The sequence below is a fragment of the Mya arenaria genome, chromosome 7 (genome assembly GCF_026914265.1).
Source record: "Mya arenaria isolate MELC-2E11 chromosome 7, ASM2691426v1".
NCBI lineage: Eukaryota > Metazoa > Mollusca > Bivalvia > Myida > Myidae > Mya > Mya arenaria.
Window position 1 is genome coordinate 58,031,437 of NC_069128.1, and position 72,089 is coordinate 58,103,525.

The following is a 72,089-nucleotide window of genomic DNA, read 5'->3' on the forward strand; positions in this document are numbered from 1 at the left end:
CAGATGTTCGTCACTTCTATAAACATGATTCAAAAAGTCTAAATGCCCAATTATAGTCATCCCTATTACCATGGTAGTGAAACAGATGTTCGTATCTTCTCTAAACATGAGTCAAAAAGTCTAAATACCCAATTATAGTCATCCCTATTACCATGGTAGTGAAACAGATGTTCGTATCTTCTCTTAACATGAGTCAAAAAGTCTAAATACCCAATTATAGTCATCCCTATCACCATGGTAGTGAAACAGATGTTCGTATCTTCTCTTAACATGAGTCAAAAAGTCTAAATACCCAATTATAGTCATCCCTATTATCATGGTAGTAAAAAAGATGTTCGTATCTTCTCTAAACATGAGTCAAAAAGTCTAAATACCCAATTATAGTCATCCCTATTACCATGGTAGTGAAACACATGTTCGTATCTTCTCTTAACATGAGTCAAAAAGTCTAAATACTCAATTATAGTCATCCCTATTACCATGGTAGTGAAACACATGTTCGTATCTTCTCTTAACATGAGTCAAAAAGTCTAAATACCCAATTATAGTCATCCTTATTACCATGGTAGTGAAACAGATGTTCGTATCTTATCTTAACATGAGTCAAAAAGTCTAAATACCCAATTATAGTCATCCCTATTACCATGGTAGTGAAACACATGTTCATATCTTCTCTAAACATGAGTCAAAAAGTATAAATACCCAATTATAGTCATACCTATTACCATGGTAGTGAAACAGATGTTCGTATCTTCTCTAAACATGAGTCAAAAAGTCTAAATACCCAATTATAGTCATCCCTATTACCATGGTAGTGAAACAGATGTTCGTATCTTCTCTTAACATGAGTCAAAAAGTCTAAATACCCAATTATAGTCATCCCTATTACAAGGGTAGTGAAACAGATGTTCGTATCTTCTCTTAACATGATTCAAAAAGTCTAAATACCCAATTATAGTCATCCCAATTACCATGGTAGTGAAACAGATGTTCGTATCTTCTCTTAACATTAGTCAAAAAGTCTAAATTCTCAATTATAGCCATCCCTATTACCATGGTAGTGAAACAGATGTTCGTATCTTCTCTTAACATGAGTCAAAAAGTCTAAATACTCAATTATAGTCATCCCTATTACCATGGTAGTGAAACAGATGTTCGTCACTTCTCTTAACATGAGTCAAAAAGTCTAAATGCCCAATTATAGTCATCCCTATCACCATGGTAGTGAAACAGATGTTCGTATCTTCTCTTAACATGAGTCAAAAAGTCTAAATGCCCAATTATAGCCATCCCTATTACCATGGTAGTGAAACAGATGTTCGTATATTCTCTTAACATGAGTCAAAAAGTCTAAATACTCAATTATAGTCATCCCTATTACCATGGTAGTGAAACAGATGTTCGTATCTTCTCTAAACATGAGTCAAAATGTTTAAATACTCAATTATAGCCATCCCTATTACCATGGTAGTGAAACAGATGTTCGTATCTTCTGTTAACATGAATCAAAAAGTCTAACTACCCAATTATAGTCATCCCTATTACCATGGTAATGAAACAGATGTTAGGTATCTTCTCTTAACATGAGTCAAAAAGTCTAAATTCTCAATGATAGTCATCCCTATCACCATGGTAGTGAAACAGATGTTCGTCACTTCTCTTAACATGAGTCAAAAAGTCTAAATACCCAATTATAGTCATCCCTATTACCATGGTAATGAAACACATGTTCGTATCTTCTCTTAGCATGAGTCAAAATGTCTATATGCCCAATTATAGTCATCCCTATCACCATGGTAGTGAAACAGATGTTCGTATCTTCTCTTAACATGAGTCAAAAAGTCTAAATACCCAATTATAGTCATCCCTATCACCATGGTAGTGAAACAGATGTTCGTATCTTCTCTAAACATGATTCAAAAAGTCTAAATACCCAATTATAGTCATCCCTATCACCATGGTTGTGAAACAGATGTTCGTATCTTCTCTTAACATGAGTCAAAATGTCTAAATACCCAATTATAGCCATCCCTATTACCATGGTAGTGAAACAGATGTTCGTCACTTCTCTTAACATGAGTCAAAATGTCTATATACCCAATTATAGCCATCCCTATTACCATGGTAGTGAAACAGATGTTCGTCACGTCTCTTAACATGAGTCAAAAAATCTAAATACCCAATTATAGTCTTCCCTATTACCATGGTAATGAAACAGATGTTAGGTATCTTCTCTTAACATGAGTCAAAAAGTCTAAATTCTCAATGATAGTCATCCCTATCACCATGGTAGTGAAACAGATGTTCGTCACTTCTCTTTACATGAGTCAAAAAGTCTAAATACCCAATTATAGTCATCCCTATTACCATGGTAATGAAACACATGTTCGTATCTTCTCTTAGCATGAGTCAAAATGTCTATATGCCCAATTATAGTCATCCCTATCACCATGGTAGTGAAACAGATGTTCGTATCTTCTCTTAACATGAGTCAAAAAGTCTAAATACCCAATTATAGTCATTCCTATCACCATGGTAGTGAAACAGATGTTCGTATCTTCTCTAAACATGATTCAAAAAGTCTAAATACCCAATTATAGTCATCCCTATCACCATGGTTGTGAAACAGATGTTCGTATCTTCTCTTAACATGAGTCAAAATGTCTAAATACCCAATTATAGCCATCCCTATTACCATGGTAGTGAAACAGATGTTCGTCACTTCTCTTAACATAAGTCAAAATGTCTATATACCCAATTATAGCCATCCCTATTACCATGGTAGTGAAACAGATGTTCGTCACGTCTCTTAACATGAGTCAAAAAATCTAAATACCCAATTATAGTCTTCCCTATTACCATGGTAGTGAAACACATGTTCGTATCTTCTCTTAACATGATTCAAAAAGTCTCAATACACAATTATAGTCATCCCTATCACCATGGTAGTGAAACAGATGTTCGTATCTTCTCTAAACATGATTCAAAAAGTCTAAATACCCAATTATAGTCATCCCTATTACCATGGTAGTGAAACAGATGTTCGTATCTTCACTTAACATGACTCAAAAAGTCTAAATACTCAATTATAGTCATCCCTATTACCATGGTAGTGAAACAGATACTCGTATCTTCTCTTAACATGAGTCAAAAAGTCTAAATACTCAATTATAGTCATTCCTATTACCATGGTAGTGAAACAGATGTTCGTATCTTCTCTAAACATGAGTCAAAAAGTCTAAATACTCAATTATAGTCATCGCTATCACCATGGTAGTGAAACAGATGTTCGTCACTTCTCTTAACATGAGTCGAAATGTCTAAATGCCCAATAATAGTCATCCCTTTCACCAGTGTAGTGAAACAGATGTTCGTATCTTCTCTAAACATGAGTCAAAAAGTCTAAATACCCAATTATAGTCATCCCTATTACCATGGTAGTGAAACAGATGTTCGTATCTTCTCTAAACATGAGTCAAAAAGCCTAAATACCCAATTATAGTCATCTCTATTACAATGGTAGTGAAACAGATCGTATCTTCTCTTAACATGAGTCAAAAAGTCTAAATACCCAATTATAGTCATCTCTATTACCATGGTAGTGAAACAGATGTTCGTATCTTCTCTTAACATGATTCAAAAAGTCTAAATACCCAATTATAGTCATCCCTATTACCATGGTAGTGAAACAGATGTTCGTATCTTCTCTTAACATGAGTCAAAAAGTCAAAATTCTCAAGTATAGCCATCCCTATTACCATGGTAGTGAAACAGATGTTCGTGTCTTCTCTTAACATGAGTCAAAAAGTATAAATACTCAATTATAGTCATCCCTATTATCATGGTAGTGAAACAGATGTTCGTCACTTCTCTTAACATGAGTCAAAAGTCTAAATGCCCAATTATAGCCATCCCTATTACCATGGTAGTGAAACAGATGTTCGTATCTTCTCTTAACATGAGTCAAAATGTCTAAATACTCAATTATAGCCATCCCTATTACCATGGTAGTGAAACAGATGTTCGTATCTTCTCTTAACATGAGTCAAAAAGTCTAAATACCCAATTATAGTCATCCCTATTACAATGGTAATGAAACAGATGTTCGTATCTTCTCTTAACATGAGTCAAAAAGTCTAAATTCTCAATTATAGTCATCCCTATCACCATGGTAGTGAAACAGATGTTCGTCACTTCTCTTAACATGAGTCAAAAAGTCTAAATACCCAATTATAGTCATCCCTATTACCATGGTAATGAAACACATGTTCGTATCTTCTCTAAACATGATTCAAAAAGTCTATATGCCCAATTATAGTCATCCCTATCACCATGGTAGTGAAACAGATGTTCGTATCTTCTCTTAACATGAGTCAAAAAGTCTAAATACCCAATTATAGTCATCCCTATTACCATGGTAGTGAAACAGATGTTCGTATCTTCACTTAACATGAGTCAAAAAAGTCTAAATACTCAATTATAGTCATCCCTATTACCATGGTAGTGAAACAGATGTTCGTATCTTCTCTTAACATGATTCAAAAAGTCTAAATACCCAATTATAGTCATCCCTATTACCATGGTAGTGAAACAGATGTTCGTATCTTCTCTTAACATGATTCAAAAAGTCTAAATACTCAATTATAGTCATCCCTATTACCATGGTAGTGAAACAGATGTTCGTATCTTCTCTTAACATGAGTCAAAAAGTCTAAATACTCAATCATAGTCATCCCTATTACCATGGTAGTGAAACAGATGTTCGTATCTTCTCTTAACATGAGTCAAAAAGTCTAAATACCCAATTATAGTCATCCCTATTACCATGGTAGTAAAACAGATGTTCGTATCTTCTCTAAACATGAGTCAAAAAGTCTAAATACTCAATTATAGTCATCCCAATTACCATGGTAGTGAAACAGATGTTCGTATCTTCTCTTAACATGAGTCAAAAAGTCTAAATACTCAATTATAGTCATCCCTATTACCATGGTAGTGAAACAGATGTTCGTATCTTCTCTAAACATGAGTCAAAAAGTCTAAATACTCAATTATAGTCATCCCTATTACCATGGTAGTGAAACAGATGTTCGTCACTTCTCTTAACATGAGTCAAAAAGTCTAAATACCCAATTATAGTCATCCCTATTACCATGGTAGTGAAACAGATGTTCGTATCTTTTCTTAACATGATTCAAAAAGTCTAAATACTCAATTATAGCCATCCCTATTACCATGGTAGTGAAACAGATGTTCGTATCTTCTCTTAACATGATTCAAAAAGTCTAAATACCCAATTATAGCCATCCCTATTACCATGGTAGTGAAACAGATGTTCGTATCTTCTCTTAACATGAGTCAAAAAGTCTAAATACTCAATTATAGTCATCCCTATTACCATGGTAGTGAAACAGATGTTCGTATCTTCTCTAAACATGAGTCAAAAAGTATAAATGCCCAATTATAGTCATCCCTATTACCATGGTAGTGAAACAGATGTTTGTTACTTCTCTAAACATGAGTCAAAAAGTCTAAAGACTTAATTATGAAGAATAGTCATTCCTTTTACCATGACATGGAAACTATGATCACTTGTATTGACATGAGTCAAGATGTCTAAGTACCCAATTATGAAGAAGAGCCTTTACGTAACAATGGTTGTCATATTGATGATAACCCTTCCCAACCCTTTCCAACGACTTAACCGGAGTATTTCCCCTTACTTAACTGCTTAACAAGTTAAAGTTCATATTATTTATACGAACATGTTCCCTATGACATTGAGTATATTGATCGCTGATAACAAATAGATAAACAAATGTTAAATGGCAGGCCCTAAAATTAAGGTGATGAACCGATTAATGATGTACGTTAAAAAGCTTGAGGCAAAATCTGCAATTGTAAACCGATCTTTAACACTCAAATTTATCATGACAAACAGTTTTGAAAAATAATTAAAAAGCAAGTTAGTGACTCACGAAAAATATAAACATAACATTGTTTATAATACAAATATGAAATAATAATTATAAAAAAAATATATAGTCATAGACAATCTGCAACAAATATGTGTAAAAATAAATAAAAATATAGGATTGCAGTCTCCCCTTTATGCACAATAAGGCCGCTTACAATGGTGTCGGTCAACCACACACTTTCGTTGTACACGATGAGATGTATTCTGGGGACTTAATTGGCAAATACTATTAGGCCGATTGAACTTCAAACGAATAACTCGGCTGTCGCAGGTCGTTGAGTGTAAGCTGCATTTTTGTGAGAGCACTTATAGCTACAATACCCACCATTGAGGTGCAGAGTAGTTCCGAAAATGACGGAATGCGTCCACTACTAGAATCTGAGCAATAGATGGCCTAAGATGCTCCGGGCATTGGCATCGACAGATAGAGCCAGGGGCTGCTGTTGGAACGAAGCTTGAGCAAGCAATATGTTGCGGTCGATCAGGGGTATAAGGGACAGTTGCATCAGCGTGATCCAACGACCAGACGTTTTTTGGTTCGTATATAACTTTTCATATTCCACTTCAATTGATTAGCGGAATTAAAGTTACAGACACCTTAAGGCCGACACGCCTAAAATCAAGAGCTCAGGGCTCAGTAGCTTCACGGCATAGGCTCAGCCACAACTTATTCACACACACAACTCTATATATACTCATGTGCGAAACGAATCAAAACTCTCTTTTTTCGAATACCTTAAAGGTTTACTGCATGCGCATCGTGGCGTATGACGTGAGAAGAATTTGACGTAAACGCTTGATATTTGTTTTTCTTTGATTTACCATGGACAAGCTCAGTAGCCATACATTAACGAAAAACCTGTTTGTAGGCACCGTATATTAATCCAGACAGTACAAAATGTTCTTCTGAAACAGACCATACATACATCTTACTTTCATGTGTTTCAAAGTATATTATGATGACTGACTGATTAAAAGCAGTTCTGTCAATGTTAGATGTTGGATCAAGTTGGAACAAGTGTAAGGTTTTGCGCATATAAACAAGTTTCAAACCTCCAGTAACCTCGTGTTACAGTGAACTCGTCTTTCGATGACTATTCCAAGGCGCTGTGTCAATCACTTTTTAATAAAGCTATTGTGACGAGTGTTTTTGATGATAGTGCGTTTGTGTCTCTTATTCAGTGTCGTTTGGGCCCTCATCTTGTGAATCTCAACAGGGTTTATATTTGAATGTCTGACTACTGGACTTGTTCATTGTATAATCATTGTTTTGTTTCAGCGCAATGAACGATATAGGACGTTATTAGTCATTCTGGTATGTTCTTGGATCGTCCACCGTCATAACTCAAATAAAATGTAGAAATCAAACACAACTCATATATTGTGATACATGTTTTATTTTTCTGAATTTTGTATATACAAGAACTTTTGACACATCTTGGTAGTTTAGTTCAATTTTAATATGTAACAATAATCTTACTTTGAATTTATTTTATATAATGAATAGGTAAGTATGTTTCAAATACGTAAATGACATCAACTTATACCACTTTTTTTGCCCACGTTATTTTTTTTGCATTGACAAGGTGTTCATCTAATGTCAGGCATGGCTAGTTATTATGTATCAGCGTTACCTTTTTGTTAGCTTAAGAAAGAAGAAATAGGACAACTGTGAAAAAGGCTGAGATATTCAGCAATCAGAACCACAATGGCCATCATAATGCAGAATTCTCAATGAAGGAAGATAAGCCAAAATACAAAACCAGTGTTGACGAACAAAAACATTAAATATCATATTTTCTTTGGATAAATTAGACAATTTGTACTCTTGTACCTATATCTAATGACATTTGTCTTCGTAGATTCAGTTCGCAAAATGTTTAAACTGTTCTATGCACTGTCATTTGAATTGTATGACACATTTGATAATTAAAATAGCTAATACTCTATTAAGTTTTAAACTTTTCACCAAAACGTTTACAATCAAAGTAGTCCGTACACTGGTTATAGAGAAATAAAATAAACCTGTGCATTAACAAAACGGTCACCCTTCGACTCCTAATTACATTGTATTCAATTATATGTATTTTAATCTGAACTTCATTAGTAATAATAACAGAAACTCGTTGTCAGACATCAACTAAATTAGTATCGTGGTAAATGTGATGAAATTTCCTTTATTTAATTAATCATTTAAAGTTTGAATTATAACCCTTTTGTTATTAATATCTTAAAATGTGACACAAAATGCTATGTTTCGCCAAAACGTTCGTAACACTTTCAAAAATATACTAATAATTACAAGTGTGTGCATAATTGCTGTAAGGTATTTCTTCAAACTTGTAAATAATATATATAGTAATGTTAATCAGATAGCTAAATTGAAACACGGTTTGAAACAATCTTTGCCAACATCAACTATGTTAATGAATCCCTTGTAACATGTGTTATAACTCTTGGTTTGTTGATATACTCAAACATATATTTTATAATAAGAAAAACATTTTCTATTAGAAGTAGTTTACTATATGGCATCCAAAATATTAAGCGTCGAAAAATGTGTCACTTTTGGTATTAAAAGTCTTGGGCACTTCGGGTAAAATCCACGATACATATCCATATGCAATGCAGGAATCTAGAAGGGCGCGCCAATTGAAAGTATCAAAGTGTTTTACATGGAGAGAAGGGTATACGCAAGAAGAGATAACAGAAGGCTTCCGAGAGCGGCAGCCATTTTTTCCTTCCCGCTGCAGTCACCGACTTTCACCGTTAGTGTTAGGATGTTGCTCTCACCACCGGTGACCGCGCCTGAAATAGGGACCGTGTACTCGTCGGTTGTGGCCTTGTTGAGGGTAACACTGGCAGCGGTTGTCACAGCTCCAGAAGTTGAATCAACAGCAAAGGTGGTATCTGCAATGGTTACGCGTTTTAAGACATTGGTAGAGAGAGGGATTCGATATTATTGTCAATGGCGTTCTAAAACAAAAATTTATTTTTATTACAAATACATAACATAAAAAGATATGCTTCAACTACAGAATACAAACAACATTGTAATCGACTTTCGATCTTTGTAAACAGAACGAGTTCTTTTATTTGTTATTACAAACTGAATACAACTTGTAAGTTAAAATTCGAGAAGGGCTATGAAGTTTAAACATTTCATTCAATTTTCCTTTTGATCTAATGTTTTAACAAAACGTTTTTAAAACAACTCAATACGAAATTAGATCTTGTCACGTTAAGGTATGTTAAGAAATGTATAGCTGTTATATGACGTGAATTGGTGTCCATCCTATGGTGATGGCTGCTGCTGTTTGTATTCTTGGTAAATGTATGTAAATTGCATACAGGGTTTTATGGGTATTGCACAGATTTAGTTTGGTAACGCCATTCTACCTTCATGGAGACAAGCATGGGAATACCTCAGCCTTTATATAGTTCAATGCTGAAGACTGTCATTTATATATTTTGTTGTTTTATAAAAACTTATAATATGATTATTTAATTCATACAAAGATTACATATTTGGTAGTTGAAATATAATTTTCTGACAATTTCATACAATTTAAGCCTTTTATAGGGGACACTTTTCCTTGAGAACCCTGTCACTCTTCTGCATCAGCCTGTCAGTTATAAAACCGGGCTAAACACCGTAGTATATTTAATAATGCATTTTACGACCAAATCCTCAGTCATGTGTTATTGGTTTTTTATAGATAGTTGTTATGTTAAAGCAGTGGTTAGGGCACACGCTTCTGATCAAGGCGTCTCGGGTACGATTTCTGGCCTGGGTGCATATGAGTTTGGTTCTGGATCATCAAGCCTGACAAATGGGTTTCTTCCGGGTAATCTGGTTTCCTCCACAACACTAGACTATATTCATGCGTGAACTCATGCCAAACGATTATTACTATAATGTTGTAATAACTTGTTTAACAATCGTTGCAAAATAAATAAGTTTAGGTACGTACCAGTAGTCGTGTAAGTGTCGACACCGGTAGCAGAAACGTCACCAACCGATTCACCTATTAAAGAAAAATGTTCATTTTGTTAAATGAGCAATAAATGAATTTCAAATAGTGTTTCTAAAGAGTTGTTGGCTTTTTCACGGCCATTGTCTAACGCTGATTAACATCTGGTTGTAAATTTTGACATTCAAATACATATATAATCTGCTTATTGTCTCATAACAAATGTGACAAAGAGTTCTGGAAACCCTTCAATTAGAATCTATCTGGATTCGTCTTCTTTAATTTATAAATTGTTTTTGATCAAATAATTAGCAAAAATGAATATAAATGAAATTTGTGTATTCATTTATACAGTAAGGAGTGACCAGCAGGTAATCGCTGTTCACAGATATTCGTAAAGCATAATAACATTGTCAATGATAAATATAAAACAGTTTCATGTTACAAACTGTCATATTTTGAACCATGGTAATAGTTCAATGCATGTTTTATACTTTCATTTTCAGGTTTTAATCACAGGCTTAAGTCACTTATTTCAATTAGCCAAAATATATACTTTAAACTAGATTTTGATAAATAAAAACTGTTTATTGTGATTATCATACAGATTATTCCTATAAAAATACGAAAAACTCTTAAAGAAGGTAATATAACGCATATTATAGAACAACAAAAATAATGAGCTTAGCTTAATCCTGTTATAAGGGACTTAAGAAATTTCGAGAAATTGGGGCCAGGCTATTTCGAACGGCTGTTCCCTGTTTAATTTTGGAAAGAGTTTTGTTGTGTTTGCTCACGCATTTATCTTCATATCGGAACAGTAGCCAGCAGTAGCATGCAATAAATAGAGTGCTGACTAATGATGTGCACCAACGCGCACGCAACCTGAATGATGCTCTAAACAATGTTATGAACGCTCGAATATGGCTTCAACAATACGAGTAGAGATCGCAGTATGTATTATGTGTAAAAAAATGAACAAATAAAAGCTCATAGCAATGTTATATATATAACGATGATTTTATAAATGCATACACAAAAACGAAGAATAAATTACTCTCAAATAAAGTACAATATGCATTTTAAAAGATTACGTCCTAGAGCAGTTTAAATAATGGCATAAATAATATGATATTGATGTCGTTCATTGGAATATTGATAAACTTCGATCGAAAATATCTACCGACCTGGACCTAAACCATCCTTCACGCATAACTCTTGTGTGGTTGTTGTAAAAGGGCCGACATCTCCTATTGGCACGGTGACCGTAGCAGTTCCGGTTCCACTACCATCTGTGGCTCTGAAAATAGCAAAGGTTTGTCAGAGTGTTCGATATCAATTGTAATAACAAAATCACATTTTGTATATATATATATATATATATATATATATATATAAGCAACACAAGCGTTTAATGATTTGTCAATTTGTGTCTCTTTTTCAACAAATGTAAGTTCAGAGTCATCGATTAGAAGAAAGTCAAGTATGAAAGTATATATGTTGTCTTTCACATGATTGAACATGGATGAGTATATTTGTTTGATGTCTCTTTATCAACAAGCCACTATTATAGCTTAGCTGCTCTAGTTGAATGATTACTGATTTATTCAATGACCTAACAATTACTCTAGTTACGGAAGAAAAGTTGACCCGTCATTGTCGAGGAAGATGTATAGTCATGTATTTTTAAACTGACATATGGGGATAATTAATTCATCTAATAATTAAAACTTACATGATTACAAGAACCAGCTTCGGATCTGCTTCATAGTCAACCTGGGCTTTAAGCGTTACAACGCCTGCATTAGATATATCGGCCGCATCTGGAGTTCCGGTGATCGTGTATCCAGAGACAGTGCCACCACTAGCCGCTGTAAGTGAAACAACTGTTGTTCCTATAGCTGAGTCCTCGGACAAAGGTGCAGCAAGTGTTATTGTTCCATCGGCTCCTAATATTGTGCCGCCACCAGACCAACCAGTGATAGCCGATTCTGAAAATCAATACGTTTCTTAGTAAAGAAGATTAATATGTTTATCATTTATTATGCACTAATATGATTATGGTGTGTTCTTTGAAAACAAAGATGATTTCATTGTTCATTTAAAGCGGTTAATATATCTTAATGAGAATTCTTACGTTTTTGTTCATTTAATTTTATATTATTTCATTATATTCGTCCATTTTCCTGATCTATGGTATGAGTGAATAAAACTCAAAAGGCCTTCCCTTTTCACAGTGTATAAGGTCATTATAAAAACCGATAGGTAAGGAAATAAGAGTGTCACTAATAAATCATGCTTGTTTTTAAGGATAAATATTTATACTTGAAAACAGTGAAAAGAAGACATTGTTTAAATACTTTTTTTGAATAAAGAATAATAAGAGTTAAATATTAAAATATTCACCTATCAGCACCTGTATTAAGGACGAGTAATATATATGCATTGTGCAATATAGAGTATTATATTAAATAATGTACTCTGCAAAACTCATTTATGTTTTCAAAATGGGAATATGCATAATAAACGAGTACTTTGTTCAATAAAACGTATTGAATATAAATAGGACATCAACAGGCGGTTTGGTTCGATATAAGTGTTTGCTACACATGTGCGTGTGGTGTCTGGAGACTCGTATGTATTAAGCTTTATGTTATTATCATGACCGATTGATAAGTAATGATTAAAGCCTAGGTTGCTGTTATGCCCGCTGACAATGGCAATGTCCAAATTTGACAGCCACAAATCACAACAAATCGTTAGGATTTTTTTCTTAACCACATTAAAATGATATTGAAAACGGAGATAAACTAAAACAAAATGCAGTCCTAAATAAATATCTTTTGGTCGATATATCCGAGAAACATTACATTAATATTTCGCTTTTACTCTGTGACTATCTTATGTTTAATTTATTTTGAAATGCACGTGGTCGCTTTCCATATTATTATTTTTATTATTATTATTATTATTATTATTATTATTATTATTATTATTATTATTATTATTATATTATTATTATTATTATTATTATTATTATTATTATTATTATTATTATTATTATTATTATTATTATTATTATTATCTTTATATTATTATTATTATTATTATTATCATTATTATTATTATTATTATTATTATTATTATTATTATTAGTATTATTATTATTATTATTATTATTTTTATTATTATTATTATTATTATTATTATTATTATTATTATTATTATTATAAACTATAAGTTTAAAATAATTTCATTACTGTACGCTTAGCCCCCCGTACGAAAGAAAGATCTTATTTGAAATTTGTTTTATCATTTTAATACATTAATAGACGTGAACGCAAGCTCCCGTTTTGTTTTAAATATCAAACTATATTGAATTAAATACATTTGTTCTCTGTGAATATCTTATGTATCATAACTTTTGGAATGAGCGTGGTCGTGTTCCAGATCACTTAGATTTGCTAAATAATTATCTGCAATGCTTACATAATGTACAAATTAATTTTAGTATTTAAACACATAACATTGTTAATCATGTATAATTATTATTATTGTTATGTTATAATTATTATTATTATTATTTATTTTTATTTTTATTATTTTTATTATTATAATTTTAATTATTATTACTTACACTTTATGTCATATAAATATTTAAAAAAAATGTTTTGTTTATTATTCAATTTAAAACATTAATACGGGTGAACGCAAGCTCCCGAACGTTTTGATTTTAATTTTTAATTATTTTGATTATTAATAAATAAATTTGTAATCATTTCCTTAAAAATATTATCTTGTTATTTGTGTGGCTTATTTTAATCTAAAAAAAACACATGAAAATACTTCGTTCGTTTATACCGACGTTCTCGACCGTTAATAATGATATACTGCTTTGTCGTCGCACTTCAGCAGTTTGCACTGCGTTTCATATTCTCATAGTATTTATCAGATCAAATTATTTACTTCAACGCATTTCTTACCCTTTATGAAGTTATTCGAAATTATACCTGTTTTAATTTTAATGTAAAATAATTTTAACATGGAATAAAGACATGAGTTATGGTACAATCAATTATACACCTGACCCGTACGAATTGTTTTTCTACCTAAGACGGACTAGGAAGTCGGGAAATCGGGAAGTCTGGGGTGTTCAGCACCAGGGACCCGCGTTGTGCACTCTCAATTGTTCTCGAATCCAATCACGAGGAACCCGTGAGTAAGCTGCCCAGAACTAAGACGGTCCCGAGAGGGGCGAGACGTTTAAACATGGGCACGCGACGGACAAGCACGGACCTGGTTAGATACGTAAACAGTTTGAAGGGCCAGAGACTCAGAAAGTATGTCAAATCGTCCACCCGAATCTTGTCAGGGCCGATCTTAGTCGGTACAATGTTATCTTAAACGTGCATGCTAGCTAACGGACAGTTCTCTTCTCAAAACGGAATTTTTTAACTTCGCACTGATGCACCCTAAGGCTTAAAAAGACCACCAAGGCGCCAGCAGGACGGTTATTAAATCCTTACGGCCATCATGAGTTTTATCGAAATTCCGCGTATTTTTACACGCACTGGCGCTTTTTCCCGAATACGCAAATGGGGATTTAGTTCGAATGTAACGTCATGGCAATACACATGCGTTTTCAGAATGTTTGTTTTCTAAATTAGTGGATTATTAAAAGCACAATGCATAATGAAATATTCTTTAAACGAATGCTTTGTAGTGTCGGAATATTTCGGAGGTACATCCCTGTCTATCGTTTGTCGTCGTAGCGGCATGCAGACAATAGCTAACATGCGAAAACACGCGTCATGAACAAAACTAGCCACACTATGATGCTCATGTGTAGCGCCTTTTTTCCCCAGCTATGTGGCCCAGAAAAGTCAAATACACTTAATTACAGATATCACTTCCCAGTCTCGTACATAACATCCTTGGCACCCCAGCGTATCATAACCTATATGATACCCTGGGCAAATCAGCTGTAATACTCTCGTTCTCATGAATAAATAATAAGGTGAAATGAAGTCGCTTGATTGGTCGCATGAGACACACCTCATGCGGTGCGGAAATGGCCGAGAAGTTACGGATGTAATCTCGGTTCGAAATAATCCAATAAGATCACGGCTTACAAATCGTTTTAGACAGGACATTTTTAAATATACCGATAACTCTTCACAAAGCAAAGATAATATCCTTTTTGTTATCGGCTGTTTCATTGGTCGGAAAATGCTTATGAATATTCAAGATTAACGAAGTTGCCATATCCAATTTGCCCAAGGTAACATAAAGGTTATGATACTCTGGGGTGCCGAGGATGTGTACCCGAGGAGGTTGCAAGCACCGACACGCATGAACGGAAAATGCTCATTTTGGCCTCCTTTAAGATTAAGCTACATTTGAATCGCCAATCTCATAGTCCGACATGAGAGCGGCGGCTGCGTCTCGGCGATCCCTTGGAGCTGCGCACTGTTGTTTCTGAGCCATTTCTGTGAAAGGGATGTTGAAGATCTGACCGGTTTTCAAATGCATCGTATCGCCATTGCAATAATATTGCAACCGATATAAAAAAGGGAAGATCACTCCCTAGACCATAATAGCCAGTTTAATGTTTTGATCAAATCAAATCAGACTAACCCTCCCCAGCCGTGTGTGACTAATCAAGGATAGTGCACATGTATTACCTTCAGTAAAATGTCGATTAATTTCATAAATAAGCTTAACTCGTGGCAGTTAGTCAGCTCTAGCAAATGATTTCCTGTTAAATCTTTATTCCATATTTAAGAACATTTCCGTCGTTAATTAGGCCTTGTTACAATATACAATTGTAGGAGTAAAATAGATTGTCTTCTCTTTACTCTACATGGCACCAACGTAAAACGTTCAAGCTATTAAGAATAGTCATCCTATTGCCTTCTACAACAAAGGCCATTGACAACTATGTTGTTTAACAACAATATTTTGTGTACAAGTTGCGATGTATTTTTGTGACTTGGTGGTTTCTATAAAGGCGGTGGTACGTGAAACGAATACCTCGACTGTCACAGATATTAAATACCTGTAAAAGCATGCATTATGGAAAATTGATCAAGCAAAGAGTACTATAAATGTGATATATATTGATCTCTGATTATGTTTGATTAATGATTCGGGTTTTAGGTTAAGAGTTTGAAAGGGTGCAGTCCCCTTTTTAGCACCCTTCCACCATTATAAAGGTAAGCATTGGCACCCTCCTGCAGACATAGAATAAAATGCCCAAGGAAATCAAATGTTTTTTTTTGGTTTTGATTTAATCCTATGATAATAAATATTAACATACTCTACATACATGTGTTCGGCAGATGATTCTCAATAGAACTTCATTCAACCACAAATCCTAACATTTTCTGTGAATCTCGAAATGTCCTTCACAGCACGATACAATATTCCCTTGTCTCTTAAGGTACTCTGATCGACTTCTGCAGTATCATGCCCTTTTAAAACCAATGTGCTTTATTACTATTACTGCTGATGCCAATTCTTGTTCAGTTATAAATAATAGTTTTACTGTCACCATGGTAGTGAATCAGGTTTTAAGAACTTATCTTAGCATGCGTCAAAAACTCTAAAGACTCAATTATAAAGAATAGTCATTCCTAAAGTAGTGAAACAGATGTTCGTCACTTCTCTTTACATGAGACCAAAACTCCAAAGTCCAAGAAACAGATTATGTTCACTGCAATTAACATCAGACCAAAAGTGAAATGTCCCAGTTCCAGTTCTGAAGAATAGTCATTCCTATTACTATGACATGGAAACTTTGATCACTTGTATAAACATGAGTCAAAATGTCTAAGTACCCAATTATGGAGATGAGTCTTCAGGTAACCATTGTTGTAAAATTGATGATAACCCTTTCCTACCCTTTCCAATGACTCAACCGGAGTATTTCTCTTTACTAAATTGCCTAACAATTTTAAGTTCATGATATGTATATGAACATGTTCCCTATGACATTGAATATATTGATCGCTGAATAATTGATAACAAATAGATAAAACAAGTAAAATGACAGGCCCTAAAGTTAAGGTGATGAGACGATAGATGCTGTACGTTCAATAGCTTGAAGCAAAATCTGCAATTGTAAATCAATCTTAATTACTCAAATTTATCATGACACACAATTTTGAAAAATAATTACAAAGCAAGTTAGTGACCTACGAAAAATATAAACATAACATTGTTTATAATACAAATATGAAATAATAATTATAAAAATAATGCACAATAAGGCCGCTTACAATGGTGTCGGTCAACCACACACTTTCTTAGTACAAGTTGAGATGTATTCAGGGGACTTAATTGGTATATACTATAAGGGCGATTGAACTTCATAGCTCGGCTGTCGCAGATTGTTGAGTGAAAGATAGGTTCATCTTTACACGACTGTAGGTTGTTTTCTCGGAAACGAGGTTTACCGAGTAAATTGAGTTAAGTAAATTTGCTTCAGCGTAAAGACAGAACTTGCTAATACTACGCCTGTATTGTTGCACTGGCAGTTTTAACCACAACGATAAAGGACAATACTGAACATTCTGCTATGTTCTCGGATCGTCCATCGTCATAACTCAAATAAAAATGTAGAAAACAAACACAACTCATATATTGTGAACTTTGTGATACATGTTTTATTTTTCTGAAATATTAATATACTAGTACAAATGTTACTATTGCAGATCTTGGTAGTTTAGTTCAATTTAAAAAGAAATTACAATCATCTTACCTTGAATCTATTTTATATAATAAATAGGTTGGTATGTGTCAAACACGTTAATCACATCAACTTATACCACTTGATTTTTTTCGTATTGACAAGGTATTTATCAAGCATGAATAGTTATCATGTAACAGCGTTTCCTTTTTGTAGGCTTAAGAAATAAATAAATAGAACAATTGTGACAAAGGCTGAGATATTCAGCAATCAGAACCACAATGGACATCATAATGCAGAATTCTCAATGAAGGAAGATAATCAAAAACACACGACCAGTGCTGGCGAACAAAAACATGACAGAAACATATTTTCTTTAGATAAATTAGACAATTTGTACATGTGTATAATGGCAATTGTCTTCGTAATTCAGTTCACAATCAAACATTCGCAATCGAAGTAGTCCGTATACTGGTAATAGAGAAATAAAATAAACCTGTGCATTAACAAAACGGTTATCTTTCGACTCACAATCACATTGTATTCAATTATATGTATTTTAACCTGAACTTCATTAGTAATAATAACAGAAACTCGTTGTCAGACATCAACTATATTTGTATCGTGGTAAATGTGATAAAATTGCCTTTATTTAATTAATCATTTTTAGTTCAAATTATAACCCTTTGTTATTATTATCTTTAAATGTGACACAAAATGCTATGTTTCACCAAGACGTTCGTAACACTTTCGAAAATATACTTATAATTATAATTGTGTTAAAAAATGATGTTAGATAATTGTTGAAACTTGTCAATAATAAAGTTCAATTGAAACGCAGTTTACATCCTACCTTGCCAACATCAACTATGTGAATGAATCACTCGTTCGATGTTTTTCAAATATTCATTTGTTGATTAACTTAAACTAATTAATTTAAATAAAAAACCTTTGTTATTAGATGTCGTCCACAATATGGCACCTCCAATATTAAGCGTCAAAAAATGTGTCACTTTTGGTATGCAAAGCCTTGGGCATTTTGGTTAAAATCCATGATACATATACAAATACAATGCGAGCTTCGTAAAAGGCACACTAACTTAAATTATTAAAGTCTTTTACAGGGAAAGAAGGGTATACAAAAGCAGAGACAACAGGAGGCTTCCGAAAGCGGCAGCCATCTTTTTCTTACCGCTGCAGTCACCAACTTTCACCGTTAGTGTAAGGTCATTGGTTTCACCGCCGTTTCCCGTGCCTGTAATGGTGACCGTATGCTCGGCTTTTGTTGCCTTGTCGAGAGTAACACCGGAAGCCGTTGTCACAGCTCCAGTAGCTGAATCAACATCAAAGGTGGCATCTGAAATTGTTACGAGATTATTTTAGGCATTGATTGACCTTAGAATTTGAACATATCTCAATGATGTTATACATCATTCTGATAATTATAATGCCAATAATTCTGAAAGTCCCAACTACTAAACTAAGTAATAGATGTTAAGTCATCGACATTTGTTTTTGTTAGCAAGTATGGACAATTTAAAATAAACTTGTTTTGCAATCTAAATCAGAACATGGTATTAGGGGAAGCACAATCCCTCTAAAAATTGTACTAAAATAGCTTAGAATGTATGTATTAAATGAAAGGAACTTAGTTTCTATTTATCGGCTAAAACTTAGAAAATGTGGTCTTATTATAGGAATATATATATAACATTCTGAATGCCTCTCGTATATTTTCGGTTCAGTTCCGAAACACTCTGAATGCCTTTCGTATGGTATCGGTTCAGTTCCTTAATATGCTGAATGCCTCTCGTATGGTATCGGTTCAGTTCCGTAATATGCTGAATGCCTCTCTTATGGTATCGGTTCAGTTCCGTTATATGCTGAATGCCTCGCGTATATTATCGGCTCAATTCAATAGCATGCTGAATGCCTCTTGTATATAATATCGGTTAAGTTCCGTAACATGCTGAATCCTCTCGTATATTATCGGTTAAGTTCCGTAACATGCTGAATGTCTCTCTTATGGTATCGGTTCAGTTCCGTAACTTACTGAATGCCTCTCCTACACTGGTTATTTCAGCTGGATTTCATACTGAATGTCCCAATTAAGTAGTAAACTTAAAACGGACATAATTTATAAGGTCTGTAATTACCGATGCTTCCAAACTAATCGTTTTAATTCATACGAAATAATTATAAATATATTATTAGCAACACAAAGGAAAGAAAAAATACTGATATAGCTATAACACAACTTTATCGTGCTTGTATAAACATCATATTTTGAGGACTGCTGCTGTTTGTATACGGGGTGTAAGGTCAAGAGTGATGTGGAATGGTATTGCACCCTGTCCGTTTGGTGGCACCCTTCTGCAACCATTGATACTAGAATGGACAACCTGATGCCCTCATCGAAACCAGCATGGGAATCTTTCTGCTTTCATAGAATTAAATATTTTAGACTATCAATTATTTCCTCTTTCTGATTTCAACTAAAATGAAACTAAAGACATACAAGATTATATATTGGGCACTTGATCCCTAATATTAAACAGAATTCCTAACATTTTATGTCGAATTCATAATATTTCAGATTTCACAGCAGATACGATTTGCCCTTTTTCTTTTAGCACCTAGACCCTCTTTTGCAGCACCCTGGGCATTTTAAACCTTTCTAAAACCTATTCGTTTATTAAATTATAGATGTTATGACCGAATCACAAGTAAGTCCCGTGTCTTTGCTTATTGTATTGATAGTTGTTAGGATAGCGCAGTGGTTGGTGCACTCGGTTCTGACAAAGGCATCCCGGGTTCGATTACCGACATGGGCAAATGTGAGTTTTGTTTGTTGTCACCAAGCCGGACAAGTTTGTTTTCTCCGGGTACTCCGTTTTCCTCCACAACACAAGACCACACTCTCGTGTAATTAACATCCCATCAACGAGTATGATCGCTTTAATGTTTTATAATTTTATTTCACAATTTCATAAATAAATAAGTTTAAACAAAATTTTGTAGATACGTACCAGAGGTCGCATATGAGGCGACACCGGTATCAGAAACGTCACCAACGGATCCCCCTTTTAAGAAAATGAGTTCAGATTGTTAACTGAGCAAATAATTATTTTCATATAGTGTTTTAAAACATGTTTTACTATCCCTCGGCAGTTGTTTTCACACATGCATCAACGATTAGCCGAGTGTTTTATTTAAACCTTTGCCACTGAGCTTGTTTCTGTAGCTTTTTGCATACATTTTGAAATTGGACTAAGTATATCACCTGCCACAAGTCAGCTAAATGGCATGAATTTCACGATGAGTTCGAGAAAGGTTAAATGTGTTGTTTTGGGTACCTGATTTCGTTTTTATTACAATATTATTTTTATTATCGGGGTTGACATAAGGTGTTTTGAAGTGATAAAAGTTAGTATGCCGGCCCATGGCAATGTTTATGTACACAACGATGCTTGAACTTTAAGCTTTAAGCCAATTTATCTTTCTAAATATATATTGAGTTTAGTGTGTCGTTCATCGTGCGTATTTGTGTTATCCATCACATTAATTAATGCAAGATTAGAGATCTGACTAATGATTATTGTTCTGATATAATACTGAATGCATGAACAAAAACACAGGAATGAATTTTCAGTATGATACAACATGTATTTTAAAAGATAATGTTTAAAAACAGTTTTGACAATTAAATACTGAATTTTAGTATCATATTTGTCACTGGTAATTTTGTTAAAAGTTAAATCAGACATTTCTACCGACCTGGACCTAAACCATCCGCTACACATAGCTCTTTTGTGGTTGTTGTAAAAGGGCCGACATCTCCAATTGGCACAGTAACCGTGGCTGTTCCAGTGGAAGAGCTATCATCATCTGTGGCTCTGAAAATAAAGACATTTTGTCAGAACAATTGACATCCATTATATAACAAGATCACATATAGTATGACTATGATACAATCTTATTTTGTCTTTTTTGTGTGTGTCTTAAATTGCAAGTCATGCATGAGTCCAGAATAAAGTATGTGTGTTGTCCTTCACAAGGCGAAAACATTTGGTATATAGGTGTGTGTGTTGGTTTGTTTATAGTTGAAAACACTGTTTATAACAAAGCATAAATAGTCGTATCTTTGCTGATATAGTCAATGACACCACAAATGATAGCCAGTCGTTACGAGGGAAGTTGGCCAGTCAAGATCGGAGAATATGCTACATGTCTACATAGTCTTGTATGCTTTTTTTCTTATTTTTATATATTGATATACTCCATTTGTTTATTATTTCTTAACTTACACGATTTTAAGAACCAACTCTTGATTGGTTTCGTAGTCCACTGTGGCTGTAAGAGTTACAATGCATTCAGTAGAGTTGGCTATTTCCACCACATCAGGAGTTCCGGTGACCGTGTATCCGGTGACAGAGCCACCACTGGCTGCTGTAAGTGTTACTACTGTTGTTCCCACAGTTGAGTCCTCGGACAGTGCAGCAAGTGTTATTGTTCCACTCGCGGCCCCTGTTATTGTGCCGTCACCGGACCAACTAGTGATAGCCGATTCTAAAATGAATGTATTTCTTAGTTTTGAAGATTGATATGATGAATGATATATATCAAATTTTTATACACTTATATGGTAATGATATGTTATTTGAGCCAAAGAGAAGTTCATTCTATATTTAAAACGGTTAATATTATCTTAGTAAGGATTCTAATGTTGGTCGTTATTTAGATTTGTAATATTTTATCATTTTCGTCCAATTTCGTTACCGCTTTTAATAGTTCATAAAGCGCCAAATAGAATATATTCCTATTTTTTTCAAATTGTGGAATATCATTTTCAACGAATTATAAAAGTCGAGAGGTAATGAATAAGTTGTCTCATTCATGTTTAAAGAATAAAAATCTATACCTGAACTTAGTAAAATGAGATTTTTATTGTAAATATGTGATATTTGTAATGTGATGTGATGTAAATAAAACAATACTTAAAGTGCAATATTTCAGTTCTGTTCCTGTTTGCAGCTGCGCTAAAACAATTTAGCACAAGAAAAGGTATATGCATTGTTCAAAATAGTATATTGTTTCAATTATGTTATTTGCAACAGTCGTTTATGTCTTCATAAATGAAAACGATAAAGATCCTACTACCACGAGAACTATATTCCATACAATACATTTCCAATCTAAACATTTCCATCGCTAGCAGTTTTGTTCGATAAAAGGGTATAAATCACACATTATTTTTGCTGTAATTAAGGCCTCTTGGGGTGTGAAAACATATGCATCATTTCAATATCTTTAGAAATTGTTGAGTCATAGTTGAAGCGCCGACCTCGATCATGACCACTTAATATGAGAACATCACATTGCTATAACAACAGTTCGTTGTTGATGTTGTTTCATTGAATGATATTGAAATTGATATTGAAAATTGAGCGACTGAAATAATATAGTTATAAGTGAGTTTCTGTTGGTCAAAATGACCGAGACATATTTAATAAAGGCTCAGCTTTCACTCTGCTTCTATCCTATGTGTCCTTAATTTTGGAACGAACGCGGCTGTTTCCCTGATCACTATGATTTGCTAAATATTTTACTGTAAAGGTTACTTGTGTTTTTGAAATTTCAATTTAAAACATTTGTTCGAGCGAACGCACACATACCAACTTTTTGGTTCTAACTTTTGATTATTTTTTATTTAATAAAATAGTTATCAAATTCTTAAAGATATTATATTTGTATGTGCGGGGTTTTTAATAATGTTGACCAGAAAAATACTCGTACTTTTAAACGTTGATGATGATTTTGTTGTCGCTTCTCAGTACTTTGCTCTACTTTTATACTCTCATAGTGTTTGTCAAACAAAATTCTACAACGCATTTCTGTCCGTTAAAATAGTTATTCGAAATAAATATTGTTTTATTGTAACGGTAAAATTAAACTTTACATTGAATGAAGATTGACTTAATCTTTTTCACCAACTTGTATCCACCTGACCCGTGCGAATTGTTATTCTACTTCGGCAACCGTATTAAGCGAAGGAGCCCGTAAGTAAGATGCAATGGTACCGCATTATTCATGCGGATGCCGTACGGTTCTTGGTAGGAAGACGGGCGGAAACCGTCAGATACACGTATGAATTTTAGACGCAGAACGACGCTCGCAATGGACTCGTATGGACATTGTTAAAGACTTGAACGATTTAAGGAGCCAGAAACTCCCAAAGGTCAGTCCGGAAATCGTACGGAATCCGCCCGATTGTTGTTTGGGCCGTCCTGGGTCGTTGCAATATTGTCTCTAACGTGTATGCTAGCTTACGGTCAGTTTGAAATATTCTCACATCGGAATCGTTAAACTCCGCACTCCCGATGCGCTCTACGACTAATTAAGAACCCAAAGAATCCCGCCGGATTATCACGGTACCCTCGCTGCCGCCATGGTATTTTGCAAATTTTCCACGTAATTTGTAACATACTGGCAACCAACTTATGGTGAAGGATATGTATCTGTTCAAGTTGAAGTTAAGTTCAATTATGACAATAAACATGCGTTTTCAAAATGTTTGTTTTCTAAATTAATGGATTATTAATAACTAAACAATGCATAAACGAACTCTTAATATTATCAAAGTATTTCGGAGTTAAACACATTTAATGAACTTATTAATTGAAAAGTTAATTTGGATTATGGTCCACGGTATCAATGGTCTACCTTGTATCTTTAAAGATAATTTAGACCTTAAAGCTCTGTGTCAAATAGCATTTGAAAAAAAATGTTTTTACAAACACATGCGATTGAAATTATATAAGTTGCTTAAAATGAACACAGCTTTTGATATATGCTGGTAATAGCATGTCAATTTCATATATAACATGATTGTTTATTTACTTCTGAACAAAGTCACCTTTTCATTAAAGTAGATATAATTCATCAATGATTTGTTTGTAGCAAAAACGCTGCTGACTTTAAGAAATTAATAAATCGAAGGGGTTTCCACATCCTAATTTGTATTAATATATTTTTGTTAATATTATTTATTTAGAGTAGGATAACAGAAATGAATCTTTTAACAAACCAGATTTCTGAACGCCGCCGAACAACAAAGCATAAAAAAATAATTTTCCGAAACATCGTTGCAAAGTAGATTTGTGTGTGGAACGTTTTTCAATCTGCCGGTAAGGCGCTTCGGTCCCGACCTGACAATTTATACTGCAGAATGCTAGGGTTTCTACAGCAGCAAGACAACATTACCTTATTTAGACAGATTTAATATGAGTTTTATTGTTCAATTGCAAACAAACTGACACCTAAGGACACATTGACTTTAATATTTGAGTAATTTTTGTTCAATGGATTATCAGTAGGCTGCAACTGTTTTTGCATGTGCTATCAATTAATACCAAGTAGGCCCTTGCAGATCTGTAATAAGCAAATACCAACGAAAGTACGAAGTTAAACACTGCACAGTCTTATCCTTTCAAAATTTCTTTGCAAAGAAAGTGCTTGAACATTTTAATATATCCCTATTGCAGGTCCCATTATTGATTTGCAGACAGTCTCCCGGAGATTGTAATGAAGAATGCAATACAAATACAACTTGTCATTTATTCACTGCTCCTTTTACCAAATATGAAACGTTTTATGTTAGTACAATGCATCTTCAATTTAAGGACGACTTAATTTATAACAAAGCGCTTAACAGGCTGTGACCTGCGCCGGTATTTTTTTCGAAAACACCTTAGCAAACACAGAATAAAACAGAGGGGTAAACACAGCCAAGTAAATATGTTAATCATGCATAAATAATTAACTTATTAATAAAGTAAAATTCTATACTAATATAAATCAAGAACGTAATATAAAAAGGTGTATGTTTCTTACATCAGTATTCTCTTTTATATAAAACACGACTTGATTGAAAGCATTTTGTGTGTCAAGTCTGAACGTTCACATTTCATTGCACTGATAAAATCAAATCAAATCTCTGAACCGGTAATATGCTGTAATTATCAAGTAATATTTCACTGATGTATTGCTATAAAAATATATAATGGAAACCATAGACCAGTTATCGGACCCTTTTCAAAGGCAAAAAAGTAAGGCTGATACCCAAACAATACAGGCAGATCATACATGCTATCATAAGGCACTGATAGTAGTTTTACGAATCACCATAATACATGTTCTTTTCCAACAAAAACTATTAGACCTTTATTAAATATACACTGTTTATATATTTGCAATATCAACGCGTTCAAAACGACTACCGGGTGCATTATTATGAGGGGCGAGATGAAGTGTTGTACCAAGCAACGGAGTAACAGTGGAATTGCTTCCTCTATAATAGGTATACTTATTTAACTCGCTCAGGTCATTTTATAGGGTAACACGAGCAATGCGTCTACTTTATATTTATTTCAGACAATTGTAATATTAAGTCGTTTTTAATCGTTTGATTCAATGCATTTTTGTGTGTGTAGAAACAGCTGCCCGGTATGTTCAGTCGGTAAGAGTACCATGCTATCCGTACAAGGTAACACTATTAATCCAGATAATTGTATTTATAAATACAAATATCGTCTGATATTAAAAAATGACTTTATTTCAATAGCCGCAATTATTTTTCAAATTGACAGATACAATTACTTATTTCTGTTAAGCAATCGAACAAATATCACTTTATCAAAATATTTCACTTGCCGTATAATGAACACGAACTAATTAACTGATTCTATGCATGTTTTGCTTGATTATTTAAGTTCTTTGATTGTTCATAAAATACAACTTTTGCCACTCTTTTATGTTTCCATCCAAACCGTGTTCGTGTATGTCAAATCGTGTGGTTTAAACGAACACAGCATGTACGTATAATGCTGGCCTTATGTTGGATGGGGTACAGTGTTGGTAGGAACCAGCCGCCTGGTTAGATCTGTTGGCAAAGCGCCGCGTGTTTGCCTGCGGACATGGGATATCATAGCAAATATTTACTGTTTTGTCTTGACGACATTGAAATGGTAATGAAAACATCAACATTAAATCCGCGTTCACTCTGCGACCATCCAGTGTGTCCTTTATTTTAAAATAAGTGCTATCATTTTCAAGAGCACTAAGATTGCCTAAAATTCTCGTGTAATATTATATCATGTACAGTTTATTTCAGTACTGAAGTGTATTTCAGTAACAATATATATGCCTTACATTTTATCAATCTGATTGAATCATTTTTTCAATGAGTGCTCTTCTTACCGCAAGCGAATAAGATCTTGCATTTACTTCAGATTAATATTTCAAAATATTGTTTTGGTATAAATCCAGTCAAAACATGAGTACAAGTGTACGCACGCTCCAGATCATTTCGATTTTGTTTCCATTTCAATTATAAAATTCCTTTTTTATAAAACATTTTTTTTAACAAATTCTTATGTATATAATATTGTTATTTCGGTGGTTAATGTTTAATCTATATCAATCAAAAATCATTTGTGCGATTATACTGACGTCGTCAGTTTTATGTTGTCGTCGCTTTTCCGTTGGTATTTTTTATATTCTCATAGTGTTTATCCGGTCAAATTATTCACAACAACGCATTTCTGTCTGTTTAAGACGTTATTCGAATGTATTCGTGTTTTATCATTAAGGTAAACATATTCTTTACATGGAATAAAGAATGACTAATGCTTCAATTATCTATCCAACTGATCCGTACGAGTTGTTATTCTTGCCGATTGGAATTAGGTATGTCAGTGATCTTCGGCAACCGCGTAATTCGATGCCCGACTTGTGCCCTATCATTTTCTTCGCAAATTCAATCGCAAGTGGCCCGTTAGTAAGATACAAGGGTGCCTCAGGATTCAATGCGGACGTTACATGGTACTAGGACGGGAGACGGGCCGGAGCCGTCAGATACACATACGATTTTTGAACATCGCACGGGGCTCGTGAGGTACAGATGAGGTATTGAATCACACACGTATATTGGATTGTAGAACTCTTAAACGATTTGAACAGCCTGAAACTCAGAACAGTCCGTTCCAAAATCATAAAATCCAAATCATACGGCATCCGCCCGAATTCTGTTGGGGCCGTACTTGACCGGTGCAATGTTGTCTTTAATGTGTATGATAGCTTACGGTATTTTAGAATTTTTCTCACATCGGAATCTTTTAACTGGGCACTCCCGATGCGCTTAACGACTAAATAAGAACCCAATGAATCACGCCAGATAGCCTCGGTACCTTCGCTGCCGCCGTGGTATTTTGCAAACTGTCCACGTAACTTATAACATACTAGCAACCAACTAATGGTCTTAGAAGATGTAACTCTTCTCTTAAGTTCAAATGTTACGTCATGACAAAAAAACCATATGGATTATTAAAACTAGACAAAGCATACTGGACCATTCTCTAAACGAATTCTTAATAGTATTCGGAGTTTAGCAATTTTAATTAATTTATTTATAAAATACAAGGTAATTCGCTGATGGGTATTTATAAAGATCATTTTGGACCATATCGCTCCGTGCACAAAAAGCATTCGAAAAAGATGCTTGATTAAAATTCAAAGAAGTTGAATTTTCAATTAAAAGCATCAGTAAGAGTGACCGCACGCTCCAGAATGTTTTGATTATGTTTCTATTTTAATATTTAAATTCCTTTCTTATAATTTAATTATTTAACAAATGTTTATATGTATAATGTTGTTATTTCGGTGGTTTATGTTTAATTTATATAATACAAAAACTCGTTTGTGTCATAATACCGACGTACCCGAACGTTAATAATAATAGTCTGTTTTGTCGTCGCTTTTCAGTAGTTTTGCTCTGCTTTTTTATTTTCTTATAGTGTTGATCCGGCCAATGTATTTACAACAACGCATTTCTGTCCGTTTACGAAGTTATTCGATATAATTCTGGCTATATTATAAAGGCTAAATTAATCTTTACATGGAATAAATATTGACCTATGCTACAATCAGCTATCCACCTGACTCGTGTGAAGCTGGACCCGCGTTATGCCCTATCATTTTTTCGCGAATTCAATCGTGAGGAGTCCGTAAGTAAGATAATATGGTACTGCGTGGTTTCATGCGGCTGCCTCACAGTACTGGGAGGGGTGAGAGCCGTCAGATACACGTTATATCTTTTAACGGACGGGGCTCGCGAGGGATTCCAGATTTATTTAAGATACTTGAATATTTGAAGGGCCCGAATCTCTGAAAGGTCCGTCCCAAAAACGAACGGCATCAGCCCGAATTGTGTTAGGGCCGTTCTGGACGGTGCAATTTTGTCTTTAACGTGCGTAATAGCTTAGTTAGATATCGTCTGCTCATCGGAACTTCAAAACTAAAGCACTTAAATCTCCCGATGCGCCCTAAGGCTAATAAAGAACTCCGTGGTGCCTACCGGGTATCCACAATACTCTTGCTGCGGCCGTGAGAATTTTTCAAATATTCCGCGTTACTGGGCACATACTTGCGAGTAACCCCGAATTTTAGGATATGTAACTGTTCTCATTAGTTTAAATGTAACGTCATTAAAATAAACATACGCTGTCAGAATGCTTTGTTTTCTAAATAAATGGGTTATTAAAAATAAACAATTCACTATGTAACATTCCATTATTACATTCTTAATAGTATCGGATTATTTCAGAGTTTAACAAATTTAATTATTTTTAAAAATAAATAAAAGTTAATTTCGCTGATGGTCCACGGTATCAAAGGTTTACATTGAATCTATAAAGATCCATTTAGACCTTCGTGTCAAATAGCATTTGAAACAAAAATGCTTCTAAAACTCATGCGATTGAAATTCATATAAGTTGTTTAAAATGAACACAGCTTTTGCTATATGTTGGTAATAACATGTCAATTTCATATATTATATGATTGTTTTTTGTGTTTTTTTTTTTCTGAAAGTCACCATTTCATTAAAGTAGATATAATTCATCAATACATTCTTCGTAGTATGAACGCTGCTAACCTTAAGATATCAATAAGTCGAAGGCGTTTCAACATCCTAATATGTATTTATTTATTTTTGCTAATATTATTGTTTCTGTAGCTTTTTGCATAAATATTATTATTTAGAGTAAGATAACACTTATGAATCTTTTAACATACAAAATGTCTGAACGCAACAGAATACCAATGCACAGAAAACAATTTCCCGAAACATCGTTGCAAAGTGAATCGCAGATTGTGTGTGGAGCGTTTTTTAATCAGCCGATAAGGCACCACATCCCCTACCTGCCGATTTATAATGCAGAATGTTAAGGTTTCTAAGACAGCAAACAAGATTACCTTATTAAGATAAAATGTTATGTGAGTTGCAATGTCGAATTGCAAACAAACTGACACTTGAGTATTCATTGATTTTAATATACGGGTATTTCAATTAAATGGATTATTAAACGGCTACAAGTTCTTTCAGGCGCCTTCGATAACTATAAAGAAGGCCCTGGCGGCTCTGTAATAAACAACTACCGAACTATTTTAAATACTGCACTGTCAGCGTTTTGAAAATGGTTTTTAAAATATTAACATGTTCATGTTGTCGACGTTTTATTTGCAATTAATCGCTTTAAGTGATTTATTTAATCCCTATTCCTGCACCTCTTCACACTGCTGAGGATCTCTAGGGGATTTGAATGACAATGCAATACAAACAGAACAAGTCATTAACCTAATGCTTTATTAGGAAAGAGATTTGTGGGGTACGACGAATCTTTAATTGCACGGACGATATAATTTATAACGACGCGAGGAACCACTAAGCAAACACAGGATAAAACTTGGATTAGGCAAACACAGCAGAAAAATAAGAGCTCTTCCGTTCTTGTTCAGTGTATATCTTTAAACTGCTCTAATACTTGTATGACTAATAAAGGACCTTCTTTTTATGAAATAAATGCATACAAACAAAAGCCAACAATAGTAATAAACGTCAAGAACGTAATTGCAAAATACATGACATAATTAAATAATATTTATTTCGAAAAACGCAAACCAATATATATTAATAGCGTAATGCAGGAAATGACGAACGTACCACTGCAATTCAGATCAAATGTCAAAATTACCCACCACTGTAAGGGAAGACGCGCCATTGTAAGGGACGTAACTGATTCTCATGCGCCATTGTAAGGGACGCGACTGATTCTCATACGCCATTGTAAGCAAAATTGCATGACTCTAATGGGCCACTGTTATTTAAATGTCTGCCATTTATTCGCAACTGTACGGGAAACCACATGCCTTTAATGCGCCACTGTTATGTATGTGACTGCCACTCATTCGCCACTGTACGGGAAACCACATGCCTTTCATGTGCCACTGTTATGTATATGACTGACGCTCATGCCACTCATTCGCCACTGTAAGGCAAACCGCATTCCTCTAATGTGCGTATTTTATGTAAGTGACCGCCACGCATGAGCCACTGAAAGGGAAACCACATGCCCCTTATGCGCGGCTGTTATGTAAGTAAGTGATACTTATAATCCACTATAAGGGAAACACATGCCTCTGATGTCTCAGTGTGATGTAAATGACAGGCACTCATGCGCCACTGAAAGGGTAACCACATGCCTCTAATGCGCCGCTTTTATTTAAGTGACTGCCGCTCATGCACCAATATATGGAAACCCACTTGCCTCTTATGCGCCACTGTTATGTAAGTGACTGCCACTCATTAGCCAATTTACGGAAAACCAGTTCCCTCTAATGCGCCACTGTTCTGTAAATGACTGTCACTTATGCTCCATTCAAGGGTAACCTGAAGCCTCTTATGCGCCCATGTTATGTAAGTAACTGACACTCATGCGTCTCTGCTAGGGGACACTGCATTCCTCTAATACACCACTGTTATGTAAGTGACTGTCCCTCATGTTTCATTGCAAGGGGAAACAGCATGCCACTAATACTTCACTTTATTTAAGTGACTGCCACTCATGCCCCACTGTAATGAAAGTGACTGCCACTCATGCGCCCCTGCAAGGGGAACTGCATGCCGTTAATGCACCACTGTTATGAAAGTGACTGCGACTGCAAAGGGAAACTGCATGCCTCTAATACACGACTGTTATGTAAGTTACGGCCACTTAGGCGCCACTGCAAGGGGAAACTGCATGGCTCTAATACACGACTGTTATGTAAGTGACGGCCACTCATGCGTCTCTGCAAGGGGAAACTACATGGCTGTAATACACGACTGTTAAGTAAGTGACTGCCACTCATGCGCACAGCAAGGGGAAACTGCATGGCTCTTATACACGACTGTTATGTAAGTGAAGGCAACTCATGCGCCACTGCAAGGGGAACTTCATTTCTCTAATACACGACTGTTATGTAAGTTACGGCCACTCATGCGCCACTGCAAGGGAAACTGCATGCTTCTAATGCAACACATTTATGAAAGTGACGGCCATTCATGCGCCCCTGAAAGTGATACCATATGCCTCTAATGCGCCGGTGTTATGCAAGTAACAGTCACTCATGCGCCAATAAATGGAAACCAACATGCCTCTAATACGCCGCTGGTATGTTAGTGACTGCCACTTCTTAGCCAATATACTGGAACCCAGTTGCCTCAAATGCGCCACTTTTATATAAGATACAGTCACTTATGCTCCATTTAAGAATAACTTGAAGCCTCTAAAACACCTATGCTTTGTAATTGACTGCCACTCATGCACCTCTGCTAGGGTAAACTGCATGCCTCTAATGCACCACTGTTATGTAGCGACTGTCCCTCATGTTCCACTGCCAGGGGAAACATCATGCCACTAATATATCACTTTATTTAAGTGACTGCCACTCATGCCCCGCTGTTAGGAAACAGACTGCCATTCATGCACCACTGCTAGGGGAAACTGCATGCCTCTAATGCACCACTGTTATGTAGCGACTGTCCCTCATGTTCCACTGCCAGGGGAAACATCATGCCACTAATATATCACTTTATTTAGGAGTGACTGCCACTCATGTCCCGCTGTAAGGAAACAGACTGCCATTCATGCACCACTGCAAGGGGAAACTGCATGCCTCTAACGCACCTCTATTATGAAAGTGACTGCCACTCATGCGCCCCTGCAAGAGGAAACTTCATTCCTCTAATACATCACTGGTATGTAAGTGACACTGCCAATCATGCGCAACTGCAAGGGAAAACTGCATGCCTCTTAAACAACACTGTAATGAAAGTGACTGCTTCTCATGCGCCCCTGCAAGGGGAACTGCATGCCTTTTATGCAATACTGTTAAGTAAGTGACTGCCACCCATGCGCAACTGCAATGGGAAACCGCATGGCTCTAATACACCACTGGTATGTAAGTGACTGTCACTCATGCGCCACTGCAATGGGAAACTGCATGGCTCTAATACACGACAGTTATGTAAGAAGTAACTGCCACTAATGCGCCACTGCAAGGGGAAACTGCATGCATCTAATACATCACAGTTATGTAAGTGACTGCCACTCATGCGTCACTGCTAGGGTAAACTGCATGCCTCTTATACAACACTGTAATGAAAGTGACAGCCACTCATGCGCTCCTGCAAGGGACCTCTTAAGCAATACTGTTATGTAAGTGACTGCCACCCATGCACAACTGCAATGGGAAACTGCATGCCTCTTATACAACACTGTAATGAAAGTGACAGCCACTCATGCGCCCCGGCAAGGGGAAACTGCATGCATCTTATACATCATAGTTATGTAAGTGACTGCCACTCATGCGTCACTAGTATGCAAGTGACTGCCACTTTTGCGCCACTGCAAGGGAGAATGTATGCCTCTAATATATCACTTTATGTAAGTGACAGCCACTCATGCGCCCCTGAAAGTGATTCCATATGATTTAATGCACCACTGCTATGTAAGTGACTGCCACTCATGCGCCATTACAAGGGAAAATTACATGCCTCTAATACGCAAATATGATGTAAGTGACTGCCACTCATGCGCCACTGCAAGGGGAAACTGCATGCCTTTAATGCACCACTATTATGTAAGTGACTGCCACTCATGCGCCCCTGCAAGGGGAAACTGCATGCTCATAATACACCACTGTTTTTTTAAGTGACAGCCTCTAATTCATCCCTGCAAGGGAAACTAAATGCCTGACTCTAGTGCGTCACTGTTATATAAATGACAGTCACTCGTTCGCCATTGCAATGTAAACCGCATGCCTCTAATACATCACTCTATGTCAGTGACTGCCACTCATGCGCCACTGGTATGTAAGTGACAGCCACTCATGCGCGTTTGTCAGGTAAACCGCATGCCTTGAAAGAGTCATTGCTATTTATTAGAAGTATTTATATTTGATTTAAAAAAAATATTGATAGAAGAGTTTTGTTGTAGCCCACTATCTCTTGACGTCAAGAAAGGTGACATTATAATAATGTTATTAATAAGTGAGTTCATATTGGCCCATTTATTTGTTAGAGGTTAGCTGTATTTTGACGTTGCACATACTTATGTCTAAACGTCCTAATTTCGTATATCGTTTGTCAAAACGTCGAATCTTCAACCTTCGTCGTCCATTTAGTCGGAGTAAAAAAAGCACACATTTATCGTAAAATCCACCAACGGGTTAATTACCTTTAATTAAGTTAAAACTTTTCGTATTTCGATTTTATCGAACGTTCCTTATCTGGTAGTAGTTCTCGAGGTCCCTACGAATTCGACATAGCGAATTTTAACTGTATCTGGATACCATTTTTATATTTAGAGCTAAAATGTTTAGAAATTAAACGCTCTCTATATAACAGTTCCATCTTTGTTAAGAAGGCATTTGAATTAGGAAAAAGATTTGGTTTATTGTAAATGATTGCTCTTCAACCTATCATAATAGCATATTGCACATTTGTTAATAGTTGTTGTATTAAATCTAAACAATTTGCTTAGTATCACAGATTTAAACATTTAAATGAACTAAATTACATTAATTTGAAAGTGTTTGTAAAATTGTATGTGAATGACCTATGAAATAATATATTGATTTACACATAAATATACTTTCATAAAATATATATATTTACCAATTTCTTTTGATTTTATTATATTCCTGCTCAGATTATTTCAGGCATTCATACAAATATCCATGTTATAGAACAGATTGCCACGCATAACATACAATTGATCAAAGACGAAAGGTCATTTTATAATTCCGTCAATATCTCGTAATAGAACTATACCAGTTGATGCCATAAATGCGGATCACATACATCAGTGGAGGAATTTGCCGGATTTGGAAGGTGATTAACCTTCAGTGTTTCGCAATCAGGATTATTTTGTCATTTCAATGCCCAATCGCGCGGCAAAGTATTCATTATCCACCTATTTAGCTTTGAATAATATATTATTTTGCTTGATTCAAAGAATAAAGAAGAGCTTTTGACTAACATACAATGTTTAAATATCGGACTAATTTGTAAAAATCACTTTAACGAAAAGTGATAATATAGTGTAAATGCATTGTGTTTTATAAGATGATTTCCGAATGGATTTTCATTAGTTTTTGATCATTGAAAATTGGCGATTTTTTTCAAGCTAACGCGCGCTTTATAAGTACAACGTTGATAAAGCGTTTCTAGTAACCACTAGTTGAACCAAAAATGTTCAGGCCCATTATTCCGATTTTTTGAAAAAAGTAGTCCCCATTTATCATATAAACACGTAAAATATACAAACCACCGGAAAGCATATACTAAAACGAGGGTTATTGTTAGATTGAGTGGTTTAATCAATTTATTTTCATTGAGTGAGCGCAAAATTAGTTTTTTTTTCAGCTGATTTGACGTTTCGATGTGCAAGACTTATGCCTAATCCTGATACCTACTGAAAACTGATTATTTTCAATTGAGATAGGGCACAAAATGGGCCTATAAAATGAAACCTTCGAATATTGTAACGCCTATAAGACCATAGTTACAGTGGTTACACTGGTTTATTGTAAGGCGTGTATGCTGAAAATTGTGTAACAACCGGTTACATCGAAGATTTTCAAAGTTCAACTACAAAAAATTGAGTTTTCAGGTCGACATATAATTAGAGTTATGCAGTTACATTAGTTACAATGCGTTACAGCAAAGTTTCTGAAAAGTTTGAAAAAGTGTTGTTTTTTTCTATCTGAAATAGCGGGTTACGCGGTTACAACTGGTTACATCGATTGCATCGAAAAAATTTCATCAAAAATCGAGTTTTCAGGTCTGTAACTCATTGTAACTAATGTAACTGCATAACTCTGATCATATATCGACCTTAAAAACTCGATTTTTGATGAAAATTTTCGATGTAACCGATGTAACCTGTTGTAACCAATGTAACCGCGTAACCCGCTATTTGGGATAGAAAAAAACACTTTTTCAAACTTTTCAAAAACTGTGCTGTAACTCATTGTTACTAATGTAACTGCATAACTCTGATCATATGTCGAACTGAAAACTCGATATTTTTTGGTTGAACTTTGACTTTGTTTTTATTGTATGTAATATGTTCTATTTATTTGGCTGTAACTCATGTAACTATAGCGTGAGAAGGGTTACAAAATTCGAAGCTCTCATTTTATGGGCCGATTTTGGGCGCTAATTGTTTCAATTGCATTTTGTTTTCTTTTAATATGTAAAATAAAACGAAACATTCTAACATTGAACGTTTCCAACATTCACTGTTAATATATGTTCACCTCAATGGGCGATTACATACCAGTTCATTTTAGTTGAACAGCCTACCGTCTCGTGCAAACATTATAAACCAAATTATCAAAATACATAATACTATCTTCGTAACCAGAGTGTATTGGTGTATTGAAAATGTATTAAACGGTTAAAGTCGTTCTAATGATGTATTTATGGTCTATTGAATGACAATGCACACATCGTAAATAATTATTACGGATTTCAAGAGGTACGCGTTGTGTTTTATGGTTCATTCGCTTTAAACAAAATGATTTAGAAGATTTCTTAAGGGGTCTAATGGCATTGATGTTTTATTGTTGAAATTATTTATGTTAATGTTTGCAGATGACATTTTTGCACAAACAAGTGAAGATATGCAGCTTAACTTAAATATTTTACATGAATATTGTGTGAAATGGAAACTCACAGAAAATAAGGATAAGACAAAAATTGTTATTTTCAGAAAAGGTGGTAGAATACCTGACAATTTACATTTTTATTATGGCAACTCTGAAATTGATATTGTTTCAAAATATTGTTATATTGGGGTAGTCATGACGTCAGGTGGCTCATGGGTAGAATGTCAAGAAAACTCTATCGTGTCAAGCTCAAAAAGCTGTTAACAAGCTTAAAAGATAATTGTTTAAATTCACGAACATATCTGTTGATCATGTTCTTGATTTATTTAATAAGTTGGTTAAACCTAAACGACTGACTAGTTGGTGTGAGAAATACAACAAAGTAACGGATGCACAGTTCGGTTTCCGTAAGGGTTTTTCAACAACTGACGCCATATTCTGTTTATAATCCTTAATTGATACGAAGCTAAATAACGGATTTCGTCTGTATTGCGCATGCGTGGACATGAAGAAATGTTTTGACAGCGTGAACAGAAATACTCCGTGGTTAAAGATGTCTAAAATAGGAATAAATAGTAAGATGCTTAGAACTGTGAGATCTATGTATGCTTTTGTTAGATCTAAAGTTAAACATTGCAATCAATATTCAGATTTTATCGAAATATCGGTTGGTTTAAAGCAAGGTGATATTTGTTCTCCTCTTTTCTGGTCCATCTTTATAGAAGACATGGAACTATATTTACAGTCAAACATTTATAGTGGAATTACAATTGAGGAAATCAGTCTTATTTTAATGTTGTATGCTGACGATATGGTGATTTTAGCCGAAACAGTAGAAGACATGCAGCGCAGCTTGGACAATCTTAAGGCATACTGTGATAGATGGGGACTAAGAGTAAATGTTGATAAAACAAATATTATTGTGTTTAGACGTCGCGGTCGTCTACGAAATGATGAACACTGGATGTATGGTGTCACTTCTCTAGAGATTGTAGACAACGTTAATTATTTAGGAACGATTTTTAACTGTTATGGGTGATTCAATTTAAATGTACATCTATTGTGTGGAAAGGCCTCAAACGCATTAAACATGCTGTTGTTCAATTTAAAAGAGTTTAGTTTTACAGCGAAGACAAAATACCAATTGTTTGATGCGTTGTTGTGTCTATACTCAACTATTCATCAAAAGTTTGGGGATTTACAAAATCCAAAGAAATTGAGCGTATACATTTGCGTTTCTGTAAACAAATTTTAGGTGTTAAATTGTCTGCAAATAATGCTGCTATCTATGTTGAACTTGGAAGACGCCCGCTATTCATAAATAGATATTATAGAATAATAAAGTACTTGTTTAAGTTGCTGTGTTCAGAGAATTGCATAATGAAAACATTATATGTATGTTCCTTGAATGATTTACTGAATAACAAAAATAACTTGTTGTCAAATGTGAAAAAAACTTGTTGTATATATATATGGTTTTGGTGAATTGTGGGAACAGCCATATTTAGTTGATAAAGATATATTTTTACTAAGCTTTAAACAAAGATTATATGATTGTTATATGCAAAACTGGAGAGATGATATAATGAAAAAATCAGTATTAAATGTGTATAAGGAAATTAAGGTTAGCTTTGAATAAGAAATTTATCTTAATAGTAATATTCCCCACTATTTGTTACAATTATTTACACAAATGAGAATATCATGTCACAGTCTAAGAATCGAAACTAGACGATATGGAAGAAATCGCATTGACAGAAATCAAAGATACTCTGAACTATGTGATAATGTGGACATAGAAGATGAGTTTCACTTCTTTTGCATTTGTAATAAATATAAAGTTATACGCAAGCGATGTTTGCCCATATATTATATTGAAAGACCTAACAATGATGTGTTGTTCTTGTTTCGTTGATATTGCTTTTTTGTATCATGTATGTTTCATAAAAATAAGACTTAAAACTATGATATATGCTCATAAATTGAATATTTGTTATCATTGATACAAGTATAATAGTTCCTTTGATAATATGTTTTGATACATGTTCTCCTTAGTAATAGTATATATTTGATATGTTTGTAATGTATTCTAAATGAAATACTAAATGGTATATTGACTATTGTATATATGTATGATCATGTTGATGGATGATGAACTGTATGTTTAAATCCAAATAAACTCTTCTTCTTCTTCTTCTTCTTCTTCTTCTTCTTCTTCTTCTTCTTCTTCTTCTTCTTCTTCTTCTTCTTCCTATATTGTTCTATAGTTGCGAAGTTTGGGGTTATTCGCAGGCCAGTGCTTTTGAACGAATTCATACAATGTTTTGTAAAAGCCTGATGTGCATTAAAATTACGCTGCAAAATGACTTTTTATATGGAGAGATAGTTAGAACTGATATGTACTCGCATCGACTTACTTCTATAGTTAAATACTGGCTTTAGATATTACAATGTGCAGATAGAAAATATACGAGAGTTATGTACAACCCGATATCGGCGGTGAGTGCGTTTAGTCCCACGAGGATATTGTTTGAAAATGACGAATGTGAAAATTGAGAATGAAAATTGAGAATGAAAATTGAGAATGAAAATTTACAATGAAAATTGAAAATGAAAAATGAAAATGAAAATTGAAAATCATCAGAGAAAAAAATGAGCGTCTTGGTATCAGATACAAAAACAAAGTAATTTATTTCAAGTTTTTATTTTTTATTTTGTGAAACAAGATAATTGTCACAATCAATCGAAAACTTTCTTCAACCACGTCAGGGTTAGCCGGCCAAGATTGCAAGATTTTCAAATCGGTGGAAGAAACATGACAAACAATAGTTTCTCATTCGCACTTTTGGTGGCGTTTCATCAGCCTTACAATCATTACAGTACCACACATATCGAAAACAGTTTTGGCAGTAGCCAGCTGGAGGGAAAATGTTCAAAAGATCATGTCGTTGACAAGGTTCTAACGTAAAGACTCCAGCACAACACAATTGGCATTCCCAACAGAATGTTTTGAAATAATCATTGTACTGTAGTCCAGCAAACCCAACGATGTCAGTATATCGTTTTGCCATAGTAAGTGAAGTGTGAATAGTACAGTTACTGCTGTATGTTTAAATAGTTTGAAGCGCTCTAAAAAGCGTATACATTATTTCTGGAACTTGCATTCGTCAACTTTGCTAACCAAGTGAACATTCCAGTTTGAAGCATTTCAAAAGACGAAAGTCTTCATGATGTTTAAATTTTGTTTCACTCAATCGTTGCATAACTATTGAAAATTTCTCATATACAACTAATGCTTCTAATTTCAGTTTAGGTTTTATTCAAAATGTAAGCAGATAACAAAGTACAAACATGCATAGTATTCATAACTTTGCAAACATATCAATATACATAATCGGAAAATGGTAACTCTGAGCCAGAAACCTATTTTCCTAGTGTCATACACTACGCAAAATCAGCACCCATTAGAGGCCTTCCAGGCGACCTTCTACAATTTGTTACACCTATAATGTAGAGTGCTGGACTACTCGGGTGTAACAAACGGGGTATTGCTGACTCGTTGTAGGTACAACGCCGAACAAGTGATGTCTAATACAAGAAGGCCTGTACTGGGGCAAGAATCGAGTGCCTCAGCCGCATTGTCCGATCAAAGAAGGGATTTCTGCGATCAACTTCAAGTACCTCAACCACAAGCTAGGCTCGAAAACTCGTAGACTTATTTCTCTTTTGATCTAAGAGAAGGCTACAGAGTTCACTTTCAAACACACCTCTTAAGCACAAAGAGGCATATTTGCTCGCTTTACTTGCAGGCAGGAAATGCTAACTTTAATCTCAGAAAGCATTTCCTTTTATGTATCGCAACTTATGAGCAAAGAAGCAATTGAATTTTGAATTTTGAAAAAAACTGAGGCAACGCTAAAGGCAGTTACTCGACAGGGCACACTTAGGAATAAGCATACGATTGCTTGTGTTTTCCTCTCTCTTTGTAAAGACTGTGTGGAGTGTCGGACCACAGCGATACATCGAGGTTGCCACTCCCTATTTTTCATTGCCTGTAGCGCGACATGATGACCATGAGCGGTTCCTAGTATTGGTACTGTACATCACCTTACACCAATACTAAGCTGGTCTAACGACACCTCCATACTCATGGTAGCCTCTCAAATTTTACTTTTGCCAAAATGTTTTTGCGAAGTTGACAAAATCATTGCATTGCATCCAAGACCGTAGCATATTGAGCAATGAGAAACAAATCTCGTCGAAGCTATTCTTCTATGCTCATGCTACCAGACGCAAATAACAAATCACTTGCCAAAATCGCTTTTGAATTGTATATGATCTAATGGTTATCACAGAGAATGATCGTATTCGTCAGGCGATGTCAAAGTGATCGACAACATGAGCTGGCCAGACTCAAGAGCGAAAAACTATGAGGTATCGCGACATACGGTTCTCATGTTCAAACCAGAAGGTCAAAAAAAACTCTCAGATATTTTCTCTGTATCTCTGATGCACCAAGTTCATAGTGCGAGGAGAAATCTGAGAAGTTCAAACCCACTTTGGGCTCCCAGCAGACTAACAGCACTTCTGAGCTAAGAGCTTGCTACTGGAATGACGAATATTGAAAAATGTGGAGCTTATATACCCGATGGCCAAAATTAATGCGCATCGCATTATAATTGTGCATAAATGGTTAGGACTATTTTTTTTACCGTTTTTATTTATACGCTCATATGAAATAGTTCCAGAATTATCACTTGATTACGCATTATTATTGTACAAATGGCTCGAGATTTTGAAATCTGTGAATGAAGTAGTTTTTCTATGAAGATTATGTGAAATCAGTTTCAGCAAAATATCATTTTTTTCAAGTTTCATGGACTTGGTGGAATTTGTGCATATGGCTTATGATTGTGAGATCTGTGAGATTTGCTGCAAATGTAGATTTGTTGAATTTGATCATTATGAAGATTTTATTTTTTTCATGAAATCTTGTGTGAACGCCAGTTTCAGTAAAATATCAATTTTTCATGTTTCATGGACTTGGTGTTTTTTTGTGCATATAGCTTATGATTGTGAGATTTGTAATTTTTTGAGAGATTTGCATGAGCCTATTATTTTTTCAACATTATGAAGATTTTATTTTTTTCATGAAATCTTGTGTGAAAGCCAGTTTCAGTAAAATATCAATTTTTCATGTTTCATGAACTTGGTGTTTTTTGTGCATATAGCTTATGATTGTGAGATCTGAGAGATTTGCTGCAAATGTTGATTTGTTGAATTTGAACATCATGAAAAGTTTATTTTTTTCATGAAATCTTGTGTGAACGCCAGTCTCAGAAAGATATCATTTTTTTCAAGTTTCATGGACTTGATGCTGCATTTTTGTGCATATTGCTTATGATTGTGAAAATTGTAACTTTTTTGAGATTTGCATGTGCCTATAATTGTTTGAAAGATTTGCATGAGCCTATAATTTTTTGAATAAATGAAGCCTATAATTTTTTTTGAAATCTTGTGTGAACGCCAGTTTCAAAAAGATACCAATTTTTCATGTTTCATGGACTTGGTGTTTTTTTGTGCATATAGCTTATGATTGTGAGATCTGTGAGATTTGCTGCAAATGTCGATTTGTTGAATTTGATCATTATGAAGATTTTATTTTTTCATGAAATCTTGTGTGAACGCCAGTTTCAGTAAAATATCAATTTTTCATGTTTCATGGACTTGGTGTTTTTTGTGCATATAGCTTATGATTGTGAGATTTGTAATTTTTTGAGAGGTTTGCATGAGCCTATATTTTTTCAACATTATGAAGATTTGATTTTTTTCATGAAAATCTTGTGTGAACGCCAGTTTCAATAAAATACCAATTTTTTCATGTTTCATGGACTTGATGCTGCATTTTTTTTGTGCATATGGCTTATGATTGTGAAATTTGTAATTTTTTGAGAGATTTGCATGAGCCTATAATTTTTTCAACATTATAAAGATTTGATTTTTTTCATGAAATCTTGTGTGAACGCCAGTCTCAGAAAGATATCAATTTTTCATGTTTCATGGACTTGATGCTGCATTTTTGTGCATATGGCTTATGATTGTGAAATTTGTAATTTTTGAGAGATTTGCAAGAGCCTATAATTTTTTGAGAGATTTGCATGAGCCTATAATTTTTTGAAAGATTTGCATGAGCCTATAATTTTTTGAATAAATGAAGCCTATAATTTTTTTTTGAAATCTTGAGATCACGCATTTAATTTCAACAATATGAAGATTTTAATTTTTTCTCATGAAAACTGGTGTGAACGCTAGTTTCAGAGCACAAATGTTGAAGGTTTTGAAATCTGAGTGTTTGAGTGAGTTTTATGAAGCCTATAATTTTTGAAGAATGTAGCCTATAGTTCGATTTTGAAAATCTAGAAATCCAACGTTAATTTCTAGATTTTCAAAATATTCGAATGTTCAGATCATAAAATTGTCATTCAGAGTTCTTGTGATGTATGATTGTTGATATCATGAAGATTTTAACTTTTTCGTGAAATCTTGTGTGAACGCCAGTGTCAGTAAATTATCAATTTTTCAGGTTTCATGGACGTGGGTCCACATTATTGAAATTTGTTATTTTTTTGAAGGAGTTGCATGAGCCTATAATTTTGAATAAATGGAGCCTATAATTTTTTTTATGAAATCTTGAGATACCTCGTTAATTTCTAGATTATGAACATTATGAAGATTTGATTTTTTTTTCATGAAGTATTGTGTGAAATAAAGCCTATAGTTCGTTTTTTGAAATCTTGAGAACTCTCGTCAACTTTTAGATTTTCACAATTTTTCACAATTTTCGATGCATATTTTTTGTTGAGAGCATGAAATTACAATTCAGAGTTGCATTATTTTTGTACATATGGCTAATGATTGTGATATCTCAATTGTTTGAAAATAAAAAAGAAGCTTTTTCATACAATCTCATGTTTGATTTTTTTAAATTTCAACACAGCAGAATTTGTGAATTTGCTGTTCATGTTTTGCATTATTTTTGTACATCTGAGTATTTTTTTTTGAAAAATGAAAAAATGCTGCTGACAAAATGTTGAATGTTTGTGTGATATGTGTATTTCGAGCCATTTTTTGAAGTATAACGCCAGTGGCTGTTATCTTCAAACATTAAAAGGGAAACCTAATTTTCATCGTAACCCTATTATGTGGTCCTAACCTAGTTTTATTTGTTCACAAATTTGAAAATAAAGGCAACGCCAAAGTTACTCGACAAGGCACACTTAGGAAGAAGCATCCGATTGCCTATATTTCCCCTCTCATTGTAAAGACTGTGTGGAGTGTCGGACCACGGCAATACAAAGAGGTTGCCACTCCCTATTTTTCATTGCCTGTAGCGTGACATGGTGAACATGAGCGGTTCCTAGTATTGGCACTGTACACCACCTTACACCAATACTAAGCTGGTCTAACGACACCTCCATACTCATGCTAGCCTTTAAATTACTTTTGCCAAATCATTTTGCAGAACGAAAACATTGCCACATATCAATGTTCGGTCGTTCAAGAGGAATGTTTGTGATGAATGAAGTTTTGCACTTCGAAACCAAACTAAGAATGCAATGAGCCTAGTACATTTCACTTGTATTTCACAACGCATCTACATTCTAACATTTTTTTAAAAAGTGCTTATCTTGCAATATTGATTTCAATTTTCATTCAAGCTGAACTTTATAGACATTGACAAAACAACAGGCTTGCATCTTAAACCGCCGCATAAAGGACAGTGAGAAACGAATCTCGTCGACCCATGCTGGCACGAGCAAACAAACCATTTTGTCAACAGCATTTCACAAAAATGAAACATTTTAAAATGCAGTGCAAATTTTGCTCTTGTGCACACTATCAAAATGTTTACCATTTTACCAAGTTATGTTCCAACCAATATCGTAATCAATATGACAAGACCAAAGCTTAATAAATTTATGAATTACAAGCAGCATTACTGCTAAAATTTTGTTCAATCACAAATGTTCCTCGGTTTCAGCCGTGACCAAGTCTGGCTGTTTCTCATAAAAAAAATATAGTGAAAAACCGTTTGACTGTGGTTTCAATGAAAAAATCGACAGACCAAAATGTAACCAATTTTATGAAAAAAATGTGTTATCTTTCGTGAACAATACTTTGGATGGCCAAAAAAAATAACAACAGTACTCACAATAGCAAACAAGATCCGCGTTACTGGGGTTAGCAAGACAGCACAAACATTAAAAGCAAACAGATAAATCAGTATTTCTCCATTTGATTTTTATTTTTTGAAATGATTTACTGTATGTTAAATTTTCAATGTTCATGTAAAACACGAAAAACAAGTGTTGGAGAATTACTGATGAAACAAAGCAACGGTACAAAGCACATATAATACAAACAATATTTTAAAACGAATAAGTGTGGATAGGTAACTTTTTTCAAATAAACAATGACATTTCAAATAGATCGACGAATTCTGCCTGCTGTCTTCTGTCGGATCCCCTGTGTATGGCATCTCATCTGAAAAAATGAAATGAAACGTGTAAAAGACGAAACATTCTTACATACAATAGCACATTAATGTTTACTCTGGTAAATTTTGGTTTCATTTATAACATTGGATTTTTACAAAAATGATAAATGCTTAATTTCAAAACATATTAACCATTCTCTCAGTTTTGATTTACAAATGACAGAGCAGTACACTAACAACGTGCTTAAAATTATGATTTTTTTGACAACTTTTCAATTTTTTCAAAATTTTTGACTTTGGATTTTCACCATAGCGCATTCGCTTTTTAGCTATATACCTACCAAAGCGCATTTGCGTTTAAGCGATGTAGTTTTTTCACGCTGAGTACCCCCCTTATGAAACTTTTTTTTACATTGAATTTAGAACGATTTATTTGAATCTCAAAATTAAGCACACAAAGTGACGATGTACAAGTATTTTGGGGTGACGAGCTTTTTGGTTACCTCGCCCGACCAAACAAAAACACTTTTAGTATATATATAAGTCTTTTAGTTTGGCCGGGCGAGGTAACCAAAAAGCTCGTCACCCTAAATTATTTGTACATCGTCACCTGGTTTGCTTAAATTTGTGAGTCGATTATAAAGAGAGTAAAATGTATGATAAGATGCTTAGCATCTTCAAATAATTTGACATTCATCTTTTGGTTTGACAAATAAAATGAGTAAAATTTATGATAAACTGTTTAGCATCTGTAAATAATTTGACATTCATCTTTTGGTTTGACAAATAATAGAGTGAAATGTATGAGAAATGCTCAGTGTCATGAATCGATTTGACACTTAGCATTTGGTTTGACAAATAATAAAGTGAAATGTTTGATAAACTGCTTAGCATCTGTAAATAATTTGACGTTCATCTTTTGGTTTGACAAATAATAGAGTGAAATGTTTGATAAATGCTCAGTGTCATGAATCGATTTGACACTTAGCATTTGGTTTGACAACTGAAAGAATTATTTATGTGCGATTGTGTACTAGAAGAATTTGCATTGTATGACTATTTCTAAATGTCATGAACAAATAATGTCACATGGTTTGACAAAAAAGTAGATTGAAATACCATTCATTTGTGAAATGCAGATCGAATGCATTATTTTTGTGCATATTTAATATGTAACGCATACTTAATATCATTACAAAACTTGAAACCTACAGCAATTTATGATCTGTACAATGGAGAGACTTAACCGCAAAATTAAAAGAATTGCCATTCTTGAGGCTAGACTTGCTGTACTCAAAACAGAGTTACAGTCAGAACTGGAGCAGCTGAACAACTCCAATGACATGACAATGAACTATGGTTCAAAAACATTATCACCTGTACAAACTGAGGTTGAAGACTAGGGTGACTGCGTAAGGACTTCAGAAATCATCAGCGAGGAGGACTGGGAATCTGAAGCAAACAGGCAGCCCTTCACTCTTGGTGGGACATTCTGCAAAACGAGAAAATCTACAAACTGGGAAAACAGATGCCCTGTTTGTTTCTCAAAAAACTGTGGACATAAAGTGAACAGATGTTTGTTCAGAGAAGCCGCAACTCAGTGATTTATATTCTACATTATTGTTGTATGTACCATATAATACTGGATGAACAAGTTAAAAAACTTTTTATCATATACTACTGGATGAACAAGTTAAAAAATAAATAAGCACTTTGTATTTTACCTCGTGTTGTTTTACTTCAATGTCCCGAAACCATTTAAACGAACAACTTCCACTGAGGTCAGACCAGCCATACAGAGCTGAAAAAACAAAACATTTCTGTTGAAAAATGAAAACATCAATGAGTGAGTAAAATAAGAACAATACTTTTTCAATTTGTTTGCCACCAAAAACATGAATCTTAAATGATCTTGTTTTCCCTGCCAGATGATATACAATAAAATTTAACAATATAAGCTTCAACTCACTAATTTTCATTTACTAAATATGAACACTGGCTAATTAACTTCTATTAAGTCTTTGACCACCAAAGAATATTTGCAGTGAGTTGTAAATGCTTAGTCTCAAAACATATAAACCATTCTTTCAGTTTTCATTTACAAATGATAGAGCAGAACACTAACAATGTGCTTAAAATTATGATTTATTTGACAACTTTTCAATTTTTTCAAAATTTTTGACTTTTGATTTTCACCATAGCGCATTCGTTTTTTAGCTATATACCTACCAAAGCGCATTTGCGTTTAAGCGATGTAGTTTTTTCACGCTGAGTACCCCCCTTATGAAACTTTTTTTTACATTGAATTTAGAACGATTTAGTTGACTCACAAAATTAAGCACACAAAGTGACGATGTACAAGTATTTTGGGGTGACGAGCTGTTTGGTTACCTCGCCCGACCAAACAAAAACACTTTTAGTATATATATAAGTCTTTTAGTTTGGCCGGGCGAGGTAACCAAAAAGCTCGTCACCCTAAATTATTTGTACATCGTCACCTGGTTTGCTTAAATTTGTGAGTCGATTTGTCATAAAGAGAGTAAAATGTATAATAAGATGCTTAGCATCTTCAAATAATTTGACATTCATCTTTTGGTTTGACAAATAAAATGAGTAAAATTTATGATAAACTGCTAAGCATGTGTAAATAATTTGACATTCATCTTTTGGTTTGACAAATAATATAGTGAAATGTATGACACATGCTAAATATCATGAATGGATTTGACACTTAGCATTTGGTTTGACAACTGAAAGAGTGAAATGTATGACAAATGCTAAATGTCATGAATCTGACACATAGCTGTAATTTTGCTACCATTAAGTGAAATAAGTACAAAGAGCAAAATCAAATCATGTTGGTTCAGTGTTTCAGTATATTAAAGTACCAGATTGAGTTAACTTTACTGTTCATTGTAACTTTGAAATTTGTTTCTGATGAAATTTGGTGAAATTACTTACTTGTTATTGACAGAGCAGAACACACTGCATATTGGGTGAGCTTCAGGTTATATAGGCTAGGTTACTCCTCACAACTCTGAAACAAAACATTTTATTAACAAAACTGCACATATTGCTTGTTAGTTTTTTACTTTTTTTCATTCCATTAAAAGCATGGCTAAGTGCACATTTCATCCACATCAACAATGTTGAAATAATCCTGAAAACAAAATACTTCCTACATACAAACAGAAACAGAAAAACTGTTCACATGCAGAAGGTATTATGTTCCCAACATTTCTTATCATTCACAACAGGAACAAAATTATGCATTTATGGCATTGGTAGATATCAAACACAAACTGACAATTTATCTAATAGCAGTTCAATGTAATAAATCAAACACAGTGTCTGTTATTAGATAAATTATCAGTCTATAAAAATTATTCCAAGCATATTTCCAAACAGACTAAGCACTGAGATTATGATATGACAGTTCAATTCATGGAATTAATTTTCAGCGATTTTACTTACTTGTAAATGTACTTTCTTGGGTACTGCCTTCAACCATTTTGATCACCAGCTTTCTGACACACAGGACGACTGCATCTGAACTGCCGTCTCTGGTTTAAAAAAAAATAATTTTCAACATATTTTTCAAACAAACAAATAGAAGAAAATATTTATCAATCTTGCATGATTTGCCATTTCGTATTTCTGCCAGTTTGGTCCCTAAACAAAGTTAAAATCATTCAAAATATGACATAAACAAGACAAGAGATATGAATTAACACTGCTTACTATGTTTTTCAACATATCTAGCCGAGAATTAAAGTTTCTAAAATCGGCTTCGAGAATGTTCGAAACATTCTAAAACGAGCTGGGAGCAATTTCTTTTGACAGAAGTTTTTATGGAATTCAATAGATACATCGACAAAACTTGCTGGTAATATGATACATCATATATTTAGACACAATTTCTCATAAAACTTTTAAACATGCATGTCATACTTACCGCAGGAAAGCTGGAAATACGACCTTCACAATTTATTTTTCAAGATGGCCGACCAGCGCACAGCGAGAACTCTGCAATATGACGTCATACATACACGTCATATCATTCCATGAATTGCATTATTTATTTATTTTTTAAACTTTTATGAAAATAAAGAAAATACACTCATTAAAAATAATTTAAAATTATCTTAATTATGTATTATGTATCGTTTTATGAAATTAAACATTAGGAAAAAAAAAGTTTGTTCATTTTCAGAAAAACGAAATCGAAAGTAGAAATATTTTCTGAAATTGGAAATGTTTAAAACCTCGTAAAATCATTTATATCTCTTGTATATGCATAAACCTGGCTTGATTCAATCGCGAACACATTATAGAAACTATAACTACCAAGGTCGTACCTTCAAACACAGAAAATATCCCAAATTTTACACACAAAGAGTATTGTTTACATGGTTCAACCGTATCCAAGTGAATACGACAGACAAAACTTTCCCTTATAATAATCAGCTCAGTATAGCTTGTACCGAAAATCGTAACATTAGTCTGTGATTGTTTTACTTTATTTCATGTTTTATTTTGCTTAAGTATCGTACTTTGTAGCATTTTACAATACTTTCTGTGTACCTTTGAGGAGTTATGCATAGCGATTTGCACATATATATGACTATATGACCATTACTCGTTTGATAACTATGAGCAAGCATAGTTGTTCTTAAAGCTTAAGTGATTCCAACTAGATTACTATAGATAAACACAATAAAACACGAACAGTTCATACATTATATTTTGTTACTATTCATTGTCTGTTCATCACTCAATTCATTGTTAAAACTGTTTTGGCACAAATTGCCTCCCACGCCTGGCGAAGAACTGGCGAAGTGCTTCGTGATTCTCATTTTTCTCTAAGTCTCTGCTACTGAGCTTTTCAACAACTTTGTAAGTTTTGTCAACACTCAACGAGTCTTCTTGCACCAAACACACCAAACAGGGATACAGTTCAGGGCACTGATGGCTTTCGGCTTTCTGTTCTGTTTTCTCAGCATCCCCTTTTTTGAAACAAATCAAACACGGATATAGTTTCGGACACGTGTGGATTTCAATTGCCATATTGATGTTTGCATTCAATTGCACACTGTCCATATTTTTCTGTTTTGCATCAGACCTTCTGAGCAACTTCTTCAAACACGTTTTGATGGTTTTCTTGAATCCCATAATTTGTATATACTAGATCAGTAGGTTTTGACAAGTATGACATGAGAAGAAAAGATAAGTTTTATATATGAACTATATTCGTTCCACTCATTGCATTATTTTAAGCCATGGACCATGCAATCTACAATGCTAGGTACAGTGCTTGCTACTATGTCACTATGCTTCTATTTTTCAATCGAGATAAAACAAACAATCAAATTGCATTTCAACGCATTTATTCAAAGTTAAAACATCAAAACAATTGTTTGAACCTTTTCATTCGGAAAGCACTTAATGAAGTATCATCATGTTTGAGCGGATTGAAAATTATGTCAATTCTTGTTTTCGCTCACAAAAATACTTGGTTCAATTTCGTCAATTTTTACTTCCTCGTCTACGGTCTCAATGTCTTCAAAATTATCACTATCATAACAGTAACCGTCACAAACGCAGCAATTTCTCATATAACAAGCTGCCCCGTCTGGGTTGTCATCTTGCATGGATTCGATTTCGCTCGATTTTTGTTCTTCAGCATCTCGCAAATAATCTTCTGCCATCTCCATCATTTTTTCATATTCATTGATATCATTCATGGGTTGCTGAGAACAAGATTCGCTTTTTTGCTCGTTTTCACTTGTATTCTCACAAGGTGTTGTTTGCTGTGTCGATGCTTGACTGGACATAATTGTTTGAGAATGTGTATGACAAGTAACAAATTTCAAGCCTTATAATGTGAAAAAAATAATGCGTTGTCTCCAACTATCTATTGAGTGGAGACTAAAGACGGAGATGGGGACAGAGTAGTTATATTAGTAATTGTTATTTTAATTTTCAGGAAATAAACATCTCGTAAAGACATTTATCTTTAAAATTTCTTTAGTGTTTTATCTTTTCTTTTTTCGGTGTTGATGTGGAAGAATTTCTACAACATTTGCATTGACACATTTCTTGATCATAACTTTTCAGTCTATTGTCTATAATATTCCACACGCACCATCGATACGTTGGAAATTTCTTCAAACATGGAACATCATTACTGAAAACTATCACTACTGGTGGATCAAACTCTTTACTTTCATATTTCGTGTTGTCGAAACTCCCATATTTGAGTTCAATGATCTCGTAGGTAATGTGTTCCTTGCGACTTCTAAACAAATCAGATACTACGTACGACTGTCCTTTGTCCATGTATTTGATATCTACACTTCTACCATTGCTGAATATATATCCACCTTCATACTTTTCCATAAGTTTACCTTTGTCCATGCCTGCTAAAGCATCCTGTACACGATTCAATATGTCATAATACGTATATGTATCTTCATATTCGGCTTCAGTTTCCTTGAAAGAATCACCAGCAGAATCATCATCAGAACAATCACCGTTACAGTATTCGATTACAACACGCTCGAAATAATCATCATCAGAATGAGTGGCTGATTGGCTCGACATAATTGTTTGAGAGTGTGAGAGTATGACACTAATCTTAACAACAGTCATTATATCATAACAAAGTAATTCACTTTTTTTGTGTTTTCTTTCCACGATATATAACACTTACAGTGAACTAGCTCACAATACAAACATGACGGACATAAGCAACCTTAATATACAAATTACCGGCTTCGTAGCGAGACTATGTATGGGTGATAACAAGCACGAGTCTACATTCAAAGAAATCGTCTCAATACTTGACAATATCGAAAAAACATTTCTGCAAAACAAACTAGTAACGACTGAGTACCGCAAGAAATGTGGCGCACTACAGCAAAAGGTGTTTAGGTTGATCAGAGAGAACGATCGGTATAAGCAAACTCATGTGCACAACTCGAATACGGACGATAGTCAACTATTGCAGGACGAAGTTACACGCTTGACATTGAATCTGTCACAGCTGACTGCGGAAAACAATCAGCTTAAGCAAAATAACACTGCATTGGAAGACGAAGTTTTGCGCTTGAAATCTCAAACAGACAACCTGCAATCCTTAGACGAAGCTGCCTGTATGGAACTATTCAACGAAAACACTCAAGATTTTTCATGAAATACTTTACTTCTGCCACTTACAAGTGAATTTTACGAAATTCAATAAAAAGCAATTTCAAAGCATTCGTTTTTTATGTTTATTTTATGTTATCCTAAGTCTTAGAAACGCAAATCTCAGAACGTTGTGCTTAAACTGTTTTCTTGCGCTTTGCTTGATTCTGGCCAGATAATCTTTTCCTTCTGAGTTACTATTGTTTATTTTACCCAATCTTTTATAGTAACGTTTTATGTTTCTTCTATTCATTTTTTGTGCCGGGTGGTTTATCCAACAAGCAGGACAAAAGCCGTTGTATTTATCAAAACAGCTTGGACACGCGGAATGTTCGAATGCACATTGTTTCATAACGAGCAACCGATAGTCAATGTTACTGTAGCCACCGCACCAATGGCAAGCTCTGAAACGTTTTCCGAGTCTCTTATCATACGAAATACATTTTGAGTTTTTTGGACTGTTGTTGTGAGCCATACTTTTTTTAAGAGGTTCAACAATATTTCACTTATATAGTGTCAAGTCAATTTCATTCAGTTTATGTAATTCAAATGTTTTGACAACAGTAACATGGCAAGTCTTAACTGTTGGTGAAACAATGTGTGCGTTTTTTTTGCTGCGTTTTACACATTTACGAAAACACAAGACAAAGAATATTTCATTTTTTCATTTTTTATTTTACAATTGAATGGTTATCTACAAAAACTAGAAACATCATAACACACTAAATGTCTCCAAAGTCCTGATACTCAGAGTCCCCAGGTTCATTGTTATAAGTATGGTTTTATCGTTTCCCACATATAGCCAATGTGCTTCAACAGAAAATCGTCTAGAATCTCAGGTTCAGCATAGTTTGAACTGTGTCTCAGTGCTGTCCACGCTTCTTCCGTCTCACAATACTTGATCTCTCTGTACGTTTCAACGCACCTCCTGATCTGGTCTGCCTCATATTTTGACTCCTGAATAGTGTATATTTGTTCAAGTATTTTCGCAACTTTATCATGATCCAAAGGGGAAGCCGGCGAAGAATTTTCAAGATCATCGCTAAAATTCCCATCCTCGATATCGTCATCATCTGAAAGGACAACAGCTGTAGCTTCATCTTTTCCTGTCCATGCCTTGAACCTCTTCCTTATCGGGCTAGCAGGTGGAGTAAGAACGTCTGCTTTTACTTTTACTGCGCTGAATTCTTTCTCATCCATGCTCACATCCATACAAGACTCTGCCGCATCTCGCAAATAGTCTTCTGCCATTGCTTGTAGTTTTTCGTCTTCAGTTGAGTAGTGCTGAGGAGATGATTTGCTTGACATGTTGTAGATTGTAGATTGTTTGTAACCAATACCAAAATTTACAGACCTTATAATAGCAAAAAAATAATTCATCGATATTATTCATCGTCAAAACTTTCATATTGGTTTTATGTTCATTTATTTCAAATAGAAGCACATTGTAGCTTTTTGCATAAATAGCAAACAAGATCCATACAGTCATTGTCCTTGTCAAACATACCAGCTCTCATCGATTCGGTTTGCTGGGGGGAGGTATTGCTGTATTCTATTTTCTGTCTTTTTACAATGTTATCCATCTCACCATTTTCCACTTTTCTTTTCATTCCCGCATTGGAACTGGAATCGTTTAAATCCATCTGCGGTTTGAACATTTCATAATAATTCATGAACATTTCCTTATCCAACATATCAACACTCATCGATTCGGTTTGTTGCGGTAAGGTATTGCTGTTGTCTGATTTCTGTGTTTTTACGGTGTTAGCCATCTCATCCATCTCACAGTTCATGGCATTGGAATCATTCAAATCCATCTTCTGTCTGTACAATTTACAGTCGTCGCACTGGCAGTCCTCAACTTCGTAAAACTTACAGTCATAATAATTCAATCTGAAAAACTTACAGTCGTCACACTGGCAGTTGTTTGTCATGATCTCTTTGCAGTTTGGTTTTGCCATGATCTCTTTGCAGTTTGGCTTTGCAGTCTTTTGCAATGTTTTGCAGTCTTTTGTTTTTATACCCATTTGAACTTTGTATTACAAAAAGGCGAACATCAACACGTCACTTTTGAACTTTTCCCTTGTGCTTTTCTTAATGGTGGCGAGGTAATCATGCCTCATCTCTCTCAATAACCAGTCGTTAGTTTCTATTTTACCCAATTTCTTGTAGTATCGTTTCCTTTCCTTAATGTGTGCTAACGCAACTGGATGGTTCAACCAACAAGCAGGACAAGAGCCATTGTATTTATCGAAACAGCTTGGACACGCGGAATGTTCGAACACACAGTTTTTCATAACGAGTAGGAGATAGTCAATGTTACTGTATCCACCACACCACTCACAACATCGAAAACGTTTTCCGAATCTCTTATCATACGAATATATTGACGTGTTTAACATTTTTGACATGTTTGGATCTGTATCGGCTGTATCGGCTGTCATAGTGTATGTTTGTGTGTTTGTATGTGTGCATGAGTTCTTTGTAGCCACCACAAATAATGGAATACAGAAAACGGGGGTGAAAATAAGGGGGGGGATTTTCAACAAGGGGGGGGGGGGGCTTTTCTGTCAGCCTATTTCCCCAAGTCCATTCCATTTCCATTTTCATTTTTCAAACATCAAAACAAAACTTCCCAGTTTGCTGTTATGTACAATGTATTACTGCAAGATTTTGAAAACAATCCGAGATGTATCAACTGAGTATCTATGTTACGAAATATGTTATGTAATTTTGGTTTTAATGATGTGTGGTTAGCACAAGGAGTTGCTAACATAAATAAATTTGTTAAAGACACATTTATTTAAAGCTGTTACAGTAGAATTGAAGGTTCAACTAGGGCCTCCTTTTACAATATTTTTACAAAATTTGAGCTTAGTAATTATCTGAAGAGTGTAATTATGAAATATATATATATAATTGCCTTCACATGATTGTTAGTGTTATCACACAGACTAAATATTGAAACAGATAGGTGGTCTAACATTCCACGAAATGAAAGACTGTGTAGTATATGTAACAAAAGAAGATGAATATTATTTTATTTTTGAGTGCAAGTTATATGATGAATAACGTGTAAAATACATTAAGAAGTACTATAGATTAAGGCCGAGCATGTTCACATGTACTGATATGTTATACTAGTAGTCTAACGATGTATGCGTACTTAGAAATCTTGACAATTGATGCAACAATTAGAAAACCACAAACAACTAATTACCTATAAATGTATAATTACATGAGAAAGCAGACACAGGACTTGAAAAGAAAAGCTGAAAAGAAAACAAGACACAAAGAATCGCATTCAAATAAGATTTTATAAAATAATTTCTTATAAAAAATAATAGTATTTACATTATACTTTATTCTCTTACTAGTTATAATATCTGGGACCAATCCTGCTCCAAATTAACATTTAATAAAGACTGATAATTAATTATTAATAATAACATAAACTTTTAAATTATCCATTTAATTTAAGTCATTTATCTCTGACTATCATATCCTTCAATTCTGAAGAATTTCATTATTAAATGATAGACAACTATACTAAATTCCTTTAATGCGATATTTTTAGTTAATAATTATCTGATTATCCATCGTGTACTGAACTGTGTCTACTGTCTCGAATTGATAATAATCCTTGTATAAACGAAATTGCACATGTCACTTAACTATCTCTGAAATTCAATTTTACACTGTCCGTATTTTTGCATCTATTACATACACATGACACCTATTATATGTTGTGTTTTGAATAATCTTTACTTTCACACGTGTGTAAACGTCGTAAATGTAAACACACTTTGTAACCCAAAGATATACTTACGAAAAGAAGGTCGAAGATAACTGTTTGTTAACCGGAATTTATATGAAAGAGTAAATCATACGCTGTACAACTATTTGATTTATAGAAAAATATTTGCTAATCGAATTTTTGTTTAAGTAAGGAAAAACTTCAATGCCGACAAAATGAGCTATTTAATCGAGTCCTGTAATAGTCTAAAGAACTTTCGCTTTCGATTTCAAATTTAGACAATAGTGAATGAGACGTAATTCGAAAGTTATCAAATTCTATAAATACTGTTGTTAATAATATAATACAAATGTACTATTTTAGAGTATAATTTATTTTTATTATTTATTTGTGAAATGTGATGCAGTTGCTATTTATTTATTTATTTGATAGAAACATACTTGTTTAATTTTACTTATTCGCTATTTGTATTTTTATACGTAAACCATTACATATTCCATGACGGATTTGTTCACGGGTCACGTTGGCCTATTTCAAATTTTGGACCAGAAATTAGTTTTTCCCATAATGCATCTGAACACATTTATTTTATCATAATTTTAGTCTATGAAATTGCAGAAAAAATACAGTTATCGCATAAAAAAGTATTTTGTTATTTGTGGGGTTCGAACCCACGCCGATAGATTCAAGAAAAAGTAGAGAATAGATGGTTATTTCTAAAGGTCACCGGGACTTTAACGTGGTGGATATGTTGACCTGTTAAGGATACATTGATAACATCACGTTATAATGCCAATAGACCAATCACGCAACATTACAGCCGTAATTAATTTTCAATCGCGTTACTAACACGAGTAAATATTGTGGTCTTCAAAGACGATACTTGAGCAAATATCGACATTTGCTGAAGGGTTCAGCTTTTGGTATATTTGTTTTAAATATCCTTATGATTTGCCACACTTTATTTCGCAATTAAAAACGAGCATTTTACAAACCATAAGCGAGTTACTTTAACCGTAGATAAAAATGTATTGAAAATCTGTTCAGTTCATTATCTTGATGTAAAGAATATCCGCAGGACACACCGCTCTGTATAGACTATATATACCCATATACATAAGACACTGCCCTATAGACAGTAAAGTTGATTTCAAGAAAATCATTAACAATAATCCAATTTTGAATGTATTTTATATTTTAAATAGGTAAGTATTTGAACCTAAAGATCATATCAACCTATAAAACTTACAACGGTAGTTTTATCTTATTTAAACAATTGTTATCTAATGCCAGGATTATAAGGTTATTTTGAAATTCCGTATCTCGTGACAATAAGTCAGCCTTAGCAAAAATGTCCTCATTGTATTTTTATTCTGTATTTAAGATGTCATAATAAACAAGTAACACATACTGTGGACACTTCTCTTAACATGAGACACAAAGTCAAGATACCCGATTATAAAGGAAAGTAATTTCTATCGCAATTGTAGTAAAACTGATGATAACCCTTTCCAACCCCTTCCGTTGACTTAACCGGAGTACATTCCCTTATTTTACTGCCTTACAAGTTCATTTCATTCATGACACTGAGTATATTGATCGCTTATACAATAAGATAAAACAAAACTTAAATAGTAGGTCCTGACTGAAATTTAAAACGATTTTAATTAAACGTAGTATTATTATGACACCTATCAGTTTAAAAAAAAAAAACACAAGAAAGCTAATTAGTGTTTCAAAAACAGTTGGAAGTATGAACATTAAAGAATAACTATTAAACAAATATAAATTCATAGACATACCTTCACAATTATGTGTAAAAAATATAAAATGAAAATACAAAATGCGTACCAATATTAATCCCTTATAAAACGACAGGATTGCTTTAAAAAAAAATTATGTTTAAAATAGGGTATACTTGTATACTTCTGCACTACTTGTCACGCCTGTAGAGATTAAAGAGGACAGGAACCTTGAAACATTCAGGTGATTTAAAATGGCATCGAGAAATGCATCTGTATGTTTTATGTTCTCGTGGGAAAAGATTCCTCAATCAGATTTGGAATTGGTAATCCATGTATTTCGTGCTGCAAATTCTGGGAAAGTTGTTCAATAACAATGTATCGGTCGGAGAGAAATGATATACCTACTAGCACAGAATATTGCAGACGACTCGGCGTTTAAAGCTTTCCGGTAATTGTATTGGTTCCAGGCCGCTGACATCTATGTTGTTTAACAACAACATTTTTTGTACAAGTTGAGATTTATTTTTGTGAATTGTACTATAAAGGCGGTGGTTTGGGAAACCAATACCTTGACTGTAGCAGATATTAAAGTCTTTTAAAATAATTTCTTATGGAATATTGATCAAGCAAAGAGTACTGTAAATATGAAATGATTATGTCAGATTAATGTTTCTTGTTTTAGCTTAAGAGTTATGAAAGGGTTCTGTACCCTTTCCTATTATTAAGGTAAGCATGAGTACCCTTCTGCCATCATATAATAAAACGCTTAAGAAAATCAAATGTTCATTTGGTTTTTATTTAATCTTATATTATGATAATAAATATTAATAAACTATACATAGATGTGTTAGGCAGACGATTATTAATAGAACTTAATTCAAACACAAATCCTAACATTTTCAGTGAATCTCGAAATATCCTTCACCGCACGATACAATATTCCCTTTTTTCTCTTTTCTCATAGCAACCCGATCGACTTCTGTAGCATCCTGTCCATTTTAAACCAATGTTTATTACTTTTATTGTTTGCTGATTTCGGTTAAGTGTTAAAAAAAAAGTTTTTCCTATCATCATGGAAGCGAATTAGATTTTGAGCACTTCTCTTAAAATGAGTCAAAAAGTCTAAAGACTCAATTATAAAGAATTGTCATTCCTATAACTATGGTACTGAAACAGATGTTCGTCACTTCTCTTTACATTAGACCGAAACTCCAAAGTCCAAAAACAGATTATGGTCACTACTGTTAACATCAGACAAAAGTGAAAAGTCGCATTTGTGAATAATAGTCATTCCAATTACCATGGTAGGAAACTAAATTATGATTACTTCTCTTTACATAAGACCTAACGTCAAAAGTCCCAGTTATGAATAATAGTTATTCCTATTACCATGACATGGAAACTATGATCACTTGTATTAACATGAGTCAAAATGTCTAAGTACCCAATTATGAAGAAGAGTCTTTACGTAACCATCGTTGTAAAATTGATGATAACCCTTCCCAACCCTTTCCAATGACTTAACCGGAGTATTTCCCCTTACTTAATTGCCTAACAACTTAAAACTCATTATATTTATACGAACATGTTCCCTATGACATTGAGTATATTGATCGCTTATAACAAATAGATAAACAAATGTTAAATGGCGGACCCTAAAGTTAAGGCAATGAGACGATAGATGCTGTACGTTTAATAGCTTGAAGCAAAATCTGAAATTGTAAACCGATCTTTAAAACTCAAGTTTATCATGACAGACAATTTTGAAAAATAATTAGAAAACAAATTAGTGACTTACGATAAATATAAACATAACATTGTTTAAAATACAAATATTAAATAATAATAATAATAATAAATATAAAGTCATAGACACACTGTAACAAATATGTGTGGAAATAAAAATATGCAGACTCCCCTTAATTATGGACAATGCGGCCACTAACAATGATGTCGGCCAATCACACCCTTCTTTTGTACAAGTTCAGATGTATTCAGGGGACTTAATTGGTATATACTATATGGGTGATTGAACTTCCTAACAAATAACTCGGCTCTCGCATATTGTTGAGTGTAAAACAGGTTAATCTTAACACGAATGAAGTTTATTTTGCGGAAACGAGGTTTACGGAGTAAATTTGGTTTAGTAAATTGGCTCCAGCGTCAAGACAGTACTAGCTAATAACACGGCTTTATTGTTGCACTGGTAGTTTTAACTACAATAGTATTTGTATGTTGAGGAAATTAACTCCTAGCTATGTTTTGTTTTTTGTACGAGCACTAAGCACTTATAGCTACAACAGCTATCATTGAGGTTAAGAGTTGTTCCGAAAATGACGGAATGCGTCCACTACTAGAAGCTGAGCAATTGAGGGCCCAAGACGTTCCGGGGATTGGCATCGACATAAAGAGCCAGAGGTTGCTGTTGGAACGCAGCTTGAGCACGCAATCTGTTGCAGTCGATCAGGGGTTGTAGGGACGGGTGCATCAGCGTGATCGACTTTTTTTGCTCGGGCGTATACAGCTTTTCATATTCAACCTCAATGAATTAGCCGAATTAAAGTTACAGACACCTTAAGGCCGACACACTTCTAACCAAGAAACCAAGAGCTCGAGCTCAGGGCTCAGTAGCTTCACGGCATGGGCTCAGCCACAACTTATTCACACACACTACTCTATATATACTCATGTGCGAAACGAATCAAAACTCTCTTCTTTCAAATACCCTATAGGTTGACTGCATGCTCAGTTTACGCTTGATGCTTGTTTTTTTTTATTTACCAGGGACGAGCTCAGTAGCCATACCTTAACTAAGAACCTGTTTGTAGGGACCAGATATTTATCGAGACACACCGTAGACAATGTTTCTTAGAAACAGACCAGATTTTGTATTTTTAGCTTTGAATTTGATAAACCTTCATGAGTTTCAAAATATATTATGATGACTGACTGACTGATAGCAGTTCTGTCAATGTTAGAAATGGGAACCAGATGGTACAAATGTAAGGTTTTCCAAGTTTAAGATTTACAGTAAACTCGTCTTTCAATGACTGTTCCAAGGCGCTGTGTTGACCAATCTTTTTTGATGACGCTATTGTGACGAGTGTTCGGTCAGGTTTTGATGATAGTACGTTTGTGTCTCTTATTCAATGTCGTTTGGGCCCTCATCTTGTGCCTCTTAATAGGGTTTATATTTGAATAACTGACTACTGGACTTGTTCATTGTATTATCATTGTTTTGTTTCAGGGCATGTGAACGATATAGGACGCTATGGTCATTCTGCTATTTTCTTCGATCGACCATCGTCATAACTCAGATAAAATGTAGAAAACAAACACAACTCATATATTGTGATACATGTTTTATTTTTCTGAATTATGTATATACAAGTACAAAGTATACTTTTGACATATCTTGGTAGTTTAGTTCAATTTTAATATGTAAATAACAATAATATTACTTGGAATTAATTTTATATAATGAATCGGTAAGTATGTGTCAAATACGTAAATGACATCAACTTATACCACTTGGTTATTTTTTGCATTGACAAGGTGTTCATCTGATGTCAGGCATGGCTAGTTATCATGTATCAGCGTAACCTTTTTGTTAGCTTAAGAAAGAAATAAATAGAACAATTGTGAAAAAGGCAGAGATATTCAGCAATCAGAACCACAATGGCCATCATAATGCAGTATTCTCAATGAAGAAAGATAAGCCAAAACACAAAACCAGTGTTGACGAACAAACAACATTAAAAAACATATTTTCTTTGGATAAGTTAGACAATTTGTACACTTGTACCTATATCTAATGACATTTATCTTCGAAGATTCAGTTCGCAAAATGTTTTAACTGTTGTATGCATTGTCATTTGAATTGTATGACATATTTGATTATCGAAATAGCTAATACCCGATTAGAGTTTAAACTATTTACCAAAATGTTCACAATCAAAGTAGTCCGTACACTGGTTATAGAGAAAAGAAATTAAACCTGTGCATTAAAAAAACGGTCACCTTTCGACTCACAATCCCATTGTATTCAATTATATGTATTTTAATCTAAACTTCATTAGTAATAATAACAGAAACTCGTTGTCAGACACCAACTAGATTAGTATCTTTGTAAATATAATAATATTGCCTTTATTTAATAAATCACTTAAAGTTCAAATTATAACCTTTTTGTTATTATTATCTTTAAATGTGACACAAAATGCTATGTTTCGCCAAGACGTTCGTAACAGTTTCGAAAATATACTTACAATTACAATTTTTAATAATTGCTGTAAGGTATTTGTTGAAACTTGTAAATAATATAGCTCAATTGAAACGCAGTTTAAATCATTTCTTGCCAACATCAACTTAGTAAATGAATCCGTCGTTCGATGTCTTTCAAATCTTCGTTTGTTGATTTACTTAAACTAATTTATTATAATAAAAAGCCTTTGTTATTAGAAATCGTACACAATATGGCAACTACAATATTTAGCGTCGAAACAATGTCTCACTTTTGGTATGCAAAGTCTTTGATAAAATCTACGATACATATACATATACAATGCGAGAATCGATAAGGGCACACTAATTAAAATTATCAAAGTCTTTTACAGGGAAAGAATGGTATACGCAAGAAGAGACAAAAGAAGGCTTCCGAGGGCGGCAGCCATTTTTTCCTTCCCGCTGCAGTCACCGACTTTCACCGTTAGTGTAAGGTCGTTGGTTTCACCGCCGTTGCCCGTGCCTGTAATGGTGACTGTGTACTCGTCGGTTGTGGCCTTGTCGAGGGCAGAAGCACTGGCAGCCGTTGTCACAGCTCCAGTTGTTGAATCAACATCAAAGGTGGAATCTGGAATGGTGACACGATGATTTTAGGCATTGATACCCCTCAGGATTCGATCATATTCCAATGCTCTTCTACATCATTTTAAAAATGTTCAAATAATTTTAAATGTTTCCACTATTGAACATAAGAATAGATGTTAAGTCATCGACATTTTGTTTTTTTGTGAGCAACTAGGGAAAATTTAAAATTAGTTTTGCAATATAAATTAGAACATGGTATATTGCGAGGCTTAATCCCTCTGAAATTGTAATAAAATAGTATTAAATGAAAGGAACTTAGTTTTTATTTATCGGCTAAAACTAAGAAAACGTGATCTTATTATAGGGATCTATATAACATACTGAATTCCTCTCGCATATTATCTGTCCAGTTCCGTTACTTACTGAATGACTCTCCTACACTGGTAATTTCAGTTGCATTTCGTACTGAATGTCCAAATTAAGTTGTAAACTTAAAACGAACATATTTCATAATAATCTGTAAAGACCGATGCTTTCAAACATTTTTTTTAATTGATATGAAATAATCATAAATATATTAGCAACACAGTACTAAATTTGATATTGGTTTGGTCATGTAAAGGTGTCAAAAGGAAAGTTAAATTACTGATTTAGCTATAATACAACTTTATTGTGCTTGTGTAAACAGCATGCTTGAAGGACTGCTGCTGTTTGTATACGGGGTGTTAGGTCAAGAGTTATGTAGAAGGGTACTGAACCCTGTCCGTTTGGTGGCACTCTGCTGATTCCATGGATACTAGAATGGACAACCTGATGCCCTTAACAGAACCAGCACGGGCATCTTTCTGTCTTCAATAATTTAAATACTTTAGACTATCAATTATTTCCTTTTTTCTGATTTCAACTTATAATGTTAAACTAAATACGTACAAACATTATATATTTGGCTGTTGAATCCTAGTATTAAACAAAATTCCTAACAAATTATGACAAATTCATAATATTTCAGATTTCACAGAAGATACGATTTGCCCTTTTCTCCTTTAGCACCTTGTCCTTCTTTTGTAGCATCCTGGGCTTTTTAAAACCTTTCTAAAACATATTTATTCATTTAATTATATATGTTATGACCAAAGTCCCGTGTTTTTGCTTATTGTATTGATAGTTGTTAGAATAGCGCAGTGATTGGTGCACTATGTCCTGACTAGGGCATCCCGGGTTCGATTACCGACATGGGCAAAGTGAGTTTTGTTTGTTGTCACCAAGCCGGACAAGTCGGTTTCCTCCGGGTACTCCGCTTTCCTCCACTACACAAGACCACACTCTCGTGTAATTAACATCGTATCAACGAGTGTGCCCGCTTTAATGTTTTATAAACATATTTCACAATTTCATAAGTGAATTAGTTTAAACATTTTTTTAGATACGTACCAGAGGTCGCATATGAGGCGACACCGGTAGCAGAAACGTCACCAACGGATTCCCCTTTAAAGAAAATACCTTCGTTCTGTTAACTGAGCAAATAATTATTTTCTAATAGTGTTTTAAAACATTTTTGACTATCCCTTGGCTGAATGTTTTGAAATTGAACTAAGTATATAACCTGCCACAAATTATTTAAATGGCATGAATTTCACAATGAGTTCGAGAAAATGTTATATCAATTGTTTTGGGTACATGATTTCGTTTTTATTACATTATTTTTTATCGGAGGTTGACATAAGGTGTTTTGATCCACTGAATTGCAAATAATTATTAAGCTGTACATTCATTCATAATAAATTGATAAGTAACATATTAGATTTCCGTAGAACATAATTTAAACCCGATGATAAATTTAACATAGGATCATCGCAGTTTCCTAATATCATATTTTGAACTATGGCATAGTTCAATGCATATTTTATACTTTCATTTTCAGATTATAATCGTAATCTTATAAGATAATGTTCTTAAAACAGTTTTGACAATTCAATACTGAAATTCAGTATCCTACTTATCTTTGGAAATATTGTTCAAGTTTGAATTAGACATTTCTACCGACCTGGACCTAAACCATCCGCTACACATATCTCTTTTGTGGTGGTAGTAAAGGGGCCGACGGTGACATCTCCAACTGGCACGGTGACCGTAGCTGTTGCGGTTCCACCGGCATCTGTGGCTCTGAAAATAACATCATTTTGTCAGAACATTCGACATCAAACATATAACACGATCACATATATTATGATTATGATACATTGGCATTTATCTTATTTTGTCTTTTTGGTGTGTGTCTTAAAATGCAAGTCATCCATAAGGCCTGAACAAAGTATGTGTGTTGTCTTTCACAAGGCCAAACATTTTCTATATAGGTGTGTGTTGGTTTGTTTATATTAAAAGCACTGTTTATCACAAAGAACATATAGTCGTTTCTTTGCCGATATAGTCAATGACACCACAATTGACAGCCAGTCGTTACGAGGGCAGTTGGCCAGTCAAGATCGGGAAATATGCTACATGTCTACATAGTCTTGTATGATTGTTTTCCTTCTAAACTAACATATTGATATACTCCATTTGCTTGTCTTTCTTTTACTTACATGATTTCAAGAACCAAATTTGGATTTGATTCGTAGTCAACTGTGGCTGTAAGAGTTACAATGCATTCAGTAGTTGTGGCTATTTCCACCACACTTGGAGTTCCAGTGACCGTGTATCCTGAGACAGCGGCATTACTGGTTGCTGTGAGTGAAACAACTGTTGTTCCCACAGGTGAGTCCTCGGACAGTGGTACAGTAAGTGTTATTGTTCCATCGGCCGTGGCTAATATGCCGTCACCGGTCCAACCACTGATAGTTGATTCTAAAATAAATGCATTTTTAGATTAGAAGATTGATGATGATAATGTTGGCAATTGAACTGATACATGATAATGATATGTATTTATGCATAGTTCATTGTTTATTTAAAACGGCTTATATTATCTTAATAAGGATGTTAACGTTATTTTATATTATTTTCTTATTTTCGTCCATTTTCGTAACCGGTGGTAAGAGTTCATAAAACGCAAAAAGGCTTCCTGAACAATAATCTGTTCAACGAATTATAAATGCCGAGAATACAGAATAAGTGGCCTTAGCAATGAATCATCATTGTTTAAAGAATAAATATTTATACTTGAAATTAGTAAAATAAGAACATTTTGTAAATATGCAATTTTATTTCAAATAAAGTAAATGCAATATTACAGTTATGTCTCTGTCTCACTTGCACTTAAACATTTTAGCACAATTAAGTGTTTTTGCATTGTTCAAAATAGTATATCGTTCTAAATAATGTACCTTGCATCCATCATTTATGTCATCCAAAACAACGATGACAAATATCCTACTACTACGAGTACTATATTCCATACAATACATTTCCAACCTCAACAGTACGATCGCAAGCGGTATTGTTCTATAAAAGGGTATAAATCAAACATTTTTTTGCTATATTTAAGACCATGGTTTATTGTCCAGGGACATAAAGGTCCAGCCTATTTTCTCTATACTGACCGATTGTGTAATAGTTAAAGCTAAGTATTGAGGTTATGCACGCCGACCTCGATCATGTCCACTGATGAGAACACCACATTGCTTTAACAACAGATCGTTGTCGTTGTTTTCTCTTTAAATCATATTGAAAATTGAACGACTGAAATAATACAGTTATAAGTGATGTTCTGTTGGTCAAAATGACCGAGACATATCTAATAATGACTCCGCTGCTACCATCCTATGTTACCTTTTTTTGGAATGAACGCTGTCGTTTTCCTGATCACTAAGATTTGCTAAATATTCATCTGTAAAGGTTACATGTTTTGGTAAATTTTCAATTTAAAACATTGGTTCGAGCGATTTTCAATTTTTTTATTATTTTTTTATTAAATAAAATAGTAATCAAATTCTTAAAAATATTGTCTTTGTATGTGTGTGTGTTTTTAGTAATGTTGACCAAACAAATACTCGTACTTTCAAACATTGATAATGATTTTTTCGTCGCTTCCCAGTACTTTGCTCTACATTTATATTATCATAGTGTTTGTCAAACAAAATTCTACAACGCATTTCTGTCCGTTAAAATAGTTATTCGAAATAAATATTGTTTTATTGTAACGGTAAAATTAAACTTTACATGGAATGAAGATTGACTTATTCTTCAATCACCTTCTTGTATCCACCTGACCCTTCGATATTGTTATTCTACTTCGGCAACCATATTAAGCGAAGGAGCCCGTAAGTAAGATGCAATGGTACCGCATGTTTCATGCGGATGCCGTACGGTACTTGGTAGGGAGACGGGCGGAAACCGTCAGATACACGTACGATTTCAGACGCTGTACGGCGCTCGCAATTGACACGTACGGACATTGCTAAACACTTGAACGATTTAAAAGCTAGAATCTCCAAAAGGTCAGTCCGGAAATCTTACGGAATCCGTCCGATTTGTTGATTAGGCCGTCATTGGTCGTTGCAATATTGTCTAACGTGTATGCTAGCCTACGGTCAGTTAGAAATCTTCTCACATCGGACTCTTTTAACGTCACACTCCCGATGCGTTCCACGGCTAATGAAGAACCAAAAGATTCACGCCAGATAGCCACGGTACCCTCGCTGCCGCCGTGGTATTTTGCATACTTTCCACGTAACTTGTAACATACTGGCAACCAACTTATGGTTTAAGGATATGTATCTGTTCTCTTAAGTTCAAATGTACAGTCATGGCAATAAACATGCGTTTTCAGAATGTTTGTTTTGTAAATTTATGGATTATTAAAAACTAAACAGTGCATACTGGACCATTCTCTAAACGATTTCTTAATAGTATCAAAGTATTTCGGAGTTTAACAAATGTAATGAATTGATTAATTGAAAAGTTAATTTGGATTATGGTCCACGGTATCAAAGGTTTACCTTGTATTTTTAAAGATCAATTTATACATTATCGCTCTGTGTCAAATAGCATTTGAAACAAAAAAATGTTTGTAAAAACACATGCGTTGAAATTATATAAGTTGCTTAAAATTGACACAGCTTTTGCTATATGCTGGTAATAGCATGTCAATTACGTACATTATATGATTGTTTATTTACTTCTGAACAAAGTCACCCTTTCATTAAAGTATATATAATTCATCAATGATTTTTTCGTAATAAAAGCGCTGCTGACTTTAAGATATCAGTAAGTCGGAGGCGTTTCAGCATCATTATGTGTATTTATTTATTTTCGTTAATATTATTTATTTAGAGTAAGATTACAGTAATTTAACATACCAGATTTCTGAACGCCGCAGAACACCAAAGCACAGAAAATAATTTTCCGAAACATCGTTGCAAAGTAGATATGTGTATGGAACGTTTTTTCAATCAGCCCGTAAGGCGCTACAGCCCCGACCTGACCATTTATACTGCAGAATGCTAGGGTTTCTACGGCAGTAAGACAATATTACCTTATTTAGACAGATTTAATATGAGTTGTGTTTTTCAATTGCAAACAAACAGACACCTGAGGTCTCATGGACTTTAATATTTGAGTAATTTTTGTTCAATGGATTATCAATTGGCTTCAACTGTTTTTGCATGCGCCATCAATTAATACCAAGTAGGCCCTTGCAGATATGTTATAAACAAATACCAACGAAAGTACGAAGTTAAACACTGCACAGTCAGCTTTTGAAAGTGAAATCATTAAATAGTTACATTCTCATCCTTTAAAAATATTTGCAAAGAAAGTGCTTGAACATTTTATTATATCCCCATTGCAGGACCCATTATTGATTTGCAGACAGTCTCCCGGGGATTAAATGACAAATGCAATACAAAAACAACTTGTCATTTATTAAATTTTTACCAAATATAAAATGAGTTTTCTGTTAGTACAATGCATCTTCAATTTAAGGACGACTTAATTTATAACAAAGCGCTTAACAGGCTGTGACCTGCGCCGGTATTTTTTTCGAAAACACCTGAGCAAACACAGAATAAAACAGAGGGGTCAACACAACTAAATAAATATGTTACTCATGCTTAAATAATTATCTTATTAATAACGTAAAATTCTATGATAAATGCTTGAAAACCATATGGGTTTGCTACACCAATACACACATCAAGAACGTACTATCAAAAAAGTGTATTTCTTACATCAGTATTCTCTTTTATATAAAACAAGGCATTTTGTGTGTCAAGTCTGAACTTTCACATTCCATTGCACTGATAAAATCAAAATAAAATCTCTGAACCGGTTATATGTTGCAATTATCAAGTAATATTTCACTGATGTTTTGCTAAAGAAATATATAATGAAAACCATAGACCAGTTATCGGACCCTTTCAAAGGCACAAAACTAAGGCTGACACACAAAACAATACAGGCAGATGATACATGCACCAGACAAGGCTTTCGCAACAAACTACATATATTTCGATCACAATATTTTGTGGACCAATATCATTTGCAAGTTCGAAAGACCGAAAAACACTGTTCAATGGTAAAAAGCTATATACATAGAGGCACAAGTTTTTTTGAACATTTAGTTTTGAGTTAGAAATTGTAGCAGCAGGTGAGTCAAATAAAAATGTTGGTCTCTCTCTCGCAGGATGTCATATAAACCTGATTTGCCTCCGGTGTTGTTTTGATTTAAGTCGCAATTTTCAGAAAATGTTTGGTATAATTATAAAACTGAAGGATGAACATTGTTATATATTCACAATTATTTATGTTTTTAATATGTTGTCGAAAATCTTTGGCAAAATATTTCTAAAAAAGCAACTAGTATATCTAAATACGATGTTTACATCTGATTTTCTTTCATAGCGTTTAGCTATTTGGTCAATTAATAGGCTGTTAAAGAAGAGTTGAAAGCTACCGCATATTTTTTTCATATGCATTTTGTTTCAAAAATTAACAGTGAATAAACATGAACAACTAAGATTTAAGCGTTCTAATAGCCTTACAATAACTGAATGAGGTGACCCAGGACATATATGAGTTCATCTAAATGTTATTAGTCGTTTTTAATCTTTAGATTCAATGCAATGCTGAAGTGTGTTGAAACAGCCAACGGTATTTCTTATATTGTTTCCACCACGGATCGGATGCGCACAGCACCAGTCCCAATATTATTTAAATCGTGAGGTTTAAATGTACGCATTGCGGAAGCACTCAGCATGTACGAGGATTGCTAACCTTATGTGGGATTGGGTACAGTGTGGATAAGAACAAGTCGTCTGGTAAGATCTGTTAACAAAGCGCCGCGTGTCATGAAGACAGAGTAACGGCTCTAGTAATGCAGGCACAACTGATTTTAGTTTGGTCAAAATAACTGAGAAACATTAAAATAAGATTCCACTTTCACTCTTCGACTATCCTTTGTTTCCTAAATTTTCAAATCGGCGCGGTCATTTTCTACAGCTGAGATTGATTAAAATTATCTTGTAAAATTATACTATGTACAGGTGTATTTCAGTAGTAAAATGTTTTTCAATTACAATATATACGTTTATATCCTACATTATTGCGATCTGATTGAATAATTTCACCAATGAACGCTCTGTTTTCCGCAAGCAAACAACACCATGCATTTACGTAAGATTGATATTTTAGATAATTGATTAGGTTGTTTTCTTTTTAATTTAAAACGTCCATATAAGTGTACGCACGCTCCAGAACATTTCGATTCTGTTTCCATTTCAATTCTAAAATTCCTTTTTTATTCTACAATTATATAACAAATGTTTATGTATATAATGTTGTTATTTCGATGGTTTATGTATATTCTATATCAACCAAAAAATCTTTGTTAGATAAAACTGACTTTCCTGAAGTTCCCCGTTAATAATGAAAGTTTGTGTTGTCGTCGCCTTTGAGTTTGTTTTTTTTTTATATTCTAAAAGTGTTTATCCGGTCAACCGTGTGAAGCGGGACCAGCATTGTGCCCTATCATTTTTTCGCAAATCCAATCGCGATGAATCCATAAGTAAGATACAATGGTAAACTCAGAACTGTCCGTCCCAAAATTATTCGGCATCCGCCTGAATTCTGTTGGGGCCGTACTGGACCGGTGCAATGTTGTCTCTAACGCGTGTGCTAGCCTACGGTCAGTTAGAAATCTTCTCACATCGCACTCAAGTTTAAATGTTCAATCATGATAATAAACATGCGTTTTCAGAATGTTTGTTTTCTAAATTAATGGATTATTAAAAACTATTAAAGATATATGTGCCCGTAGACAATGACAATGTCCAAGTTTGACACTAACAAATCACAACAAATTGTTGGTGTGTTTTTTCTTGCCGACCTCAAACTGATATTGAAAAGGGAGTATCAACTCAAATGCAGTCATAAATGAGTATTTTTTGGTCGATATATCCAAGAAACATAACATTAAGATTCCGCTTTTACTCTGTGACTATCTTATGTTATATTTATTTCGAAATGACCGTGGTCGCTTTCCAGATTATTATTATTATTATTATTATTATTATTATTATTATTATTATTATATTTTATTATTATTATAAACTATTAGTATTAAATCATTTCATTACTGTACGCTTAGCCCCCCGCACGAAAGAAATCTCTTATTTTAAATTTGTTTTATCATTTTAAAACATTAATTCGCGTGAAAGCAAGCTCCCGAACGTTTTGATTTATTTTTCAAATTATATTTTAATTAAATACAATTGTAATTAAATTCTTAAAAATGTTATTGCTATCTGTGTGGTTTATTTTAATCTAAAAAAAACAATCATAAAAATACTATTTTGTTCCATAATACCGGCGTTCCCGAACGTTAATAACGATATTTCGCGTTTTCGTCGCTTTTCAGTAGTTTGCTCTGTTTTTTTTTAATATTCTCATAGCATTTATCCGGTCAATTTATTTACTACCACGCAATTCCGTCTGTTAAGAAGATATTCGAAATTATTCCTGTTCTATTGTGGAGGAAACGGGAGCCGGGCGAGAGCTACAGATACACGAACAATTTAAAATATCGTGTTCCGAATTCGTACGGCATCCGCTCGAATCTTGTTCTGCGCCAGTACTATGCTGTCTTCGACGTGTATGCAATATGGTCAGTCGTGACAATAAATGCGTGTTCATAATGTAGTGTAACAAAATTAATCAATTTAATGCAATATTTATATGAAAAACTACAGAAACAAGTTCAATAGCTAAAGGTTTAAACATACACTTTATTTGTTTTAGGATCCTTGGTATCAAAGGTCCACGTTGAATCTATGAAGATCGTTTAAGACCTTTTCGCTCCGCGTAAAATAGCATTTGAAAAAATGAACCTTAGCAAAACTCAAAGGATTGAAATTATAGTAGTTAATTAAGATTGTGGTGTTTTGATGGTAAAATAATGTCACC

At 34.1% G+C, this 72,089-nt stretch overlaps 1 long non-coding RNA gene across 2 annotated transcripts; it reads right to left on the reverse strand.

Moving 5' to 3' along the window:
- Positions 1-45,188: 45,188 nt before the first annotated feature.
- On the reverse strand, positions 45,189-49,641 carry LOC128240603 (uncharacterized). 2 transcript variants are annotated; one of them, XR_008262209.1, is made up of 6 exons: positions 49,550-49,641; positions 49,147-49,217; positions 48,666-48,754; positions 48,153-48,228; positions 46,916-46,992; positions 46,585-46,683 (listed from the first exon to the last, which is right to left on the reverse strand). It is a non-coding gene; the product is annotated as an uncharacterized LOC128240603 (long non-coding RNA). The 2 variants fall into 2 exon arrangements; XR_008262210.1 differs by lacking the exons at positions 46,585-46,683; positions 46,916-46,992 and adding an exon at positions 45,189-45,238.
- Positions 49,642-72,089: the final 22,448 nt, after the last annotated feature.